We start from the raw sequence: 71,620 nt of genomic DNA, 5'->3' as shown, positions 1-71,620 counted from the left end.
AGGTCCAGCTCCAGCCAAGGGAAGAGTAGCTTCTTTCTGGAGTTTAAGAGCTTTGAGATTGATTGTTCCATGTTGCAGGTACCAGCACCCAGAGCACAAGGCAGTGAGGGGTAATAAGAGGTGTAGCAGCCCCATAGCTAATTGCTGCACTAGTCCTATAAAGCAGGTGTTGTCAACCAGGGGTATGCACGGGCGGGCAGGGATGGAGCGCCACAACCTTCCAGGGAGCACTCTGTCCCCCGTCCCCCCCACCTGTCCCCACCCCCACTCACCTGCCCTATCCTTGCCACACCCGCGGCAGCAAACTCCATGTCCAGCCACACGCCAACCCCCACCCCAGCTCATGTGTCCAGCCACAGGGGCTACATGCATTAAAACACGTTGAAAACCCCTGCCATAAAGGACTTCTAGCCAAGGTGCCAGTTAGGAGTCACACAAAACTACTGGGTGAGAGTTGTACAGATGTCCCCTAAAAAAGGCACTTGCAGGGCAATCTGCTCACAGGCCCTTCCCTCCTCTCCTTTCCCTGACCCTCCTCACCATTTAAAAAAAATCCACATTTCCCCTGATCTTTATTGCAGATCTGAAGTATTCATAGAGCCATTGCCTATTGTCATATTTCCCCACCTTGCTTACATGATTTCCCCCCCCCCCCCCCCCATCTATTGGTGCCCTGACTTTAGTCACTTCCTCACACAGCCTTCTTTCATTCTTCTATATGCATACCTTGGTTTTCAGCTGCAGCAATTGCTGACCTGAGCAGATCCACCCAGGCTGTAACAAAGCTCTTCAGTCTTGAGCTGCAGCCCCATTTGATGGTTCATTTCCACCAATGGGAGTAAAGTATTGTAGAAGAAATCAAACTTCGCGTTGTGGTTGTATTAGAATTGGCAGAGCCATCTAGGTTTATTTAAAGCTATACAAGTGATCACAGGGAGAGTTCTCAAAGGAACTCTGACCTCTACAAGTTTACAAGCACATTTATACGTTAGACAGCGAAAAAAGATGCAGGGTTCAGACAAAGCAACCTTGAGAGAAACAGAAAGATGTTGATCATTTGTTTGTCACACATAAGCAGTTTACTTATTTAAAAAAACCACTATGTTTTGGGAACAGTTATCAGCTTCTAGTTTGGCGGAAAGGAGAAGTTTAACATCTGCACACAGACAAAACCAGGCATGAAGGTTTTTCCTTATCTAAGAACATTCTGAAGCACATAGCATCAGCATCTTTTTCTCTTCTCTTTCTCTCTCTTTGTCTCTCCTCTTAGTCAAGTAAGATGCCTAGTTAAACTTACTTCCACATTCCCCCCTTTTGGGCCTTTTTGGCCTAACATATTATATATTTATAGCCATGAGCCTTTTAACTTCTAATTCTTCTGTCTCTTCACCATCCATTAGTTCAACATACATATTATACACTTAGTTTCTTTGCACAGAGGTTAACAAGATATTTTGCATTTGCTTAGCAGCACAACTTAAGCAGCATCATATTAGCATAAGTACTAAGTATATTCTAAAAAAAAAAATAACAAACAATATTAACAGACTATGAATAACTGTAGAGCCTAAGGAACTAAAAATGGAGCAGGATCAGAAGAGGGAGGAAGACGTTTGGAAAAGGTCTGATTTGACTAAACTCCCTACTGGGTGGGAGTTGTGCAGGTGTCCCCTTAAAAAGGCACTTGCAGGGCAATCTGCTCACAGGCCCTTCCCTCCTCTCCTTTCCCTGACCCTCCTCACCATTTAAAAAAAATCCACATTACCCCTGATCTTTATTACCCACCTGAAGTATTCATAGAGCCATTGCCTATTGTCATATTTCACCCACACTTCCTTACATGACTTTGCCCCCTTATCTATCGGTACCCTGACTTTATTCACTTCATCACACAGCCTTCTTTCATTCTTCTATATACATACCTTGGTTTTCAGCTCCCCCAATTCCTGACCTGAGCAGATCCTACCAAGCTCTAATAAAGCTCTTCAGTCTTGAGCTGCAGCCCCATTTGATGGTTCATTTCCACCAGTGGGAATAAAGTATACAAATACCCTTGTGGGAATAACCAGGGACTGGCTAAGTCATTTCTCCTATCACAATGCCTCTATGTACACAGTATTTATCAAAACTGCAGGAACTGGAGGGTGTAGGTGAAAAAGTAGCACCAAGCTATTTTGATGTTCTCTTTTCCTGATTGTCATCGGAGTCACCATGGATCATCTCATTGATGCTGTGGCGGGCCAGTAGGGGATGGTCCCACCTTGAGCCACCCACCTCACTGTGCCAGACCACCTTCCAGGGTCCGAGTGCCTCCCTGGGGGCACCTCATGTCTGGCCGACCCCCTTCCTGAAGCACACCCACTAGCCTGGGGGTTCCTCTGCCACCACCCGAGGCTGGGCTTCATTCTGGCTCTGTGCACCTGGGAAACACAGGCCATCAAGGGTACTTGATTCACTTCAAGAACTTGGGATGCTTTCCTCACTCAGAAGCACAAGTAGTGGTCTCCCTTAGTCAGCTGAACCAAGGGGACCCCAAGGAATAAAATAGACCCACTCGCAATAAATCTCCCACACTAGATACAAAGGAGAACTTTAATGGTTACAAGGGGTAGGGCTGGAATAGGGTCCAGGGTAGAGCAATATCAGAGAAATCCCATAGAGCAAACTGGCATGGCTGGGTAGCCTTTGATCATGCATCTGTGTTACTGCAAGCTATACATCTAATTAGATCTCAAGTAGCTTACTCACAAGTATCATCCAGAGGCAGGTGGAGCTCCCCTCTGGTGGCTCCGAAGCTTTTCTGCAGTAGTTTGGCAGCTCCAAACCACTTTGGAAAGCCTAACGAAGCCAGTTCTTTGATCCAGACATGCTGCTTTGGACATTGAACCTTCTCCGGATGCGAAGCACAGTCCAAAGCCTCACACAGCCCCAGCCAGCAGGGCCAACAATATGCTGGCACGTATCAATTGCAGGATAGCTTCAGACTCATTTCAGGCTCAACATTAGGAAAAACTACTTCACAAAAAGAGTGTCCAGACTGTGACCATTACGCCTAGTTTTTGCCAAGGGATGCCCTGGTGAACAGCTGTTCACCGAGCCCTAAATGTACGCTTATGATGTAGTGGTAAGCTGCTACCAAGTCCCCACTCAGCCTTCTCTTTTTCAGGCTGAAGAGTCCCAGGTCCCTCAGCCTTTCTTTGTATGGCTGGCCGTGCAAGTCTCTGATCATATGGGCAGCCCTTCTCTGCACTCTCTCAAGCTTTACCACATCCTTGTTAAGGTGGAGAGCCCAGAACTGGACGCAGTGCTCCAGCTGTGGTCTCACCAGTGCCGAGAAGAGCAGAGTAGAGCAGGAGAATCACTTATTTGCAATGGTTTTGCTGGTTTTGCTGGAGATGCATCAATTGATGCACGCCAGCATGTTGTTGGCGCTGCTGGCTACAGCATCGTACTACTGGCTCATCTTCATACTGTGGTCAATTATTACCCCCAGGTCTGTGGGGTATCTTCAGTCCTGCTGCCTGATGAGATGCAGCAGTTGCACAACCACCCATGACAGGAGTTTTGCCTTTAAGCAGCTAGGGGTGCAGGGCCCCAGAACTCCCTTGTACCGATCTCCTCAACAGCTGGGAGGCTTAGTGGCTGCAGCAGGGCCTAGCAGCCAGGCCTGCAGTGGTTTCCCCTCCCCTGTGCCCCAAGACACACACAGTTGCACAAGCACCCATGACACAAGTTTTGTCCGTCAGCAGCCAGAGGTGCAGGGCCCCAGAACCCAGAAGCCCTGCACCTAGCTCCTTGACAGCTGTCAGGCTTTTTGGCCTCAGCAGGGGCTACCATCCCTGCAGCTTTCATCCTGGTGCGCTTGAACACACACAGTGTCACCTATGTCACAAGTTTGCTTGTCTGCAGCTTAAGGTGCAGTTTCCCCCAAACCCCTATACTTATGTCCTCGAAACTTGGCAGGCTTTGTGGACTGAGCAGAGGCTAGCAAGCCTACAATTTTTACCCCACTGTGGCTTAACACATACACGTGACATGAGTTTTGCTTTCAGGATTTTGGGGTGCAGTTTCTCTGAACCCCCTGCACCTATCTCCTTGAAACCTGGTAGACTTTGTGGCCTCAGCAGGGACTAGCATGCCTGTGGTTTTGACCCCACTGTGTCTTAACACATACTCATGACACAAGTTTGACTCTCAAGATTTTGGGGTGCAGTTTTCCCAATAATACTGCACCACTCTTCTTGAAACTTGGCAAACCTCATACCCTCAGAAGGAACTACCATTTCTGCAAATCCATTTATCCAAATCTGGCCATAAATGACAAAGTTATAGACTGTTTTGAACTTCCTCATTATAGCCTATCGGCAAAACATTTTGACTTGCCTTGTTTTGTTTCAAGGCTGTTTCAACCATATCTGTTTCATTTTGAGTTTGCTGTTTCGACCACAAAACAGGTCAAAACAGCATCAAAACAGAACTGGAGGCGAAACTTCACAAAGCCCTACTAAAAATGATCCCTGACCTGTACAGCTGGCTTCTATCCTTGCTGCAGGTTAATAGGATGGTGGGTAGTAATGAAATGGGAGGTAGGAAGGAAATGGGGATGGGGGGTGAAACAAAGGAAGTCAGACACTGAAGGATAAAATAATAAGTAAAAAAAAAATTAAAACGTAATAAAGAGGAAGTAAATGAAACAAGGTCTCATATTTTAATGGGTTGGAACTGGGACTGGGATTGGGATTGGGGTGTGCAGTATGTCATTTAGAAGTAGGGCTGCAAGGGATCTCCAGACGTGATCTAATCCAACCACCTGCCTAAGGCAGACTCATCCCTATTCAAGCCATACTGGTTGTGCTTCCTCTGGGGACTGGGAGCAGTGAGGAAAGATGTTTTTAAAGGAGCTACTGCACCTGTCCCGGCCTTTTGATATTCCATTGGGATGGTGGGCCTAAGTCCACCAAGTAAAACTATAAGCCCCCATTGTCAGTGGGGGCCACTAAGGCCACGTCACTGATTACTTGACACAAATCAAAACAGAAGAGGCGTAGCAGTGAAGGTCACAGGTTCATAATGAGTGCACCAGGGGGTGGGGTGGAGGGGGTGTTGGGGAAAATGAGCAAAACACACCAAACCCTGCTGCTCTGGGAAGGAAGCCCCAGGTCATGGAGAACCAATCTGGCCCCCTACCTGGTCCCCACTTCCCACACCCCCTAGGCCATGCTCATAGACTCATCTGTGCCCTGCAACCTGGCTACGTGGCATGTGCTCTTCAGGATGTTTGCACACGGTTGCACCCCTGGGGATGGGAGGAGGAGCTGGCTTGGTGCCAGAAACACCCCTGTCCCCCATCAGCAGACTTCTTGGTGCTGGAGAACTGCAACTTTGGTGGATTCACTCTGGGGAGTAGTCACACATTACTGGGACATGAGCAGGGTAACATGGATCACAGATAAACCTGCCCTGGAGAGGCATAATTTTAAGACACCTAAAGTGTGCTTAAAATTACTTTCAGTTGGTAATATGTGGACAATCCTGGAGTTAAAAGCACCAGAAGCTGCCTAAAATTAATGGATAGCAAGGCCCTTAGTTTCATTTAACAGCTAATGTTAAACTATGTTCAGTTTTATCATATTTAGATTTGTACGAACCATAATTCTGTTATGAATGTATCTTTGCATTTTCATAATATGATTTAAACAAAGATGATCAGGAGGTTTATTAGTATATCAGAGGTTGAGCATATTCCTCACTAGACAATCATTAATGACATGTAATAGAAGTATGCATATCTGTCAGCCATGGAGGTGGCAAAACTCTGTATGCTTTCGTGCACTGGAGGGCCTAGACAACTTGGTACCTGTGCACTGCCTGGGACTGGGGCTGCAGGGGCTGAGCGCTGCTGAGCTCTGGCTGACAGCTGGAGCTGCCCCAACTCCCAGACAGTGTGTAGTGTCCTGCCGAGCCACGTGGCAGCCAGGGCAGGGGCTGCAGGATGCAGGCGTGGCAGCGCTGGAAGCAGAGGCTATGCCTTGCTGCCACCTGGAGCAAGCTGCACCTGCATTCCTCCCCACTCCTGCCCTGGCTGGGCAAGCAACAGCAGGGTAGAGCCCCCACTCCCAGTGTTTCTGAGCCCACATCCCACATCCAGCGCCCCGCCACCTTCCTTCCCGAGTAATGCAGACCCCCTGCCCCAGCTGGGCAGCTTGTCCCAGTCCCAGCCTCAGAAATTCAAAGATACTAGAACTCAACATAACTTAATTTAGCTACAAATAGGGACAGAATGGTGAATTAGTAAATGAATGGCATGCCACAAATCTGGAAACCAGCCTCATTTCAATGTGAGTTTGTGATATACCTATATGTCATGGAGCTATGGGCACTCATTTTACCAATTTGAAGAACAAAAGCCTGGCCAGCAAATATACAGTGGTCTGCCAAGTAGGCATAAATTACTCCCAGGGGATGAGGTGTGTAGAGCAAGGGATGGAATCAGAGCTCCTGGATACTACCCTTTCCTCTGTGGAGTCGTCTTGTCTCCTGATTCAAGCAGGAGTCAGAGCTCTTGGCTTCTCCTTCTGGCTCTCCCATTCCCTCTGGCAGGGCACTTCCCTGCACTGTGACTCAGTTTTACCCTCTGTCTGTCGAGGAGAAGGCCTCTTTCCTAAATCATGGCACTAAGGAGAGTTACTTCAGAAGTAACAATTAAATCCATTTGAGCTCAGGAGGATAATGGCTGAGTACTTTGGTGGTAGAAATCCTGACTACTATTTGTCATTAGCCATCCATGGCTGACATCTTATCTCTGCACTGTGACATTTGGAGTAACTGACCCCGAGTCACCCATGACTGTTGTGAGGCCTCGAGACCTGGAGAGAGCGAGCATGAGTTCCTAGACACAAAATGGGTTATTCTGCTTCCACTCCCCAGGCACCATGCTGCTTTTCAGCACACTCAGCATAAGTGCCCAGGGTGTGGGTGGTTGGGGTAGGCAACATGTGTTTCATTGGCACAAGCCAAGATAAAAAGATCTAGACACGGCAAGCCAAAAGTACAAGTCAAGAGTCCAGAGAAGAGAGTCACAAGTCAAGATCAAACACCTGAACCAGATTCAGGAGTCCCAAACAGGCCAGAGGCACAGCAAGATGGGCTCTTGCTCAGACACTTTCTTGCTCTCTGTTCTGGCCATACAGGGCGCCTGTACATGAGCATTGAGGCTTCTCCAGCATGTAGCAGCAGTTACTCAAGTCTGCTGGAGCATGGCAATTGCCGCACTCCAGCAACCTCCTGTGTCTTGTGTATCAGTGTCTCGGCACTTAAAATGGTGGACGGGTGCTTGAACTAAAGCTTGTCGAGCAAGCTTTAGTTCAAGTGCCCCTGCTGCCATTTTTAAGTGCGGGGATGCTGATACACAAGGCATGGAGATGCTTTAATTAGAGTGGCTCTTGGAGCCACTTTACTTAGAGCACCAGCACCACCCCACGAACACGTGTAAAAGTGCCCAGAAAGACCTAAGTGGGTAGGGCTGACATCCTGTAGTTCTGGGGGATGGCTCATCCCAGTTCCTGGTTACTTCCAGTTTGGCCCCAAGCATCATTTCTTTGGGCCCAGTACAAACTTGTAAGGCAGGACCCCTTCCACACACACACCATGCCACATACAGATAATGTCATGAATCATGAATGAAAATTTTCTATTTTAATTCTGAACTTTCTACATTTCTGGCTATTTTGTAACTTCTTAGTTGTTGGTCCTTATAATGGTGTTATCCAGTCGACGTTTTATTTTTTTTGTTCTAATGGACCAACATGGCTGCAAACATTTTATAAATAGAGCAATTCATTTTAAGGCTTAATTTTCTGGCCTTTTCAATTGGAAAATCATGAATTCTCTCCCCAAAGTCAATTTCTCTTGCAAGTTCACAGACAAAAGCCAAAATAGCAAGGTGGAGTAACTGTTCTTGTCCCAGAGTAGAATGCCTGCAGTTTCGGATGAGTGCTGGCTTTCTTCAGCTTCTGCTACAGTCACTGGCAGTGCGCAGAAGATCCCTATGGCTATGCACACTTCACTCACAATTAGTTTCAGTTGTTTTTTGTAAATCTCATTTAATAAGATAAGAGGAGGTAGTTCATACTCTTTTCCAAAAGGAGATATGAAGGGTGTTTTTTCAGATGCAACATTTCACAAGGAAAATTCCCAGAAAGCTCTGTAGCATACCTGTGAGGTAGACGTTTAGAAGCTTTGTCCAGATCCTCAGGCTCTAGTGTCACATGGTTTAGGACTGAAGAGAATGTAAAAGAAATGGTATTGCTTGCTTTGAATCTGCACTCTAATCCATAGATAACGCTGTCCAAAGCTGCATCAAAAACTCTCCTTCTGAATAATGATAGTGGATCATTTTTAGAGATGGTAGAACGTGATTCCTCAGCTGTGTCATCATAAAACCTTTTCCGCTTCTTACTTCTCCTCTTTGGTAATTGTGGCAAAATCTCCTTGTGTTCTGCTCCAAGACATGTTTTCTGTATGTAAGTTGTCTAGTTCTTCAATAATATCAGCAACGAGAGCTGCCTTTGATTCAAGAGAGATTCCCCTGGCTTGTAAAATCTTGTTTCTATCATCAATATTTGAAAGAACCTTGTACCGGAAGCTAGCCAACAAAAGGCATGAAAATGAGCTGAAGTACCTTTTCAGTGCTTCCAGCTGTGATTGAGTTTCATGCGTCAAATTGAATTCAAGAGCGCATTAGAGCAGTTCCAGTTCCAGTTCCTGGAAGATGCTTTGTGAGTGGACGGAGAGCACAAGCACGTGCACTCCAGCATGTCTGACAGACAGCGGAGTGCGTGAGCAGTGTGTCTTATCTGGTATAATCTTCCCTCGCAGGGCTAGCACTGAAAAACACAAAAAATTGCTGCACACAACCAAAAAATGTGAATGTTTCAGTATATGCTGCAACAGCATTGGCTCCTACAAGATTTAGGAAATGGGAAGCACTAGGAGAATACACAGCAATTTCATTTTTGGACATAATGCAGGCCTCAACACCTTTTATTTTCCCTGACGTATTAGAGCCATTATCAAAACCTTGACCTCTACAGTCATCAAGAGGAATGTTATGATGCTTCAAGCTGGTGATTTGCATTTCAGCTATCTGTTTTCTATTTTTAAATCAAAGTTGATAACCTCACAAAACCTTTCTTTAATGTTAAATGCACCAGTTGTGAGCTACAAATCAGAATATCAACACGTTGTTCTTAGTGAGAGACATCAGGAGTAGCATCACACGATAGAAAAATAAATGGCCATTTCTCTCTCTGCAGGGATGGCCTTCAGCATACTCTTTGTAAGTTTGTGCATGTGAGACAGAAAGAAAAAGAAATGTCCTTTCCTTCAAGGCACTAACCCTATCTCTGTTTCAGTTCTTCTCTGTGCAATGTTTAGACCAGCAGGCTAAACTCATTACTGACTTCGGGGCCTGTAAATCCTACCAGCAACACTGTGGCTTCCACTGTCCCTAGGATCTGTGTCCCTGGTTATATGGTGCTTTGTCCCTCCCCTCTCCATCTAAATGCACAAGGGACTCTAGGACGTGTAGCTCATGAAAGAGCATGTCACACCTGGAAGCATAAATCTGTCTCTCAAGCTACAAGTCCTAGAATTAACTGTACACGCACACGCTCTCCGTTCTGCAGAAGGGCCCTGGGCTGGCCAGAAACTCACTGTTCACAATGTCGCTTGTTCTGCTTCTGACTGGCTCCAGCAAATCTCACAATGGAGACCCCATATATGTAGTACATAACTTTCCATACATATCATCAAGCATGACCTACAGTTCAGCCTTTGGGGTTTTTTTCTCATGGTAATAGGGTTGCAGACTCAGCTGGGTCCCCATGGATCTCTGGGCCCTGGTAAAGTGTACCTGTTCCCACCCCCCTCCCCCGAAGTGCTGCTTGGGCCCTGCACACGCACACACACACACACACACACACACACACACACACATATATACCTATCAACCAATTCCCAAGAAGCAACCTTTAAATACCATTTCTAAGTCAACATCCAGCACTGTTCTCTTGACCAACATATTCTGTAATGGGTATCTCCCTCAATATGCTGGGGGATGTGCCCAGCAGCACCCACATCACTTGCCCCTGTGCACAGCATGGGTTCCAAGAGTAACCAGCTACCTGCTTGCCTCATTTTGGGGGGATCCCAGCCTGTTTTGGATCCCCATTGATTGCAGTCCTGCTAAACCCTGCTTTTACCTCCCCATTACCCAGAACTCTCCCTGCCAGCTTGGTGCCAGCAACCCCATGGGGCAAAATTCAGCAAGGTTTTGAGGATGCAGGCCCTATTCACCCAGTTTGGGGCATTAAGATCCAGCTGCTACTTGTGCTCTCCCTTGCGGTTGGACAGGGAAAGCAATTGATGCAAAATCCCGCAAACTTCAAATGCTGCCATTTTCACATGCAGTATCAATGGCTCCTTCACCTGGATCCACCACACTGGCCATAGGTTGCCAATGTTCATCCTAGGAAATCTTCCCTGACCTCATTGGAACACAATCAGTAGTCCCTGCCAAACCAGACCTAGGGATCATGGAGCACAGAGTGAGATAGCGCAGGCACTCCTGAATTGGCCTTTGCTTTCACAGTCACATCTGCAAGTAGGAAGCCATAGTCCTGCGGTTCAGCCACTCCACAGGTGATGCCAGTGGTGAAAGCCCTCCACAGTCTTCAAGCGCTCCAGACATTAGGGCAAGGATACCACTTTCCCCCATGGGGCTGCTGTCCTGAGCTACTCACATCTCATCTCTCAGTAAAAGCAGTGGAGCACACTAGCATCAGGCCAGATAAAATGGCATCACATGCCTTTCTGCCTTGGCCAGGCAGAAAGGCAGGAGGTTGTGGCCCTGCGCAGGGTGTCAAGGACAGTGCAAGCATGATCTCCAGGATGCTCAAGGTCATGCAGGCTGGGCTGTCCCAGAAAAAGATAGCAACAGAGGCCAGAAATGAGGTGGTGACCTCACTCCATGAGCTAGCAAGGTCATTATTAGTTCTTGCTACAGGTCACCTGCAGATCTTACTGTGGCCAACACTCATGTTCTCCCTAAAGCAAGCTCTACCTGCTGAGGCTGAATGTAAATCTCCACCCCTGCCACCTTCGTATGCAGTCTTGAGAAGTAATGAGATCTGAATGCTCATCAGTGGCTTTGCCATGCGCCCAAACTGAGGGGCTGCATGTTAAAGAACCAACGGCAGAGCGGTAGATATGGAGGAGTTAGAAATGGCAATTGCCAGAGGCTGTGATTTGCTTCGGATTTAACAAACACTCCCTTGCATTAGGCACCCACCTTGTGTCAATGTTGCTGTTCCCAGGGCACACTGCTTGAAGCAGAGGTCTGCCATTAACAAAGGAGGTACCAGGAAAAGATGGAAGAAGTGCCAGGAAAACTGGTTGAAAATTGTATCCCTTCTCTATGAAATTCTACCTATGACCTTTCCAAGAGTCTTTTCCAAGTTACCTTTTAGTCTGGGGAGGCAGCCAGATGCACTGGATCTAGATGCGCACACTGAGGACCACTCGTACATGCACACAATTGTGCTTCTTACTGCAGTAACTAAAGTTTGGACACTCTGTTTTCTACCCTTTCTGAGCCCCTGTCATCACAAGTATGACTCCCTGTGCTGCAGTGGCAGAGGTCAGCAACTGCTGGGTAAAATTGATGAGTGTGGCGGGGAGGCGGGTGTGGTAAGAAGGAGGGTGTGAGGGGATCCTTTAGTACGAGTCCAGAAGAAAGTTTTAACTCCCACCTCTGGACCTAGCAAGATGCCTTGTTCTTAACATCCAGGGTCAGGGGCTATACATTGAGATTCTCCTCCTTCCCTCGAAGGGAGGGGGAAGTGCAGGGCAGAGAGGGTTAGTAGGGCTGGTAGTGTACTGCTTAGCAGGTTCATGACAGCTGCATTACTAGATGTGATATTATCTGCGGAGAAATAACAGGAGGGAGGAAAACCACTTTCTTCCTGGATTGGGCCTTCCTCAAGGAAGCTCATATCTCATTTTGACAAACTGCTGCGTGCTGTGGTTTCTGCAGCCACAGCCTGCACATTCAGGGACTTAATCTCCAAATCGTAATGAGAGAAAGTGTGTTGGGGAGTTTATATTTAATGCCTGAAACACTATGTCTGGTTCATTTGATTGCACCTGTGTCATTTAACAGTTTCCCCTAGATTCATAGATGTTAGGGTAGGAAGGGACCTTAATAGATCATCGAGTCCGACCCCCTGCATAAGCAGGAAAGAGTGCTGGGTCTAGATGACCCCAGCTAGATACTCATCTAACCTCCTCTTGAAGACCCCCAGGGTAGGGGAGAGCACCACCTCCCTTGGGAGCCCGTTCCAGACCTTGGCCACTCGAACTGTGAAGAAGTTCTTCCTAATGTCCAGTCTAAATCTGCTCTCGGCTAGCTTGTGGCCATTGTTTCTTGTAACCCCCGGAGGCGCCTTGGTGAATAAATCCTCACCAATTCCCTTCTGTGCCCCCGTGATGAACTTATAGGCAGCCACAAGGTCACCTCTCAACCTTCTCTTGCGGAGGCTGAAAAGGTCCAGTTACTCTAGTCTCTCCTCGTAGGGCTTGGTCTGCAGGCCCTTGACCATACGAGTTGCCCTTCTCTGGACCCTCTCCAGGTTATCCGCATCTTTCTTGAAGTGTGGCGCCCAGAATTGCACGCAGTACTCCAACTGCGGTCTGACCAGCGCCTGATAGAGGGGAAGTATCACCTCCTTGGACCTATTCCACCCTATATGTGTGTGTGGGCACTGTCCAACTATTCTTGTTAATAGAAATTCACAAATAATAATGCAGTAATGCCAAAAGACAAACTGTGATCCTTGACCATTTGAATAGGGGGGGTATCATGTAGGATTATGGAGACAGCATCTTCCTCATAGACGGCTATCATGAGAGAAATAGAAGGCTCTATAAACATTTCAAACCCATGTTGAGATTTCTGTTTAAGGAGAGCTTCAGAAAACTCCAGAAGTATAGGCCTGAAGTGTAGGTATCTTATGATTGCAGGAGTCATATGGAGGGAGTAGACTGGTGATATCCCCTCAAATGTTGATGGGTGAGATACTGGCAAGTGGTGCACTATGTAGACTTTTAATACTTAACTTCGAAGATTTGACTGGCCCAGAATAATGATGCTGTTTACAGTGAATGAAATAAGCCATTTCTTTCCTGTGACAAATACACTCTGGGTGTGTGTACATGTGCACTAATGCACAGTAAGGTTACTGTTCAGTAAAATAAGGCACAGCAAAGTGCACCAAGGAAAGTGTATGCATGTGCCCCCAGTCAGTAATGGGGGCAGTTGACCTGGAGCTCCCTCAAAGTCGGTGATTCAAATCCACTCTTCCCCTGATGAGTGCAGGCTAAGCAAAGCCCAGGTCCCTCCTCTCCCTTCTCTCCACTCCCATCAGGCAGACAGCACTAGGGGCAGGGCTGGGATACATCAGCCCAACCCTGATCAGGCAAAAGTTAATGAAAGCAATCCACTTTGGAGGGTATAAATTTCAACCAACAGATAACAAGGGTTAATTTGTCATGCAAGCTGGCACTTTTAAAGTGCTCTGCAGTTGTGCTCTTTTGTCAGGGGAAGGCTGTAGAGCACTTTCAAGGAGTTGATTGTGTGAAAAATGTCACTTCTGTCTGTGCTCTAAGTTTAAATGTAATCTGAATCAAAATTGCACTCATCACTTCCTCCTTCCCTTTCCCACCCTAAAGCACCAGCCCTATGTATGACATTCACCCTGATGTCTGCCTGGCTCCTTTCTCCCCTTTACAGTGCCCATTTAGTGCTGCCAGAAAAGAAACCTGAATGGTGGCACTATGACATCACAGATCATTCAGAAGGCCTCTCCCTGAAGTCCCACCTAGGCACTGTATTGATGAGCTGAAATAGTTGGGATTGGGCAAAGATCTGACCTGAGCCAGGCAGTATACAGGGAACCACAGTGCTATTCCCAGGCCACACTCTTACTAAGCAAACATAACTCCTGATCTAAAGAAGCTGCCTTACTGATTACTGTTTTTGTACATAAAGTCAAGATACAGTCACATTTCCCAATGATCCTCCATTCCCTGTTAACCAGTAAAGCATTACTACCACCCAAGTCAGAAAAAGAGACAGGCTTTAGTTGCCTCTTTCCCCCTGGAGGGCCAAGTTGTGGTTGTAGGGATGGAGGAGGCCACAGAAATTGGTGACAGGGGGCATCCCAAAATTCAGGTTGCACTGTGTGGAAATTGAGATCACGGAGCATGGCTAGAGTGTGTCCTGTAGCCACAGGAAGCTAAATTTGACTGAACTGTAAGACAGGAGGTGTCCGGGGGTCCTGATCTGCCCATGTACTGGATAGTGCAGGCACTAGAACCTGAGGTTAAGAGGAGTGACCCGATCTGCGCCAGGAGCTTGTGGCTCTGAAAAGTGGCTCCCAGGCCAGAGGGCTCAGCAAGAGTAAAATTGGGATGTGGCTGAGGGGGGAGCCTAGGGACCCTCTCTTCCAAATGCATGCCTTGCCCCCCCCCTGTATAGCTTCCCCTCCTAATTTCAACAGAAAGGCATGGTGGATGAGACTACTGGATGGGGAGAAGCCATAGGGTGTAGGCACTAGTAGGCCCCTAGTAGTAACCCTGTAGCAGCACTTGCAAGTGGCCTGCAACACCCAGTATGACTATGCGGGTTATTTAAATAAGTATTCTGGTTGATGTCTTTCTGATTGCTTTGTTTCACTGAACCTTGGAGAACTGGACAGAACCAGTGTTATTGTAGACTTGGAAGATGCCACAGTGGCTGCTGGTTCCTGGCTTTTGGGTGCCCCGGTGCTGCTGCTCTCAGCCTGCCCTCCAGAGCTGAGAAACACGGGCACTTGGGGCAGGAAGCCTTTTTCGTTCTTCCAAGGAAAGGATGGCCTCCTGGATCCAAGCTAAAAGGCAGGTCCCCAATTATTCACCATTTGGGAGGCTCCATCTGAGAGGCTTCATGAAGGCATGGAAAATCCTAGGAGATCCCTGGATGGGAGGTGGCACTGCACTCCACTCCAGGTCAGTGCTGGCCCTCACCACCAAGACAGTGTTGCCTGCACAGATGTTGCTGTTGTCCCATGTCTGAACCTCACCCTGCCAGCTGCAGAGCACAAGGCTGTGGTTCTGCTCCCACCCCATCCCCCATGGTGCTGGAGGGGGAGGAAGAAGTAGAGGGACATGAGGTGACTCTGACCATCCACCACTTATTGCCCCTCATCTAGAGCTAGTGAGGGGTCATGAGTGCTCTTTTGGGGGCTTCTCTTCCTGTCCATGAAGGGGTAGAAATAGGAGAGGAAATCTAACACAAATGAGACTCATTTTTAGGGTGACGATTTGTCTGGTTTTATAGAGGACAGTCCAGTTTTCTGGTCCTCTGTCCTCTATTAATATGAAATTGGATGACTTTAAGTCACCTATTTTTCACCGCTCGGTGCATCCTCCTCCCCACCACTCCTGCCGCCAACACCGCTGTAGCCCCCTGCAGGAACTCCCCACTTGGCCCCCACCACCAACACAGTAGTGGTTGCCTGTGGAAGCTCTCCATGCCCCCCCCAGCTTTGGGAGGGACACAGCATTCATGGTGGTGGGGACAGTTTCACTAAATGCAACTTTCCTCTCTTCTTGAAGTACCTCGATGGCCAGCCGACTTCTCATACAAACAAGCCCCCTGGGGCCTACTTCATTGGTCCTGGACATCATGTTCCCCACAGGGTTTTTTTCCCCATACCCCATTCACAGTGCGTTTGGGACCCTTCTATGCAATGCAGCTTCCCAGCCCGTCCTGGTAGAGGACTGTTTCACAGGCTGACAGTGATTGGATGGTCAGACCCTCCAGTGACTGAGCTCACAAACCACTTTTTGATGTCATGGAAACTTCATATCTTTGTGATCTTGTGACCAGTGGGATTCCCTGTTCAGGCTGGTGGAAGGTGACAGAAACCAGTCATGATCTCTACCTGCCAGAATGCCTAACAGATTTGAGCACTACAGCCTAGGTTTTCCACCTCAGGCAGCCCTACATACTGGGCAGGGTTCAGAGTCTCTGGGGTGCATTTGTAAATGTGTCATGGTACCACTGATGTGCACTCTGTCACTGTCGTGTATTGCAGTGAAGGGTACGAGACCTTTGAAGGCCATCAGGCGGGTACTTATGACGCTTGGAGTGGAATTAGACACAGACGCTTATCGGTTGTAAAGCAAGATTATTTACTCACGCCGTTAAGGTGGTGAAAGACGGAGGTCAGAGATATTTGGTTAGTTATAGCTTAAGGTTCGAAGGTCGGTCTGCATGAAAGTCTTTCGTCGGGCAGATAAACGGAAAAAAAATCAGGCCGGCAGGTCGGTGATTTATGTCTTAAGATTGGGTCGAGATGCGAGGGGGGCACTGGCAAGTGATCAAGTTGTCAGTTACTCTGATACGTGTGATCAGAGGTCTCCAAGGTTCGTACGGAGGTCCCCCTTCTCCACGGAAGTGAAGATGGTTTTATTTGTATATTAGCCAATTGTTTTTTGTCACGTCATAAATTTAATTAGAATCGCCAATTGTATAGTGGTCTTCGCTAGGGTGTTATCATAGGAACACTCCTGGACACTCCCCTGTCATTTTGACCACTTATAATGATTTATATAAAGCAAAGAAGGCGAAAGTTTTTATCTCTGTTAGTGGCGCAGTAATAAATGTTATTTTCATCTTGTTAGTTAACCCTTAGTTATCTTGTATAGACTAAAACTGTTTTGATTAATATATTTTTTGCTTGTGGCATGGACAGTATTTAATTTGGTTGTGACATGCCCCCTTGCCCATGGCACAGCAAGTTACATCATATTTATGTATAGACCATTCTGTTTATCATTGTTAGTGTTTGGTAAACGGGTGTATATAAAAGCAGAAAGCGTGGTTAGCTTTGTTTTGAGATATTGTAAAATCTAACAACCAAAACATATAAAAACAGCAATCGGTAACAACATCGTAATGAGGGGCATTAACAAGTTGAGAAACCATGATGATGTGTCTCATCCAAACCAACGGAAGAGGACGGTGTTGGTGGACAGCAGTGGACTGTCATCATCTGGTGGTGGGTTGACACCTTACTCCTGTAGAGGGCTTGCTCGACACAGGAGGACCAATAGACACAAAAAGAACATGCAGTCATCAGACGCAGGACGACTCGAAAGCTGGAGCTGAAAGAAAAGAAAAAGAGATAAGACAGTAACTGATTTATAACCTAAAGAGTTGTTGTGTGTGGGTTTGCGCGTCGGGACAACCAATTGTGATGGGCGAGAAGCGTAGTTGGTCGGTCCTCATGGATGAAGGTAACAGTATAGGTGTTTGGATATTGTTTTGGATGGACGACGGTTTTTTTGTGGATACGCAGATGTGGCTGACATGGATGTGGAATGGTAATCTAGACTAACTCGTTGCGTGTAAATTTTGGGACCCATGGTTTCGGGGCCCTAGAAGTGGATTCATCCCACAATGTCTTATCTGCATTCAGTGATATGATGACTTTATTGTTTAATTTCGTTCAGTTTTTGAAGGTTTTGCCACCTTTTAAGCGCAATCGCTCTTTATAGAGGCCAATGTGTCTTTTTATTACTCCATTGGATTGGGGATGATACGGTAAGTGCAGATGTCAGGTAATGTTATGGAGGTGAGCGTATTTGTCGAGCGCTGAGGAATTAAACGGTGGACCTCCATCTGATTGAATTGTGTCAGGGGTCTTTCAACTGGCAATTGCTGTAGTAAGAGCCGATATAATAGCGACGGCGTTGCTCTTTCACAGGGGGATGACTTTTAGTTGCCGGGTACCAAGATCTATGAAAACGAGTCTCTTGTTTGGAGGCTTTGCGCCTGGTAGAGGTCCCAACAGGTCTACTTGTCAGACCTTTTTGGGTGTAAATTGCTGCGTGTCTAGCGCTCCAGCCTGATGGTTCGTCTTATGACACTTTTCTTTGGCGCATGCTTCACAGGCTTGAGATATTCATTTTCAATCGGACCTTGTGTCATAGGGTGTGGGAGTTTTTGTGGTGGATTGCCATCGTAGGTGACTACCCCTTGGTCCTGGGTGTCCCCAGTGTTCATGCAGCCCCGTAAGGAATGGATCGAACTGTGGTTTGGGGTTGTCTGCTTTAGCAACTAAGACAACATCACTCCGGAGAGGGTCTTTTAGAAGCTTGTCGATGATTTCATGTACTGGATCAGTTTTAAGTTTATGCGACTTGGTGTGTTTTATGAGAGGTAGAACAATAAATTGGGATAACAGGTCCCAGATTCTTTTCCAATCCTCTAGGTTTTTCGCCGCAGTCGCTGTGCCAGTAACAATTTTGTAGACATATTGGGAATCAATAGCTATGATGGGAGTCGGAAGTGTTCCGTCGTGATGTTGAAGACAGTGGCGAATGACAACTTCAAAACCTAAGAGTTCATTTCTTTGGGCTGTAGCCCTTTCCGGGGCTCTGTGTAATCCCACATCATGGCACGGTTTGTAGTAGAACCCGTAGCCCCCTCCATTTCGAGTGGTGTCATTGGAGGCCATCCAGGCTGGGGCTATGGTCCCATAGAGAGTGAGCGTTGAGTTATCTTGTGCGTCGGGACCGGGTGGCAAGTCTTCGCACTTCCAACAACACCAATGATAGTGGTAATGCAATACCATTTCGTTCCAAGTAGCCGGTTCTCCTTAGAACTGTGAGTAAACCTTTGTGGCATCCAGCAAAGGTAAGAGAGTAGCAGCTGGTGCTCGAAGCGTTCTATGTCCCTGGGATAGTAATGTGACGAGTTTTTCTGCCAACAGAATTTTTTTAAAGGCTCCGTAGCGATGTTGTGCCGCCTGGAGAGCTTCGTGTGAGGCATACACCAGTTCGTTTTGAGGGTTATGGGCAGTGGCCCATACATGACTGGCAGTATATCCCAAAGTAATTACTAATGCCTCGGTGAGGTTAAGTGCTTGAAGTGGCATGTGTTTCACAGCGTGGAGAAGATTATGAAGATCCTTTCTGTCTTTGTCCGTTCAAGGTGTGGCTTTTCGCAATTTGTCGCGGGTCTGACGCTGGAGTCTCGCCAACAGCGAAGGTAATGTGGAGCGATGTAATGTCGATATCAATTGAGATGTCCCAAGAGCCGTTGAAATTGCTTTTTGTGCATTGGTAATGGCTCTTGAAGTGTACCGAGCTCCGGGGTTTCGTCGTGTGTGACACCGGATCTAGTTGCGCCGGTAAATCTGGTACCTAGGAATGTAATATTCATCGTGGGTTGTAAGTTTGATTTTTTTAAATTAACTGTCCAGCCCTTAGCACGGAGATGGTCGACTAGACGGCGGGTGACCTCAGCAACAACTTGCTGATCACGACCCATAATGGCAAGTTCGTCAACATAACTCCAAATTTTGAGTTGTTTTTCCACTGGCAAAGGATAGGAAGCGCGAAAGTCTTTAAGTGTGTCGTTCATTGTGCCTGCGGCCAATGCAGAAGAGTTGCGATATCCTTGCGGGCATACCGTCCATCGGTACATCGTACCTTCGACACACGTTTAAGATTTCGCTGTTGTCAATAATTGGCATGGAGAAAAACATGTCCTTGAGGTCAAGGGTCGTCCCGTATCACTTGCCCCCTTGAAACCTCGCCATTTTATATAAACATTGGGGTAGCGTAAAAGCATTGGGTTGCGTAAGTGGGTGACACCGTTTATTCGCCTCGTGGAAATCCACTATAAGTTGGACTTCGTTGGGTTTTCCGGGCTTTGCGATTCCCCACCCTGGTGATAAGTGGGTACTGGCCGCTATCAGTGTTATACATCCCTGTTGTTCACGCCTCTGTAACAGGGTGACAAGGGCTTCCCGAAGATGTTGTTTGGTTGGGATTGGTTTATAACGCCATGTAGATGTGTTATGAAGCGTAGGTTGGTGTCGGTCGGGCTTAGCAATAAAGAATGGAAGAGCTTGAAATATTAAGTTTTTTAACTGGAGTGTCTTAATGCCTGGTACGCCCAAGATGTTCATGCCGCCTAGAACTGCTTTAAGGGTTTTTTTGTGATTGTGTATCTAAAATTTGACTTTTTCAGCAGTTGATATAGCATTTAGCCCTTGTATCATGATGGTTTTCGAAGTCTTTCTATGAGGTGTCGCAGGTGCTACGATGTTAATTTGTGCTCCCGTGTCGAGGAGAAAAGAAATCTTCCGTTGTATCAAGGGATTATCAGGGTGAACGATAATAAGGCTGGTATATAGGCGAGGATCCGAAGGGTCAGGCTTTTCTGTAGGGCCACCGGCTCGCCCGGCGGCCACTACCCGTTTTTTGGCTTCTGGGTGTAATTGAATCCCAACTTTTCTGCTGGGGCCTTTTGCCCATCGTCCCTCAGGGCACGTAATTGTTGTTTGGTAAGGCCGGACTCTTTTATCAGGAACTAAAACATGGCCTTTTCTTTAGGGGTCCGTCCTGGGACTGGTGGTGAGCCTTTGTAGGGTGGTCTGTTCACTTCAGGTTGTTTTACGGGGTACACTGACGATGGGTCCGGTTCTGTAGCACAACTGACACCTTGAGTTATCACTGTTGGCTTTATGAGGGTTTAGATACGGCCCAATTGACTGAGGATGTTTTCGGCCTGTCTGTCTATTTGCGGGGTAAGGAGGAGGCGAAGAGTGATGGCATGAGATCCCCCATAGATGTCTATGTAAGCTTCCAAGGCTTCAGGGGTGATTGGAACCATTCCGGGTTGCGTTAGGAATCGACGTGGCCATGGCCCAGCGGCCTGTTGCTCCGTCAAGTCGAACCTGTTGTGTTGAATACCCATCAGCTGTGGGCCCCCGTCCCATGTGCAGTACGAGGTTCCTATTATTGCTAATAAAAGTTGTTCTGCCGACGCTATTTTCGGGCCGTCGTTGTGCCACAGGTGGGACTTGTTCATGATTTGGCGGGCTAGAAGCGCAGGGAGTGGTATGGCCCAGTGTTGATTTTTTATGATTGGGCCGCGGTCGGTGGCGTGTCCACCACTCCATGCAGCTTGACGGATGAGGAAGCTGGCCTCTTCCATGTTCAGTAATTCTGAGCCAAATTCAGCTACCAGTCGGCCAAGCCAAATCACCAGGGTTTCTCCCGGTTTAAATTTTGATAGCTGAAAAATATCTTGCATCTCTGTTCGGTTATGGGTGCGGTAGGTGGAAGTAGCGTGAGTTACGCCTTGTGGATCCGTTGTGCATTTTGTAACAACAATAGGGAAGGCCATATTCATGGAAGTCGGCGAAGACTTTATCGGTGGGGGCGGATTCTCCGTTGGTAGGGAGGGATATATTAACTTGGAGGTTCTTTTTTTTTCATCATAGGGAGGCGGTAGCTGATGTTTCGGGGTTGGAGCCATTGGGTCCGCCCCGTTGCACTCCCGTAGAGAATGAGGTAGTTGTGGACCTCCCACAACTCTGTCCTCCGTGTCCTTTTCTGAAGCTCCACCCTTCTTCTCCTATTCTGTGAAGAAGCTGAGTTTTTCGCCGGCGCCATATTGGGGCGATGGTGTAGGCGATTGCTGCGCAGCAGCATTTTCAGCTGCGACTTTTCCCAGGGTCAGAAGTTGGCTATTCAAATTTTCAATATCGCGCGTTGCGTTAACAAATGCGCGGAACAGAACATTAATCATTTTTTCTTTTTTTTACTTGGGGCCTGCCCATTTGGTCGCGGTGCGACCCTCCGTCTCCAGGTTTTCACGGAGCTGGGTGAAGAGTTTGTGACTGGGGGACTGGGGCACCATGGTCGGACAGTTAAACTTGTCGGGGGGTGTTCCTTCCCCGCCCTCTCGTACGTGGCAGATGCAACGGGCAATCTCTTGGGCAGGGTTTGGGTCCACCCCCGCCGGCACTTTTGCCGCTGTCCCCACCTTCACCCAATGTAGGGATATGATTCCCGCTTCGTCCCTGGGTCTGTACATAACCCCTTTAGCGCTCATAACACACCCTAGGGCCCTCACATCGAGCTGAGCGCTCCACTATTTCCCTTCTCCCGCTTCACCCCTTAGGGAGAAGTGTCCAGTTACCGCATTCAGTCCTATTCCCCTTGCCTGATGGTAGGCAATGTGTGCCCATAATTCATCCGAATCGGATGTCAGGCGGTCCCCACTGCGCCATGGGCAGTTCTTTATTAGTTCCAACTCCATTGCGTCTTTCCCAGATCCTGTTCATGACGCCAAGTCACTGTCGTGTACTGCAGTGAAGGGTACGAGACCTTTGAAGGCCGTCAGGCGGGTACTTATGACGCTTGGAGTGGAATTAGGCACAGACACTTATCGGTTGTAAAGCAAGATTATTTACTCACACCGTTAAGGTGGTGAAAGACGGAGGTCAGAGATATTTGGTTAGTTACAGCTTAAGGTTTGAAGGTCGGTCTGCATGAAAGTCTTTCATCGGGCAGATAAACGGAAAAAAAATCGGGCCGGCAGGTCGGTGATTTACGTCTTAAGATTGGGTCGAGACGCGAGGTGGGCACTGGCAAGTGATCAAGTTGTCAGTTACTCTGATACGTGTGATCAGAGGTCTCCAAGGTTCGTACGGAGGTCCCCCTTCTTCATGGAAGTGAAGATGGTTTTATTTGTATATTAGCCAATTGTTTTTCTCCACGTCATAAATTTAATTAGAATCACCAATTGTATAGTGGTCTTCGCCAGGGTGTTATCATAGGAACACTCCCGGACACTCCCCTGTCATTCCGACCACTTACAATGATTTATATAAAGCAAAGGAGGCAAAAGTTTTTATCTCTGTTAGTGGCGCAGTAACAAATTTTTTTTTGACATGCTCAGAAAAAAAAAAAACAACCTGTTATTTTCATCTTGTTAGTTAACCCTTAGTTATCTTGTATAGACTAAAACTGTTTTGATTAATATATTTTTTGCTTGTGGCATGGGCAGTATTTAATTTGGTTATGACACAGTCATATGCTAAGAAGCAAAAGAAAATACTAACAGCCTGAACAGGAAGCACTTGGACACTTGGCTACCACTGTGCGTCACAACGTGCAAAGGAAAGTCTGTCGAATACTACCGCCACCAAAGTACAATCGATGTTCCTCTTTACCCAGGAAGCCCAGAGCAGTGCTGATTTCCTGGAGGGGTTGGGGTCATTTTATTTTATTTTTTGATATAGCTGATCCCTGCAGCAAGTCCCAGTTCCAAGCTTGTCATGGCATGGAGACATCTGGATCCAGGCTGCTCTGTGGGTTTGAGATTTAGAGGTTCCTTTTTGTCACCTTTGTTTGTGCATACACATTTATAAACTGGCTGGTGCTCAGCGTCACTGTATTTTTTACCCTAATAAATAGAGCCATTTCCCCACTGCTCTCTCCTTCCTATCCCCTGGACTGTGGTTATGTGATCTGCGAATGTGACATCACAAGCGCAGTCGTTTCTCATATATGGTCACAGGCTGAATTTCACCATTTCATTGGAGGTTTAGGCTGTGAAACACTGGAGATAAACCCTCTGATATTCTCTAATAAGGTGAAGGTGGTTTCTATTGGCTCCTCCCTGCAGCTGGTGCCAGCTCCTGAATCTATATATTTCCTCCCCTGCTTTGTAGTTTGTCAGACACAGAGGAGCCTTGGTAGAGTGAGGTGAAGGCAGGGCAGTGCCAGCAGGGGATGAGGTGTAGGATGTCAGTGAAGGGACATCTCTTAGCTCAAGGTCTTTGGCTTCTTTTCCTCTTCATTCAGACCAGCCTGGGTAAGTACCTGCTTTATTTCTCTGACTGAGCTGAGAAAAATAGAACTAGGAAAGTAGTTTGATTCCACTAGAGCTGGTGTTTCATTCCTCGAATCACTGAAACTCAGGGTAGGAAGGCAGCTATGCTACAGTACACTTGTGTCTCCGGTTATTTCTCTGTTGGTGCTCCTGCATGCAAAGGGCTATACATTTGCAGTAAATATAGTTTTTTTTTTCCCCAGTTGGAGTCTGTGTAAATTGTATTAACTACCCTGTTTCTGTAGCACAGTGAGTCTGGAGCTGTTTTAAGTGAAACTAAGAGCATCGTTGCTTAGAAATCCTTGATTAAAAATAAGCCACAAGTAAGTCAAAGGGGCTCCTACAATGTTGACTCTCTCTCATCTCTCTGACCATCTGTCTGCCTGTTCACAAATGCTGGAAAAAAGTCTAGATAGACCCTTTGTAGTAATTAAAGTCATGTTGTTGTGCTGTGCATGTTGCAGATATTGGGCTAGCACCAGCAGGGTTTTATTGATTTGCTGGTACTAACACAGAGCTTTCTGGATGTCTTCTGTGTCTCTGAGTTTGGTGTGTGAATTTACTGCTCTTCTGGAGCTGAGGCATAAAGAGGTGAAGATGACATTCAAAATCAGTTTCTTTTAAAGAAAAAACAAAGATGTTGCTAGAGACAGACCATAATATCATGCCTGGTGTGTCCAGATCTCAGTCTGTGGGCTGACAGGAGGTGGGGATTCCAGAGCAAAGGGCATTTTCTGGAGCAGTTAACGTTGGGCTGATACCCACTCATTCCTGGAAACGCGCTCAGAATCGGCTGTGCTTTGGACTCATGCTTAGACCTGGACAACAGTTCCAGACAACATCTTAGTTCCTTTTCAGACAACATCTTTCACACTTCTGTAGAGTCAGTGAATCAGAATATGCATAATCTCCAGGTCATGCGATAGCATCCTTAGTGGCCATGTGCAGTTCCTCTAGTCCACCGCTGAACTTAGTCAGTGGGCAGTCAATGACTACATGTGAGATGGTGTGTGTTTTGTCACAGCTACAGTCTGAATGGCCACAAAGACCTCAGCGGTGAAGATTGGCTGCACACAGACTTCACTCTGTCTGGGGCCTATTCAGCAAGGGCCAATGACAACATGGCAGGTTGAAGTTAGGTGCACAGACTGTAGGATCTGTGACAAAGAACTTATTTGGTGGTAATGTCAACCTCCATTCCTCACACCAGAGGGTCTCCACTGCATGGTCCTGGTGCAGCAGTTTGGACCGCAGTGGGTATTGTGACGGTAGACATGCAGCAGGTGCATTTAAGAGATTGTCGTACAGCAGGAGGCTTGGGTTGGCATAGATCTTCTCCAGTAGCTTGTTAGTTGCAATTTTCCATTGGATTTGAGCGGGAACAATGTTGCTTAAGGATTGGCAGCCACGATAGAGGGGTCAGTCAAAGATATCCCGAGATGATGCACACTGTTGAATATAGTTTCACATCAATGACTTGGGAATGGATCAGAGTTCACATTGCACCAACCGTCAGTACCAGAGAAAAAAAACAATCCTCCTTGTGGCAGGGCACTGTGTGTGCCTGCCACTTTAAGGGCCTGGAGCTGGCAGCCACCAGGTGCCTGACGAGGGCAGCCATTTTGGAGGCAAGGGCTGCCTATAGAAACAGGGCAGTTTGGCTGCAGGAGGCCAGGCAGCAACATCACCTGGCCAGAGGGCTGCTAAGAACAATCCAGAGGTAAGGAGGCTCCTGGTCCTGGGCAGGGTGCAGTTTTAGGTCATGCCAGGAGTGGGTGGCCTGGTGGGGCTCTCAGTGGCACGGGAGCCCCCAGGAAATGCCAGGCCAGTCACCACCCCAGTGAAAGGCGGGTCGGGGCGCCTTAACCCCTTGCCCCCACCACTGGGTGGGTAACCCTGTTTGTTTGAGGGGCCCAGAGGGCAGACCCTGGGAAAGAGTGAGGGGCTTGAGACCCGACCCGGACGAGAGAGTACCCTCGGCCTGCCCATGCTGGGGCCAGGACCAGGAGGGTCAAAAGGACCAGGGGCCCACCGCGAGGGATGCCCAACAGCCAGGGGCCTGGGGTCCTGACTGGCCTGTAGGTGGGCCAGGGATAGTAGCCGAAGGTCCCGGGGGGACCACGCCCGATAGGGGAAAATGGCTTCGGGAGGCTAGGTAGCCCGGATGAAGGCGGAGAGGCCGCCTGATTGGAGGGATCATAGAGGGGTCCTGTTTGGATGATTCTGGGGCCCAACATGGGGCCGGTGGGGATATGTACCGCAAGATGCCATCTGCGAGACTTGGGCTGCGGTATTGGGGAGGATAGGAGCTGCAGAGAGCACCCCCCGGCATCGGGGCACTAAAATGGGCAGCCTCCCACTTGAGTGACATCTATAAATGAATCAATTTACATCAAGGCATGGTAGGCGAGAAGGCAGGCGGTTGGCCCAAGAACAGGTGGGCGGGCCACGGAGATCGGCCCCGAGGAGGCCCCCTGTTACACTCTTAGTGAAACAAATTCTGAGAACTTTTCAAGGAAGCGTGGTGTTACTGCCACAGACCACACAGACATTGTGCAGTCCTATGGCTTTCATGCCATTGGGCCTGGACTCTGGATCTTGCAAGTTAATGTTGAGGGTATCAGCTGCCAAACAAGCCTAATCGGTCTTCTGTAGAGTAATCATGGAGAATTCACTATTGAGATGCCCGTTAGGTCTACGCGAGAAGGCAGCTATTCGATCTGGCTTCAGATCCAGCCACTTCAGATGCCAGCGACCCAATCCGGAGCTCCGGACCGGGATCCTGCTTTGATCTGGCTGAAGTGGCTCCAAAGCTTCAGAACCCCCTGGAGATTCGTCCATAGGGTAGAATGGGGAATCAATTAAATATCTATAACTTTTTTGCCTGTTGTCTGAGTTGAATGAAACTTGCAGGGGTGGTAGCCCCAGTGGACCTCTAAAGCAGCTCTGAAGCTTTTCCAAAGCAGTTCAGAAGCTCTGAACTGCTTCAGAAAGCGTAAAGCAGCCAGCGCTTCGATCCGGACATGCTGCTTCAGACGCACATGGGTGCAGGGCAGGTGGGCCCTGGCCCTAATAGGATAAATTGGTAACTTCCTGCCACCCACTCTGCCCCACTGTGCCATGAGGGCTAGGTCATATCCCCACTGCCCTCCCCGCTTATCCTCCATCCTTCAAAAGTGAACCAAATCTCCTGAAGTGTCCCTTCAGCCAAAAGAATTGCCCATCCCTGGCCTAGGCAGACAGAAATGGTACACATTCCCTGCTTCATTGGTAGGGGTGAGAGTTCAGGAGGAGTTTTCCAGGAATAGATTAGGGCCTATTTATTCAGGCTGTGTGATGAGCAGGGATCCTGGTTCTCTGTATTTAAAAAAAAAAAAAAAATCCCAATTCCTGGATTAAGAAAAGTAATCCAAAATCTACATTTTCCTGCGATCAAAATGAAAGCCCATGTCCCAGAGGAACTGGGACACCAAAGGAACCCCGGGGCAGCAAGGAGTCATACTTACCTCCCGCAATGCCGGAAGAGCTGAGGGAAGCGCATACACCGAGAACGCAGACGCAGGTGATCAGCTGGGCATTTATCCAGCTGCTGCAGAGCAGCGGGGCGGAGGGCGCCTCCTGGAACAAACAAAAAGCGGCCCCGCCAAGGCAGCGGGGCGGCTGAGGAGAGACGAGGGGAGTGATCTCCTGCGGGGAGCAGATCAGCCGCCGCACCCAGCTGCAGCGAGTGCAAGGGGCGGAGCTAGAGCGGGCTCTGAGAAAGCCGGCAGCACAACTGGCAGCCATGCTGGCGGTGGAACCGGCTCCGATGCTGTCGGCAGAACCGGGAGCCGGCTGCGCTATAGGCGACAGAGCTGATGGAGGAGCCAGTGGCGTTGGGAGCAGCAGAGCCGGGGGTGAAATTGACGACGCTGCAAGCAGCAGAGCCGGTGGAGGAACCGGCAGCATCTGAAGCAGTAGAGCCAGGGAGGGAACTGGCTGCATTGCAGGCAGTGGAGCCAAAGAGAGAACTGGTGGCATCCTGAGCAGCAGAGCTGGTGGAGGAGCTGGCTGCGCTGTGGGCAGAAGGGCCAGTGAGGGAGCCGGCAGCATTTCAGGCAGCAGAGCCAGTGAAGGAACCGGCCGCTTCATAAGCAGCAGAGCCGGTGAAGAAACCAGCAGCCGGGTTACAGAAGGAGCCGAGGGGGAAGGTCTGGGCTGGCAACCCCGGCAGATGGCCTATTGAGCTGAGGACCTTTACGGATGCTTGGCAGGTTGGGGGTAAAACAGCGGCAGGCCCAGGACACCGTGGAAGCCAACGAGAGGCAGAGCTATAGGTGGTGAGTGGCCGGGGTGTAGGGGAGGACGGAGCCCCAAGACTACCTGCGGGGGACCACGCCAACTCTAGGAGCTACCCCAAGGAAGGACCCCCCACTGAAGTTACATTCAAAGTTTTGGCAGGTGAGTTCAGGGGTCCTCCTGACTTCACTGGGGTAGCCTCCGGGTCCACCCGTAAGCCCGGGGCCCGCAAGATCTAGGGCTCGGGCGAAGGCGGCGCGGGAACACCTACTAGAGCGGAGGCGGGTACAGACCACTATGTATCTCTCTATATATATTAGTGGTGTTTTATTTTAATCACAGGAAAATGTGGGTTTTGGGTTACATATTTTTTTTAATCTGAAAATTGGGAATGATTTGATCAAAGCAAATCAGAATCCCTAGTGATGAGAGGAGGGTGGGAGGATGGAGGGGCTGAGGCTGGCAGGGGCAGCAGGAGTCTCTGCAGGAACAGGTGCTGTGAATCACGCAGCAGGGACAATGCTCAGCATCCGCCTGCCAGGCATTCAAGAGGCAAAGAGACCCCTGGCCCAGCTCCCTGGGCCCTTTTACATGATGTGTGTTGTTTAGATGCATGTTATGAAAAGGCACCAAAAACTGCTGTTTCACTAGGTTAGCTGCGTGTGAAAATGCACATTGTTTTGTGTGTTTTTTACTGAAACAAGTTTCTGTTAGTACATGTACTGTACTCGCAGCTTCAGTAATCTGAAGCCAGCCCTAGTTTGGGCACTAACCTGCAACTTCTCCCCACTTTCCCTGAGGTCTTTCTACCATGCATCCTATGTTTTGAACAACCCAGGGTTCCCACAGTGCTCCCACAGGTGTCTTAGAGGTCCTTGTAATTGTAGCCTGTCAAGCAAGTAGGCCCTGACAGTACTGTCCCTGCACACTTTGGCACATCTAAGACTAATGGGCCTATAGTTTCACGGGTCCTCCTTCTTCCCTTTTTTGAAAATGGGGACCACAGTGGCCCTTTTCCAGTCCTGTGGTACCTGGCCAGAGCACCATGAGTGCTCATAAAGCTGTGCCAGGGGTCCTGCAATGACCTCTGCTAATTCCTTCAGCACTCTGGGGTGTATATCATCAGGACCTGCTAAATTGAACACATCTAGTCCCACAAGAAGTTCCCTGACTTAGGTCGTCACTGACCTGGGCCTGGCTGCACCTCCCCTTGGACCATCAAGGATCCTGGTGGGGGGGGGGGCGGGGATGACCTGGTCCCTGCTCAGAAAAATGGAAGCAAAGAAATTGTTAAAGAGATTAGCTGTCTTCTGAAGAAGATGTATTTAGGGGTCATGAGACTATAGTGACTTTGTAGAAATACCTTAATGGCAAGAATCACCAGATATGGGCACATGAAAGCAGCTCTGACTGGTGGGCACACATTGTTATGTTGACCTGGGTAGATCAGCAGTGGCTGGTGATGTTCTGCATGAGCAGGGACACCTTCTTCCACATAGTTAGTATGCTGTCACTGCATGTTGAGCACCAGAATAATGTCATGCGGAAATCCATTACCTCAGAAAAGCGTGTTGCCATGGCCGTTATGAAACTGGGCACTCCAGCACACCAGTGCCATGGGCAAATCAGTTGTGCATGGCTCCTGCACAACAGGGGTGGCAATAAGGGAGGTCTGCGTGCTGCTTCAGGAGCTGGCAGTAAACAGATTCATCTGCCTCAGTAACCCTGGGGAGGTGGTGGAAGGATTGAAGGAGGTGGGCTTCCCAAACTGCATGGGAGCACTGAACAGCACACACATTCCTACCCTGTCACCGTGCCAGAACAACTGATCAGTTGTCAACAGAATGGGATTTCCTTCAGTCTTTCTTTAAGCTGTACTTGATCATTGTGGAAGTTATACTAACATTTACGAAGGATGGGCAGGAAGCAACCATGATGCACGCGTCTTTTGAAACTCACCACTGCCTGGGATGGTGGAGAAGGGCCAATATGCCCTAGGAATGGAGGAGGTTGTCATCTGGGATGTTTCAGTGCCACCCCTCATAATTGCTAACACAGTTTACCCACTCCTGCCCTGGCTTATGAAGCCAGACGCTGGGCAAGTGACTGACCCCCCCCCCCCCCCCCCAACACAGCCCTTCAACTACCACCTAAGCAAATGCTGCATGACTGTCGAATGTGTTTTGGGGTGCCGGGAAGCCTGGTGGAGGCCACTGAACTACAGGCTGAAGGTAGAGCCAGAGACCATCCCCATGTTCATAGTGGCAGCATGCATGTTGCACAATATTTGTCAAACACAGGGTGAAATTTTCAGTGAGTCTTGGGCCCTAGTTTTGGGGGAAATGAGAGCAGCTGCCAGATCTAGATGGAGCCAAGCAGAGCAAGGAGGTGGGTTAGACATTCAAGCAAACAGTGGTAGGGGAGCTGTGGTGAGAAATTGCCTGGTGGTACACATAATGGCTACTCAGGTGGGCAAATGTGCTCTGTAACACCATTAGGCTTCATGCTTTTGTGTACGTGCACCGTTTATTAAAATCATGTCATATTTCATATAACTTTGAAACTCAATAAAATGTTTCTGATTAAATGGTTTGGATCCCTTTGATAACAGTGTCTGGGGGCTGCCATGTTAGTGGTTTTACTTTGAGGGGCAGGGGTGATCAGGGATGGAAAAGGAGAAAGACATCCTCAATGCAGGATGGAGGGGTGCTTGGGTGATGTGACTGTGGGACGTGGGGGATGAGCATAGGCTGCTCAGTCAGGCACCTGAAGGAGAAAGAAATTTTAGCAAATGTCCTTGGTGTGGGGAAGGGCCTGAAGATCAGGCTGGAGCAGTGGTGGGTGGAAGGTGGGACCTGCGGACACAGGCGGGCGGGGGGAACTGTGGGGACTGAAACACACACAGGCACTGCATCAAAAATTACTGTACTGTCTCTCTAGCCTGCCCAAGCGTCAAACCAGGGATTCATATGTAAAAGGTATTTCCTACAAAGAAAAAAAGGTGTAGGTTGTCACAGTGCGGGTGAGCGGAGGAAGTTAGTAGTTGCATCAGATTTCAAGCTATGATATAGAAAAAAAGTCATTTGATAAACGCCGCAACAGTTTGGACATGGAGGCTGTGGAGGGGCTACGGTCATTGCTGTGATAAGGAAGTCAGGTTGTCTGCACAGGAGGACCAGAACACACCGTGGTTTGGGGAATAGAGATGGGGTTAATGCTGTATCCAGGTCTGCTTCCAGTCAAGAGGCAGGGAATCAAAGCAGGGGATTGGAGTCACATGGTCTGTAGGAGACTGGACCTGACATACATGTAAACAGTGTTACTGTGAAAATGGCAGTAAGACAATGGCACAGTCAGACGTACGCATCTCCCCCGAAGCAGAGCAGGCCGTGTCCCTGAGCTCTGCTGCATAACATGGCTTCCTCCACTCCCGGGGCCTCAGCGAGGCAGACAAGGCGATGCTCTTCAATGCCCTTGGCAGTTTGGAGCGGACAACTAGGATGTTGAAAGAGAAGTCTCCTGCCGCTCAACGCAGCGTATGAACGGATGAACCTCTTGATGGACCTCCGTAACAGCTTTTCATTCTCGAGGCATAAAATCCATGAGGACAATGATGCCCAGCTACGGGGAGATGCAGGCATGTCTGACTTGGCACAATCCTGAGAAACGGACTTTGCGTGCGCACCACTAGCTGGCTGCTGTGGCTGGCTGGCGAGGACAGAGTGAGCTGTCAAAGGACAAAGGAAAAACTTAGCCAGTTTGCAGTTTAACTCTCCAAGGATGCATAGATGACTCTGTGTGGAGAAAAAAAAATCTTTGCTCAATCAAGAGAGTTTGGTCGTTGCTTTGTCTCTCTTTTGGGCGGTGGGGTTGCCTGGAAATGGGCCCAGCTTAGAAGGCAGGCCCTTGATGTACAGTCCCTCAGTCAGTGTTGGCGGGAAAAAATGGGTACGCCCATGGGGGAAGGGGGTATTTGGGGTACGCTGAGGTAGAAAACCTGCTAAGCAAGGACAACAGTGAGCCAAAGAGAGCGGTAGCTGAGCTGTCTGAAGTGTTTCTGTTGTTTCCGCTTGTGTCCCCATGGTTTCAAAGGTGTTGATTCCCTGAGGCAAAGCTGGCACCCCTGTGTGTCGTTATGTTAACGAGGAAGGTAATCACCATTCCCGTGTCAGAGATGAGTGCTAAAAAGGACCAGGACCAGCTTGGACAGACAGGTTGAAAAAAAATAAAATAAAAAACAAAAAAAATGGAAGGTGGCTGTAATAAAATTGCTGCCATGCCTCAACATTGACCAAGCCAGTACGTTTCTTGAGGAGAGCACCTGAACATGCACTGCTGAACGGCAGATAATCTGTGCCAGTGAGAGAACACCACACGTACTACGGCTGAGCAGAGAGCAGGGGTCTGACGCCAGGATCCTTGTGTGAAGCTGCCCAGGCCAGAAGGGCAGATCAACAACAGTGCTGGGGCTCCGGGCTCTCTGTAACCCTGCTCTTTCTCGGTTTTTTCAGGTGCCGATGACCTACGTCTGGAGAACGAAGGCAGCCCCTGTGCTGGGAGAGTGGAGATTAAACACCAAGATGAGTGGGGGACAGTGTGTAGTTTTGGGTGGGACACGACAGATGCTGAGGTTGTTTGTAGGCAGCTGGGTTGTGGATCTGCTGTCAGTGCCCCTAAACGGGCTCATTTTGGACAAGGGTGTGGAAAGATTTGGATGTATAAAACTGCCTGTCATGGCAATGAGTCTGCTCTCTCGAAATGCAGCTACAGGGGATGGGGTGAGTTTTACTGCACTCATTATTCGGATGCTGGTGTCATCTGTTCAGGTAAGAAATCAGCAAACTCATCCTTACATCAAATCTTTGAGAGGAAAGGGCTGGGCCCTGAGCAAGTCTCAAACATTAATGTCATGTGAATATGATGTGACTGGGATTTTATGCCCAAACCCCAAAATTGTGCATCTTGCCATGCCATATATGCACGACTAGATGTGTAGTGCATGGGATCAGGTAAAGAATTCCTCAGATCCCAATTGCATGACTGCTCAGTTTTACACCTGGGGATTAGGTGTCTTTGCACCTGGTCTGGAGGTGGGGCGGGTGCTTTAATTAGAGCACCTCTTGGGAGCCTTTCTAACTAAAGTCCCTTCAGTATCTCGTGTATTCACTGTCCCTCACTTCAAAATGGTGGTGGAGGGACTTTGAATAAAGCTCATTTGACAAGCTTTAAGTAAATCACCTCCCCCATCATTTTGAAGAGCTGGGGCACTGAATACATGGATGCTGAGCCTTCGGGAGCATGCTAATTGACATGCCTCAGCAGACTTGGTTATCACCTCTGCTCTGATGTGCTGCAATTACAGCGTGTCAGAGCAGACGTCCCGCAGCACAAGTACAGGCACTCTGAAATGTGTCCCTGAGCATGGAGGAGCCTCTCCAGGATGGGCAGGGGGCAGCCCCAGGTCCTGAACCAGGACATGGGTGGGGGAATGGCTGCCCCATGTCCAATCCCCAAGATCTAGCACCAGGTGGCTGAATCCCAGACTCCTGCTCCTGCCCAGTGCTGACAACTGACTGTTATCATCTGTCTGGGGACAGCACCGTATCTGGGACTTGCCAGAAATTCAATTTAGGGCTGGATGCAAACCAGCCACAAAGATGTATCACTTGTGGCTTCTTGGCAATATCCTGATATTCTCTGAACATGTGGCATGCTTCACTTTATCATGTGATTAATGTGTTTATTGCAAAAGAATTGTAAAGTTTACCAGGGACCTTATTTTCATTAATCCTGAGGGCTGATTTTTATTTAATAGTATTTACCTAAAGGTGCAGAAAAGTTCCCAGTCACATTTTCCAAAACACTTAGCCTTGAATTCCCATGGGTTCTGGCAAATCCTGTTGGATCCCTGCCATCTTTAGATGGCTCAGTGTCTATGAAAACCCTACCCTATGTCACTTCTGAAAATGGCATTTAGTTTCCAAAGACACCCGGGTGCTGTTGAAAGGAAGGAAGCAATCTGAATAGACAGCAAAAGGAAAAAGAATCACACCCAAGAAGAGAGGAACAGGGACGTTGGGGGCAGCTGGGGCTGGAGATGGGGAGAGAAACTGGGATTAGAATATAGGACACTGGAAACTAAACAAGCAATTTATTTCAGAAAGTTATGACAGGGATACACAAAACTGGCCAGTCTGTGTGACTATGACTGGGGTGTAGATGAGAGGATGGTAAGTGAAGGAGAATGAAACTGGGAGTCAGCAGTGAAAGTTCAAATTTCTTTACAGCTCAGACATATTTTAAAATTGGCACAGGATTAGCTCTCTTCCACCCTTCTGGACTGCTATTGGGATTGCAGGAGCAGAGATCTCAGGAGCTAGTTCATTTAGGACACTCGGATGCAGGATCACTGCGCCTGCTAATTTAAGATCTGTTATCCTTGGTGGACGCTGGTTACCATTCGGATGTGTTTATCGTCAGTTGGAGAGATGTGTATTTCCCTCACGTAATAAGAAAACCTTATCTTGCTTCCATCCAGCTACAGCACAGACATATTTATGGAGCACTTTTGCCTTCTTGGCATCATTATTAGTGACTTTACCATCTGCATGTAGTATAGGGGTGCACAGTGACTGACCAGTATCTCACTACAGCTCTGCAGATGTGAATTTGAACCCTATCCTGGGGTCAAGACACTGGCCAATCCCAGCTGACCAAGTGGTGCTAGATGCCAGGTCTTCAGTCTGCAGGAGTCAAAGGCAGCCCTAATACCTCGTTGTGTGCTTCTTAGCACCACTGTCTCCCAGATAGCACTTAGGGATCATTAAAGCACAAGTAACCCTTAAATGGAACAAGAAATACGAATGAGGACAGCTGTGTCTTAAAATCAAAGTCTACCTGTATTAATACAACAAGTATTATCTTAGCAGTTTCCATATTCAGAGAGGGACAAATATTCAGTACAATAATCTCACCCAATCCCAGATATTACTTTGCTCAACAGAAAAGACAGCCACTCAGCTCCTAGAAGCAAAGGGCATGTCATGGGCTGGGACAGTCCGGACAAGTGTTGAAGTCTGGATTTATGACGATGACGAATTTTCTTGCTCCCTGCTTTTTATGACTTTTTTCAACTTCACTCCCTTGACCCTGCTTTCAGATTGGGCTCTCTGCAATCAGCACGCCATTCATCTTTCATCCTATCAGCATATTCCTTTGTTTAACAGACCATCACAAGCACACCTCTTAATTTTGCCTTTGTCCAGGGTCTTGGTTTGAGCATTGTCCATTGGTCTCCCTCATCACCTTTCATTAATATAACCAATCCTTTCAGCCCTCTGATTCAGCTGCTTAGTGCCAAATTCAGGTAATTGAAGGTGATAGCAATGTTATGTTAAAAGAGCTTCTCAGTGATAACAAAGAAAAGAGATAATACAATGAGCACCTATGAGCTCTACAAAAGCAACTCAAAGCCAGCTAATAAATAAATAAGAAGTTAATAAGGAAAAACTTAAGCAATGATTAAATAAGGTTAAATCTAAACAAGATTTTAAGCAGGTGCAACTTCAAAGCATTAAACATAACAAGTTACCCTAACATACTGTTGTCTACAGAAAGTAGCCACACAAGCTCCACAGAGCCACAGGGTTCAGGTTGATCTTTGACCTGACTTGGGTGGTTTCCCTGGAAGGATTTCCCTTGTTTCCTGTAATGAGGCCAATGCAGCCCCAGATCTAGTCACCTTCAATCAGGGAGGTGTGCGGGCCGAGGAACGGTCCGAGGCCCTCGGGGGTTTTTTCACGTGGCGGGCTGTGGCCAGCAGCCCAGACACACGTGGGTCGGGGAAGGCAGGCGGTGCGCTAGAATTAGGCACGGAAGCTTAGCGGTTGATTAAAGATTATTTTATTTACACCGAAGATGGTCGCAGTGCAGGCAGGAAAACTTGCTTCAGTTGCGGTTACAGACAGAAAAGAAGAGAGGCGGACTAGAGTTCCTTCCTCGCGAACCTTCTAGCCCAATCTAGTTGAAGGCTCTAAACCGTGAGCCCGTCGTGTCAACCGAAGAAAACAACTCGGAAAAAAGAGCTCTGAATACACTCACATGAAGTTTGCTAGGCTTCATGGAACTTGCGCGCAGTGAAGAGGGGTTCATCGAAAGATTGCGCTCGGCAACTGGGAGAGGCCAGAGGCTGGTCAGATCCCTATAGCCTTCTTAAGGTACACGCACTGGGTCCGATAGGCTCTGCAGCGCTTAGAGATCTTCATAATATGTGAAGTTCTCCTCCTCCTCATAATTGTGGAGTCCTCCAACTTGGGTGGCAACCGCTCAAGCCTCTTATACAGCTAGCAGGCCAATCACTAACTGCCACGTGGGAATAATTTAGAACTGGCCAATAGTGGGACACAAATTTGTATATGAATGGTGGGAACTCTTTGCACCGTGAGTTTCTCCTTTGCAACCTAGAAATGCACCCTGTAAAGAAAGCTATGAGTGGCGGGAAACAATTTAGCAGTGCCGAAGCACACACAAACAAAAATCACACCCTTGGGTTGTGACAGGAGGCAGCTCAGTTCATCCCCTGAACAGGAATCTGCTGCAACAAGCCTAGAGCAGCACCCTGGTCCCAGCTGGGCTGAGTGAAGCAGTCAGGGCAGTCTGCCCCCTGAAGCCAAAGACAACAGGCCTCACCTGCTCCTTCCCTTAAAAGCCAGGACCAGCCCATAGTCCTGTTGTCTGGGCAGAAGCAAAAGTTCTTGCTCCTTCTCCTTCTCCTCTGTGCTTTTCCTTTCTGAGTTTCTGGATTTGACTCCTGGCTCAACCTCCAACCTCTGGTCCTGGTAGTACCTCTGGCACCCCGTCATTCTCGTTTTCTGCTCTTGATTCTGGTTCACACTTCAGTTCTGGCTTTTGGTTTATGATCCCAGTTAACCCTTGGCTTACCCTAGTTCCACCTCTGGCTTTTGATTCTGGTCTCTCTTGACTTTGGCTGCAGTTTGCAGTTCCAGGACTAGAGCCCCCATACCCCAAACTCCTGGGAGACCTATTTAATTTGCCCCTGTCATCCCTTATTAGCTTTCTATACCACAGAGCTTCTGATTTATATAGATCGCTACTATTCCCTTTCTTTATTATATATGGTATTTTTATTTCTAATTACTCCAGTCACTTCACTGTGAATCAGTATGGGTGTCATGGAACAGTTGTAGGTGGTCTTGTACAATGACTAGGCGAGCAAGGGAAAATGGGGCCTGGGCTCTGGTCAAGAGGCAGAAGCCATATACCAAAGGCAGAGGGAGGTCCAGAAGCAGAGTCCAGGCTTAGGATCTGGGGGTCAATTGCCAAGGGGCAACCCACTGGGCAAAGTTGAAAAACAGACCCAAAATAAAGTTAGAAGCAAGGAACCAGAGCCATGGGGGAATCCAAATCGGAAGTCCAGAAAAAAGCTGAAAACAAGAGTTGGGAACTAGGAGGTGCAGGGCTGCTAACTTGCCTGAAGATCCAGACCTGCAGCTGGTGTTGTGTTGATAGGTAATGCTCCCAGCAGCCAGTCAGGATGTTTGCTGTTCCTAAGCTAGGACAGATTTCATTACTTAGGGTTTGCTGCAAGATTTCCTGACAGCCCCTTGCCCAGGCTGGTCTGCCTCATCGACACCTTGACGATGAGCTGTTACCAAACGTCCTCTAGGGGAACAGTACCCAGCTCTTATCCAGCGGTACCCAGACCCTTTGAAAGCTCCTGCCTTTGCTGATGTTCTAGGTCATGTTGAAGCCCGTCTGGTTGAAGGGAATGGGACCTGCATAGGACGTGTGGAGATAAAATGGGGAAACACCTGGGGAAGCATCTGTGATTCCCACTTTGATCTCAAGGCTGCCAGTATCCTCTGCAATCAGTTACAGTGCGGAACAGCTGTATCCACCCCAGGAGGAGCTCTCTTCAGAGAAGGACGAGGGCCCGTTTGGACTGAAGCGTTCCAGTGCAACGGGAATGAGTCTCATCTCTTTTATTGCCCCAGGACAACATATGGAGATCAATCATGTTCACATGGAAATGATGTTGGCATCATATGCTCTAGTAAGTGTTAAACATATGTCTAAAATGCTATGGATGTATGCTCTAGATGAGGATGCATCACTAAAAAACTATATAATCAAGTAGGAAAATGGGGCAGAGGAGAGGGGCGTCACTGGATGTCAGCTGCTTCCCAGAAGTGGCTTTTTCTACGCAGTTGCCTGATAATAAACAAAAGGTAACTGGTGACAGTTCACACTTCTTTCACTGTGGTCTAAGATGTCTCTCATTAGGCTTCAAGATACCATAGGGTAATTGCTGGCTCATGAGCAGGCACAGTTTAGCAGCTGCTGTACTGCAACAGCACATCTCCTTTTACAGGGGATTACATGGGTCCCTTGCACGCATCATCACTCTGTAGGGAATAATGACTAGGATCAGCTCCTGGTAGATCTAAACAATCCAAGCCCAGGAGAAAGAAATCAACATCCCTCCAACTTCTTTATCTGCTTGGTGTAGAGTGGCCTGTTGGCTATTTATCTCCTCTCTTTAATGCCCTCTCCCTTCTCCCCAGGGTTCAGGTTGGTGAACGGCACCTCCATTTGTTCAGGGAGAGTGGAGGGCCAGGTGCTCGGTGCCTGGGGCACCCTCTGTGACTCGTGCTGGGATTTATCTGATGCCCACATTCTCTGCCGTCAGCTCGACTGTGGAGTTGCTGTGTCCACTCCAGAAGGAGGGCATTTTGGAAAAGTAACTGGCCCTGTCTGGGGTGACACATTTCACTGTAAGGGAACTGAAACTCATTTGGGGTTTTGCCCTGTTACTGCCCTGGGGGCCTCTCAGTGCTCGCATGACCATGATGCTGGTGTGATTTGCTCAGGTAAGTTCAGGAGCAATAGAGGATGTTTCACCTGCCCCTTGGGGTGTTGGCCCTACAGGGAAGGGGAACCTCTGGGCTGAGCATGGGCGGGTGAGCTGGATCCTAACTCGAGGATTATTCAGGAAAATACTAGCTGTGTTGCTCTCGCATAAATGAAAGTTTGGGTCCAAGTCACAGGGATTTCTCACGTAAGAATTTTCCAGCCAATAGTTTCCAGTCTCCTCCCGTGCCTGAGGTAGTGCACTGCAGGAGGACCTTGGATCAATGCCCCTTATATTCAGACATTTCCCCCAACCTAACCTAGTGCATTGGATTAGACATCCATAGTATGAGACACTTCTGCTCTGGGGTGGTTGCTTCAGACCCTTCCCTACTCTTCCTCTTTAGAAGTTGGAGATGTCAAGGTGGCCTTGGTATCTTCAGATGTTACAGGATAGGTCTTGATTGTGGCAGAGTGCTCCAGTACTGTAGGAACAGCCTAGTTACTGGTTCAAATAATGCCCCAGTGGCAGAAGATGAGCCTTGTATCAGAGCAGCACACCCAGTGTCACTACTTTTGCCATATCTTATTGAGGCTATTGCTCCTGGATGCCACATTTACATGTGCACTCAGAACTACAGCATATGGAGCTGGCTTGGAGTAGCTCCTGCTGGCAGGGGACCCGGGGTGGTGGTGAAGTCAGCCTGACGGCCCAGAACTGCTTAGACCTAGCCAAACGTGCTGCGGAGGGGCCAGCAAGCAGCCCCCTACACTTTAGCACCCTCCTGGCCCTGCTATCCCCATCACCATATACACATGTTGCAGCACACTAAATAACATGACTGCACATTAGTACTTGTGTTTACATGGACTAAAATATGGCAACACTTATTAGTTTCCTGCAGAGTAATGGGGCTGCACATGTAGACGCAGAGACTTTACTGCGTTCGTAATTAGGCAGCTCCACATTAAACATCTCGTGTAGATGCCCCCACAGACTCCATCATGGGCAGTAACGTCCCTAATGTATAACAGTTTATTCCATTCATTCCCCTCCTTTCCTGGCCCCAGGACAAACTGAATCCCTCAGACTGCTGACAGGAGAGAGCCGGTGTGATGGCAGAGTAGAGATTTCCCTCGGCGGTATGTGGGACAGAGTCCTGGATGATCAGTGGGACATGAAGGATGCCAGCGTGGTGTGCAGGCAGCTGCACTGCGGAGTTGCTGAGAGCACCTACAACCTGCCAAAGTCTGAGCAAGGGACGGGCCCTGTGGGGCTTAGAGGTGTGTGATGTGCAGGACACAAGTCCAATCTGACACTGCAACAGCAACCTGTCTGAGACCGAGCAGGCAAGAATCACTGCGGATGTTGGTGTTGTTTGTTCAGGTAACTTCCCCTGAAAATCCTACCGACACGCTCTCCCTGTGCAGGAGGAATGTGACCATCCAGGGCCTGGATCCCCCCTGCCCGCTCTCCCCACACTGTGCCCACCACTTTGAAACATGGAAGCACTGATGCATGAGATTCTGTGGGCATTGTAATAAGAGCGGCTCTCAGACCCGCCCTAACTGTAGTGCCCATTAAGCTTTTGTCTTGAAAGCCCTGGCCTCACACCCATTTTAACTGACTGGCTTTCTTGCATACGTACTGACCTCTGGCTGCTTTACCACTCCGTCCAGGAAGAGCACAGACCACCTGCAAATGCTTCCTCAGCCTGACAAAGGAGGCTTGTGCCGGAAGCTTGCTAAAAGGAATGTTTCTAAATATTTGGGTTGATCTAATTAAAGATACCAGATTTACCCAAAGAAGCTTGCCTGCCCTTGCTCGCTGGCTCTCTAGTGGCAGGTCACAACTGTATCTCCTAGTCAGGCCCCTGCTTACCAGCCTTTTTATGGCAAGTCACAGCTGTGCAAATGGGCGGGCAGTCAAAGCAGGTTTTCAGCCGTACAGTGTGACTGTTGCAATCTCACTAACACCCAACAGCACTTGAGAAACTCGAAGTGCAACATGTAACCAGGCCCAATGTGGCTGTCACAGCTGTTCTCCCTAATGCTCTTTTCTCAGAAATTGTTTATCAGTTCAAAAGAATATCACGGTGGTGTTGCTATTGGTGCTTGGGGTTTTGTGTTTGTCTTTTCGGTTTGTTTTGTTCTCTCTTTTTTTGGGGGGGACGGGGGGGGGGGGGGGTTGAGTAATTTCCCTAGCTAATAATACATTCCCAGGACACCGTTGGTAATTCTCACCTAAAAGCCATTTGAATGTACTCAGGTTTTCAAAGAACAGAGGTTCATTAAATCCCTAATCCCTTGACTAATTCTAGCCAAATATATGTCGCACCAAGACTACTATGCTAAGGAAGACATTCAGGAGTAGGTCCTTTCCTTACATGACTGGAATCAATGCCTCCTCAAGAAAGTTTCCATTATTTCCTTAGTCTATAGACTTCTTGCAATGTTTATGTTTTTCTCGTTCAAAACAAATCTTGAAGTATTTTAGTGTTTCAGCCGATGAAGCATTAATATTGATTTGCAGGAAAGCTTTCAGTTACCATCACCCCTACACCATTAAGAGCTGGGCTTTCTCCCTGCAGGAAGCAGGCAGCTCAGACTGGTAAATGCGATGGGTCACTGCGCTGGGAGAGTGGAGATTTACTACCAGGGCACCTGGGGGACAGTGTGTGATGATTCCTGGGACTTGTCTGACTCCAACGTGGTTTGCAAACAGCTGGGATGTGGACACGCCATCGAAGCAGCTGCCTCCGCTCATTATGGAGAAGGCTCAGGACAGATCTGGCTGGATGAAGTGAACTGCTCTGGAAATGAATCCGAGCTCTGGGAGTGCCCTTCCAGGGGCTGGGGGCAGCACGACTGCAGGCACAAGGAGGATGCAGGAGTGCTCTGCTCAGGTTTGTTGTGTGACTGCTCTTGTGGGCCTAGGTACCAAGGATTTAAGGAAGTGGGCTCACATTTTGGGGGAGAGCTGAGAATGCTAGGCACTCTCCCTGGCTGTCTCTGTCTGTCTCCTCCTTGCTTACATACTGTCAGCAGTCCATCAATACAAGGATGACAGTTTTCCAGCACATAGGGCCTTGTCATTTGAAAGACTTAGGACATGTTTTCTTTAGATTATAATAGGCAATCTAGAAGGTGATGGGTGGAGTTCAGAGCCCAAGTGACTAAACAAGGGCTGGAGCCTGAAATGCCAGACCCAGTGCAGTGGGGCTAAGGCAAAGGGACCAGCCAAGGCACAGCAGCAGAAGCCAAGAAGGCTGAGACTCCAATAAGGGGACAGAGGTCTAAGGTGACCTGGTGGCTTGAGCTAAGTGCCCATTTTTGTAACAACTGGAAACACCTGAGAGGCATGGGCACACGTGTAGGGGATGTTCAGAGGCTGTGATTAGCGAATAAGGCAATAAGTTTCCTGGGGGACAAGTATGGGCTGGGAGGGCCAATGAAGGGTGAGGACCGAAGGTAGTCTAACAGAATCTGATGAGATCTGTCTGCAGGAGGCCAGCATGAACTTTGCTCTAAGGCTCTGGGGCTAGCCTCCCTTTCCAAACTTTACTAAGAAAATCAAGGCATGGCATATTGGAGAATAGAGGGAAGGTAACAATTGTCAAGGCAGAACAGGAACAGAGAAGAGGGGGTGCCATGGCTGCCCCTGGGGCAACCATCCTATTAGAGTGACCAGCAGCAGTCCCTGGCCAGAAGCTGCAGATTGCATTATATCAACGGAGCAATCAGATAACAGAAGAACGCACACTACTTAATTTGACCTGGAGATACTCTTCCTGCAAAGGTACTAACTTGGTTGTGATAAGAGTGTGCTTATCCCAAGTTGCCCTGCTTGAACAGGTGTACACCCTTGTTCTAAATACAGGTAAGACATCCTAAGTGTCATCTACAAAAAGGGCCATTCGTGAATCTAGACATGACTGAGGAGGCTGATCTGAGGATCCGCATGTTTAACTCTGGATGTGGTAAATAGTTCCAGGAGGAAGGACAGGATCTTGGCAATGCTGGGTCACATCTCTTTCCTTTTTGTTTCTCTGCCTAACATACCAAGGTTATCATACTATCTGCTTGGCCATATTTATGCTGATACTCATCAGTTCCCACCTGAGAGTACTGGAGAAATCTTTGGCCTTCCCTAGTGATAGTGGGCAGTCAATGATGTCTCTAGCTCATCTATAACTGGTTGTAAATGTTGGGAAATATGATGTTCATAGTTCATCATTCCTTGTCAGATATTAATAATGGCCCTGCAGTGCCTAAAAGAGTTGCTGACCTTTGGAGTCATCCTCTGTGGCACCTGTGTACAGAAGCATACAGGAATATTAGTGATCTCCAGGGTTTTACTCTTCACATCTCTCTTCATGTCCTGTGCATTTCCTTCTAGAATTCATGGATCTGAGGCTGGTGAATGGTGATGATTGTTCCGGTCGTCTGGAGGTTTTCTACAATGGGACGTGGGGAAGTGTTTGCTCCAGTCCGATGGCTCAAGCCACTGTGGACATTGTATGCAAGCAGCTGGGCTGCGGGAATGGAGGAGAATTTGCAGAAGACTATTTATACGGACAAGGTTCTGGCCCCACATGGCTGGACCGTGTTCAGTGCCGGGAGCAGCACAGCTCCCTGTGGGAGTGTCCATCAAAGCCATGGGACCCTCACTCATGTCGTGACCGGGGAGAAGAGACCCACATTACTTGTGCTGGTAATTTTGAGACTTTTTGCACACAAACATGTATGCAAGCACACTTGGGCACAATCATGCATATACGTGCACACACAGTCCATCACATGCTCAGTTAAAATGGTCTGATTTTGCTTTTCCTTTTCTTTTTAATGTATACATTTTTATATTCCAACCAATGAGAGAAACATTTCTCATTGGCTATGAGAGGACTAAGAATATTCCATTGAAAAGAAATTTAAAAGTTGATTACAAATGAAGCTGACTTTCTAAAGTGGAGCCACTTAGGGCGATTCAAAAAAGTTTCCTTCCTTAGAGTGTCATGTTTGCATCTGTGTGGGACTTAGACATTTTGGCATGTGCAGCCCTACATGTGACCAGGCTGTGAGGTTTCAGTGTGTATTAACTTTCCATCTGTGTACATGCGCACATTTCTGTTCTGCACACACCTGTGAATATAAAGTTTACATGTACAGAGAAAATGGATTTTGGATCAGAATTTTTTTTGTCACACCAGCTCTTGTGCCACTATTTCTTGCTGAGGATTCCCAGAATAATGGTTTAATTTGAGCTAAGGGGAAAGTGTCTGTGTGTGTAATTGCCCAAAGCTCTTTGTTAGGGATTACAGTTACTGCACATAGAGAGAGATGCCCATAGAGCAATACAGCTAGCAGGGAGCTGCACACAACTGCATAATAACCATTACAATCTGAAAACAAGAACACTTTATCTATTATTTTAAGCAAGTTTAAATTCATATTGATAGAAGAGTGATATTAGGATTTACCCTACTGCTAAGTTCTACTCTTCCCCATGGCGCGTACACACATTAACCGGTCCATTCAGAGAATTTATCCTTTTTCTCCTTAGGAAAAAAAGAGAACACAACGCTGACACGGTTTCTTGCATGTCCAAACTCCACAGACTGCACAGGTACCTCTGCCTTTCCCTGCATCCCCATTTTACATTTCTAAGGCCGTTCCCAGCTGTCTTAGTAACGTGAGGTTTTTGCCTTTCTCAGACAAAGAGAAGCTCCGCATTGTGGGAACACAGGACAGATGCTCGGGGAGAGTGGAGGTTTGGCACCACGGCTCCTGGGGAACGGTGTTTGATGATTCCTGGGACCTCGCAGATGCCAATGTTGTGTGCAAGCAAGGGGGCTGTGGAGCTGCTGTGTCTGCCCTGGGCGAGGCTGCTTTCGGGGCGGGGACTGGCCCCATCTGGCTGGACAAGGTGAACTGCAAGGGAACAGAGTCGTCTCTGTGGGACTGTTGTGCCGAGCCCTGGGGAAACAGTAGATGCCAGCATAAGGAAGATGCTGCTGTGATCTGCACCAGTGAGTGACAGTTTTTTACATCCATGATGCAGGTTTGGAGGTGGGGTGGGAAATGTGTTTCCTTGGCTAGATCCTCCTGACTGGCCACAGAACAGACCCCATGTCCTTGATGTAGCTGTCTTATGGCTGGGCTGGGAAAATGCCTCTGTGGGCCCAGTTTTCAGAGGCATCAGCCCATGTAGCACCAGTCCCCACATATGCATATATACGTGCCCCATTGTGCTGCTGTGTTATTCATCCCTCCCAGTGCCAAAGGGAATGGACCTCTTCTTGATCACCAGTGTCTCCATGTAACCCAGCTTGTTCTTTACACACTGCGTGTTTGTGCATGGGCTGGCTGTGTGTGCCAGTTATAAGGAGTAAGATCTTTACAGTATCCTGGGGTCCTGCTACCTTTGACTGTAGTTGGTGTTTGGCTGTTTCCAACACTTGGTTTTTGGTCGTGAGTTATGCTTCCAGTCTGTATCAGCTCAGAGGTCCTCGCACATTTGTTTCTATCTTCTTAGAAGTAGACTCTGTTCTTGAGGATAGCCCTGGATTTGCGGCTTTAAAGACACTACCCTCTGGAAAAGATGAGCTGAAAGTATCTGACTCCAGCTCTGCAGCGGAGCTCACATGTTTGCCATCCGCATTTCCCAGAAGGAGGCAGAGTGTAGATGTGATGTGCAGGTGAGGTGTGCAGATACACAGGCTATGTCTACGCTATTTCCTAATTGTTCCTCAGAGGGCTGCTGAGAAGGGGACCCTAGCCATCAGCTCCCTGTCAGCTTGCATCAAATCCAGAAATGAAGCAGTGATAGCCCATTGCCCCACCTCACAGTCCTCTTCACCGGGTCTCCACATACAAGATTTTCATTTTAACTCTCAGAGGTGATATTCTCCTGGTAACAAGCCTGTCATAGATTCATAGATTCATAGATGTTAGGGTCGGAAGGGACCTCAATAGATCATCGAGTCTGACCCCCTGCATAAGCAGGAAAGAGTGCTGGGTCTAGATGACCCCAGCTAGATACTCGTCTAACCTCCTCTTGAAGACCCCCAGGGTAGGGGAGAGCACCACCTCCCTTGGGAGCCCGTTCCAGACCTTGGCCACTCGAACTGTGAAGAAGTTCTTCCTAATGTCCAATCTAAATCTGCTCTCTGCTAGCTTGTGGCCATTGTTTCTTGTAATCCCCGGGGGCGCCTTGGTGAATAAATACTCACCAATTCCCTTCTGTGCCCCCGTGATGAACTTATAGGCAGCCACAAGGTCGCCTCTCAACCTTCTCTTGCGGAGGCTGAAAAGGTCCAGTTTCTCTAGTCTCTCCTCGTAGGGCTTGGTCTGCAGGCCCTTGACCATACAAGTGGCCCTTCTCTGGACCCTCTCCAGGTTATCCGCATCCTTCTTGAAGTGTGGCGCCCAGAATTGCACGCAGTACTCCAACTGCGGTCTGACCAGCACCCTATAGAGGGGAAGTATCACCTCCTTGGACCTATTCGTCATGCATCTGCTGATGCACGATAAAGTGCCATTGGCTTTTCTGATAGCTTCGTCACACTGCTGGCTCATGTTCATCTTGGAGTCCACTAGGACTCCAAGATCCCTTTCCACCTCTGTGCCACCCAGCAGGTCATTCCCTAGGCTGTAGGTGTGCTGGACATTTTTCCTCCCTAGGTGCAGCACTTTGCATTTCTCCTTGTTGAACTGCATCCTGTTGTTTTCTGCCCACTTGTCCAACCTATCCAGGTCTGCCTGCAGCTGTTCCCTGCCCTCCGGCGTGTCCACTTCTCCCCATAGCTTTGTGTCATCTGCAAACTTGGACAGAGTACATTTGACTCCCTCGTCCAAGTCGCTGATGAAGACATTAAAGAGTATCGGTCCAAGGACCGAGGCATGCGGGACCCCACTGCCCACACCCTTCCAGGTCGAGACCGACCCATCTACCACGACCCTTTGGGTGCGACCCTCTAGCCAATTCGCCACCCACCGGACTGTGCAGTCATCCACATCACAGCCTTTTAGCTTGTTCACCAGTATGGGGTGGGATACCGTATCGAAGGCCTTCCTGAAGTCTAAGTATACGAAATCCACCCCTCCTCCTGTGTCCAGGCATTTCGTAACCTGGTCATAGAAAGAGACTAGATTGGTCAGGCATGATCTGCCCACCGCAAACCCATGCTGGTTTCCCCTCAGCATAATTTGCCCTGCCGGGCTCTCACAAATGTGAGCCTTGATAATTTTTTCAAAGACTTTACCAAGGATGGAGGTAAGACTGACTGGCCTATAGTTGCCCGGGTCCTCTTTCCTCCCCTTCTTGAAAATGGGGACCACATTGGCCCTTTTCCAGTCCTCCGGGACTTGGCCCGTGGCCACGAGAGTTCGAATATTCCCGCCAGTGGCTCTGCAATGATGTCGGCCAGTGCCTTCAGCACCCTCGGATGGAGCCCATCCGGGCCTGCCGATTTAAAGGCATCCAGTTCTTCCAAATGACTCTGCACCACCTCAGGATCTACGTATGGAAGTCTGGCGCCTTGCTGCTGCCTCTCTACAACCCCAGTGAGAGACTTGTCGTGCCCCTCACTTAGGAACACTGAGGCAAAGAACTCGTTGAGCAGTTCAGCCTTGTCCCCCCTATCTGTCACCAATTGTTTCTGCCCATTTAGCAGCGGTCCTATTCCTCCCTGGGCCTTCCTTTTACTCCCAATATATCTAAAAACCAATTTCTTGTTGTCTTTTACTTGGGTTGCCATCCTCAGCTCCATGGTAGCTTTGGCCCGCCTAACTGCCTCCCTACAAGCATGAGCAGAGGAGGTATATTCATCTTTAGTGATCTCACCCTGTTTCCACTTTTTATGTGCTCCCCTTTTGGCCCTTAAGCTGCTCTGGATTTCTCTGGTCAGCCATGGAAGCCTCCTGGGCCCTTTCCCTTTTTTGCCTCGCTCGGGGATCGTCTTGCTTTGTGCCTGAAGGATCGTTTCCTTAAGGCACAGCCACCCTTCTTGGGCTCCCATCCCATCAAAACTCCTGCTCTGCAGTGCTTCCTTGACTAATCGCCTGAGTGCATTGAGATCAGCTTTGCTAAAGTCTAGCACTTTCACCCTACTAGTTACCTTACCCACTCGCCGTCTTATGTTGAATTCTATTATAAGGTGATCACTGTCTCCCAAATGGCTACCGATCTGGAGGTCCCCTATCATGTCATCTCCTGTTGCCAATACCAGATCCAGTATGGCATTCCCCCTAGTGGGACCATGCACCTCCTGTGTCAGGTGGAGGTCCTGTATACAGGTTAGAAACCTGCGTGAGCGATGGGACCTTGCTGTTTGCGTCTCCCAGCAGATGTCCGGGTAGTTTAGGTCCCCCATGACTACCGCCTCTTTAGCTTTTATGGTCTCCGAGAGTTGCCTCAGGAGTCCCGCATCTATTTCTTCCCCTTGGTGTGGGGGTCTGTAACAGACCCCTACCACCAAATACCTTTCTCCTTGCCCCCCATGTAGCCTAACCCACAATCCTTCTACTTCCTCAACCTCAGATTCTGTCTTGATGAGGGTTGATGTATATTGCTCACTGACATAAAGTGCAACCCCCCCCACCTTTCTTCCCCGACCTGTCCTTTCTATACAATCTATAGCCCTCCATATGTACCGCCCAGTCATGGGATGAATCCCACCAGGTCTCTGTTAGCCCCACTAAGTCATAGGTGTTTAGTGCAAGCAGGAGCGCTAATTCATCCTGCTTGTTCCCCATGCTCCTAGCATTAGTATATAGGCACTTGAGCCCTGCGACTGGTGCCTTTGCTGCCCCCCTGCTCCGAGTCCCAAGGGGCCCATTGTTTCTTACCTTCTTGTTTCTTACCTGTTCTATAGTGCTGGTCTCCCCATGGCTTTCAGGTTCCCAATGTTCTCCTTCTTCAGGCTGGGCTGTCCTTGTGGGTGCCACATGGTTTGGTGGTCCACAGCTTCCCCTGCCCTCGTACTCCCCTCCCCCCGATGAGCCTAGTTTAAAGCCCGCCGGAGGAGATCCGCCAACCTAGTAGAAAACACACGCTTACCTTTGGGGGACAGGTGAAGCCCATCCCAGCTGAGCATGTCCCTCGTCGTGATGTGCGGGTCATTGTCCAGGAAGCCGAAGCCTGCCTTGAGACACCACTGCCGAAGCTGCCAGTTGGTCTCTCTGATGCAGTTCTCCTGCCGTTTTCCTCGTCTGGTCACTGGTAGGATGGAAGAGAAAACCACCTGTGCACCAAACTCCTTCAGCACGCCACCCAGAGCAGAGTCATCTCTGTCTGACTCCAGACTTCAACTCTCCTTCTCTCTTTCTTTGCAGATGGGACAGAGACCACTGCATCCCCACTGAAAACAGGTAAAAAATGCCCTCGTCCCACTTGGGTTACATTTCACTGGTACTGAATTCCCCGGGGGATAACCTGTAACCTCCAGCCTGAGGGTATAAAAAGATGTGGCCATCTGAAGTGGATCAGCTATGGTGGGATATGTCCTTTCACTGCTGACTTAATTGAGTGAAACACAAATCTACCATTGTCAGGCATCAGTCAGAGGCCTTGTATCCTGTGTGACGAGTGTTGTGTTTCCTGTGTATAGAGATCATAGACTCATAGACATTTAGAGTTGGGAGGGACCTCAGAAGGTTATCCAGTCCAACCCCCTCCTGCATGCAGGACCATCCCCAACTAGCTCATTGCAGCCAAGGCTCTGCCCAGCCAGGTCTTAAAAACCTCCAAGAATGGAGATCCTACAACGTCTGTGGGTAACCTGTTCCTGTACTTTGCTAGCCTCCTCGTGAGCAAGCACCTTATTATACCAAGCCTAAACTTCCCTTTCTGTAACATTTCTCCTTGTTCTGTCATCTGCAACACAATCTAGCTACACCCTGTTTCGAACAACCCTACAGGTTGTTCAAGGCTGTTATTCGTCAGTCTTCTCTTCTCCAGACTAAGTCAGTCCAGTTTCCTCAGTCTCTCCTCAGAAGTCATGTGTCCTTGCTCCTTAACTGTTTTTGTCACTCTCTGCTGTATTCTCGCCAATTTGTGCACATCCATTGTGTAGTGGGTGGCCCAAAACCTCACATTACTCCAAGTGTGGCCTCACCAGTGCCAATTAGAAGGGGAATATCACATCCCTCAATCTGATGGCAATGCTTCTATTAACGCAGCCCAGTATGCAGCTAGCTTTCTTTGCAAAAAGAGCACACTGATGGCCCCTATTCAGCTGATAGTCTTCTGTAACCCCCGGGGCCTTTTCTGCAGAGCTGCTGCTTAGCCATTAGGTCCCCAGCCTTTACCAGTGCATGGGATTGTTTCATCCTAAGGGCAGGACTTTGCACTCTTCCTTATTGAACCTCATGAGATTTCTTTTCATCCAATCCTCCAATTTTTCAAAGTCCCTGCTAAACCTGCCAGCATATCTACTACTCCCCAGAGCTTGCTGTCATCTGCAGAATCTCTTCAAGTGCACTTCATCCCATCTTCCAGGTCATTGATAAAGATATTGAACAAGATTGGCCCCAGGACTGACCCTTGGGCTTCTTCACATGATACCAGCTGCCAACCTTACATTGAGCATGATGATCCAGCCAGTTTCCTATCCACTTAACAGTCCATTCATCCAACCCATGCTTCCTTAGCCTGTTTGCAAGAATGTTCTAGGAAACAGTATCAAAAGCCTTGCTAAAGTCAAGGTATACCACATCCAGTACTGTCCCCCACCTTCATAGAGCCAATCATCTCACCAGAGAAGGGACTTCGGTTGGTCAGGCATGACTTGCCCTTGGTGAATCTACACTGATTGTTCCTAATCACCTTCTTCTCCTCCAAGTGCTCAGAAATGCATTCCTTGAGGACCTGCTCCATGATTTTACCAGGGACTGAGGTGAGGTTGTCTACTCTATAGTTCCCCAGATCCTCTTTCCTTCCTTTCTTAAAGATGCACACTACATTTTCACCTTTTTCAATTGTGCAGGACCTCTCCCAGTCACCAGGAGTTTTCAAAGATCGTGGCCAGTGGCTCTGCAATTACATTGGCCAACTCCCTCAGCACCCTCAAGTGCATCTCGTCTGTAATGTTCCCTAAAACTCATCAAGGGGCCCTCCAGCTGGAGTAATTGCCCACCACTGCTTTAATCTGTCCTTTCACCACTGTTGGCTGCTGACCTCCTTCCCAAACTGTGATGCTAATTGCAGTAGTCTGAGAGCTGATCTTGCCTGTGAAGACTGAGTTTAAAAAGGGTACTGAGTACTAGGGCCTTTTCTGAATCATGCGCCACTAGGTTCCCTCCCCCGTTCAGTAAAGGCATCGCATTTTCCTTGATCGTTCTCTTATAGCTGACATACTTTATTCCATGATAAAAATAATGGACATTGGCCACAATAAAGCTATGCAAATTGATAACAGCAGTCTCAGCCACACTTTCTGGGCATAGGTGGTTCAACAAGGGGTATGGACATCTATCTGCTTGGCCTTTTTGCCTCCATAAACATATATTTGGGTGGCACAAAGGCAATGTTGTTTTCATCCTGAGAGAATGAGCTTCTCCCGCTGGAGTGAGGGTCCACTAAGAATGTTACCTGGGGTGGGAGCTGCAGGGGTGCTGAGCAGGAGCCATTCCTGTCCAGTGGCTCCTGGTACGACTGCGCCCATGACAAACTGCCTGTGTTCTAGCACTGATCCTGATGCCTTGCGTGGTGCAATTAGAGACTACAGAGTCCTAGATTGTAAGGCTGGAAGGGATCTTGGAAGATCATCGGGTCCAGCCCCTGCACCAGGCAGGAAAGACACCTGGGGTCAGGTGACCCCAGGAAGGTGACCGTCCAGGCTCCTCATGAAGATTTACAGGGTTGGCAATTGCACCACCTCTAGAGGGAGCTTATTTCACTTTTTCAGGCTGAGGAGTTCCAGGTCCCTCAGCCTTTCCTCATATGGCTTGCTGTGCAAGACTGACCATAGGGGTGGCTTTTCTCTGGACTCTCTCAAGCTTGTCCATGTCCTCCCCCTATGCCCACCTGCTTCTCACAGAATAGTCTGTGCATATTGCATGTTCTTTTCTTTCCAGAAACACCTCAGCACCCATCTCTGACAGGTGGGAGAGACATGGTGCCCATTGTCATCTGCATTGTCCTGGGGGCCCTTCTCTGTCTCGTCCTGATCATTCTGGGGGGAAAGGTGAGAAGCGCCAGGGCACTGCGCAGAGGTGAGACTCATTGGTCTGAGATAGAAAAAATATATATAAATAATTAGTGAGGGGAAGGATGTAGGCAGAGCTGTGATGCAACCTAGGCCTTGCAGGTAATGGGAGGTATAGCTGAGGAGGGGAGGATGCTGAAAGTCTGCCACAGGGAGATCCAGCTTGTCTGTGAAATAAAGCCATCCATCAGTGAACTTGCAGTAGAATTGAACAGGGCTACAAATAAATATAGGTACAAAGCTCAACTGAGACAGCCTCACAAGGGTGGTCAGGACAAAGCAAGATAGAAAAGGAGATGAAAGAGTTTGGAAATATGAACATAGTTTTGGTCCAGCTGTTCTCTATGAGGGAAGGAAATATGAGGGAAGCAGTTTGCAATGAAAGAGAAAGAAGCAAAGAAAAAGCAAGGTGGGAAAAAGGATATGTGGAGAAGGAAAAAAAATCCTTATACTTGGCCAAGTGCTGGGTGGCAGCTGCTACCTTACTTCAATCAGGAGGTTATAACTTCCCATGAAAACCAAAGTCAATGTAAGTATTGTGCGTGCATGTGCATGTGTGAATATATTTACAGGTTTCCAATAGATGAAACTGGGGAAGTGTCAGGAGTACTAAAATGAAAGTAGTAGAAAGGGAAGGTGTAGGCTGCGTATATAAAAATATTTTGTGACAGAGGAGCGGTCCTGCAACAGTCTCCAGAGGGAAGTTGTTGAATAAGCTTGGGCAGTGTCGCACTGGATATTTTTCTGTAGACTGGACAAGAAAGCAGAACTGTGCTGTAGGGCTCAGCTGAGCTCCAAAGGGACGGGCTGGAGAACCTCTTAACATTTCCTGTTGCCATGATCCTATGTGAACCCTGCCTTTTGTTTTCAGGCTCCAGAATATACTCAGGACCATTGCCTGATGCTGTGTATGAGGAGATTGATTATAATTTGATGAGGGACAAGCTGGAGATGTTTGGTCACTCAGGCGTGTGCCCCATTGCCAACACACAGCAGGTGTCAAAGGGTGTTTGTACACGTTTGTGGCTTTGATAAGTTCAGTATATTCTTTGTGGGGGGGTTTGTATCCCGCAATGTATCACACTTATTTCCATAACTATTTTGCACAAGTTTAACATTTGCTATTTGTAAATGTGCTTTTGCAAGTAAAAGATGTTAGAAAGCACCTCCATAACAACTACACCCTCACTTTGCAGCCCTCTGAGCCCTGGAAGGCTGCAGGTACTGGGCCTGGGGTGAGAACAGGATGTTACAGGAGGTCTAGAAATGAGTTTCCTTCCCAGCAGACACTCCACTTGTCCCAACTCTAGGCAGCATTTGTCTCCCTCTGCCCATGCTGCAGTCTAGGAACAGAGCCTGCATGGATACTGTAAGAGGTCATCCATAGGAGCATATGGGCAGGGGCAGTCTAAATAGTTTTCCCACTGCCGTCCCTTCTCTGTTGTATAGGCTCCCTCCTCCCCAGGTGTCTAGCCACCAGTCAGTTCAACAGGGCTCATGTGGATAACACACTGTCTCTCACCCTCCAGTCTCCTACTCGGAGGACTCCATGATGAAGCTGCAGTATTACACTGGGGACAGCGAGGAGGGAAATGACCTTGGATCAGCACAAGGTAATGGGGGAAGGCAGAGCCCAGAGATAGAGGCCCAGATCCAAGGGGGAAATTCAGTTTCCTGGGCATTTCCTGTGTACATTCCTCCTGTTTAGCATTCATGTGAGACAGTGGAATGGGTCAGATTTAACAAGATGTTCAGAGAGCATCCTGATGGGAATATGGGGTCAGATCCAGACACTTCTTGCACGTGAGATTTGGGCAGGGAATGGAGAAAGTAATAAGATGCTGAGCAATAAAAAATCTATCACTGAGCAAACCTAGATCAGTGGCCAAGCTCTTACTTCCCTGCCTCCCTGCCATGAGCACAGAGCCCAGGTTGCATTCTAATCTGCACAAGGACTTGAACCCAGAACCGGTAGAGTGTGGTTTCACTCTGACAAGGCTGGATCAGGTGATGATGCTACCGTCTTTGAAGGAATCCAATGCTAGTCAGCACCAGCACAGATCCTGACCCTAGTCGCATACATTATCCCAGGAGTAGGGGATGTACTTGGGCATGCTTGTGTGCTTAGGTATTCATGAAGAACTGAAGTAGGACCAAATCCTGTTTTACCAACACTCATTACTCTTCCCTTTCCACCTGAATCACTCTGAGAGATTGCTTGTAATGCCAGAGAAAACAGCCCTATGTCCAAGACAGCAGGTATTTGCTGGGGAACTAGACGCCTGGAGAAATCGGCACTGGGGAAGGAAAGTTGAGTGTGGTATTTCTTTTGTGCAGAGGAAGCTTCCCCTGGGGATTTCCAGCTGGATTACGATAGTGTGGAGGAGCCTGCATTGAGTAATGCCCATGTACCTCCAGACAGTCAAGGTGAGAAGCAAATCCACCTCCAGGGGGGAGGAGCACCTCTACACATGCCCAGCACCTGTTCCAATGCCTGCTAAGTAGCACCACTTAATCTAGTCTGCTGCAGCATGCTAATTAGTTGTGTTATGTTTAGTATTGAGTCTGTAATACCATGCAACCAAGTGTAGCAGTATCTAAGAGAGCAACTTGGTACTGTCCCACCAATGTGCCCTGGCCCCAAAGGGCCTGATCATACCCCAGTCTCACCCTGCTGAACCCCATCCACAAATCCGTTCCTGTCTGGGAATGGTTCAATGAGAGAGCTTTAAGTTCATCCCTCCACAGCTGTTGTCCAACCCGTGGTTTCAGCAGGCCTTGGGGAAGGTTCTCGAGCAGCCTCAGTGGTGAGATTTCAGGTCTCCTGAGAACTCAGTTGGGTCAGCAGAGATTAGTGATGTGCTGAGGTCCTCGCAGGGCCCTGACACCCTCCTTCCACACTATAGACAAGCCCTAAATGATGGGAAATGACTACCAGCAGTGGTCTAGCTGTGGAAGGTTCCTTACCTGAATGGGGCAGACCAAGAAGCAGAGAAGCATGGGCTGCTGTAGGCCATGACAGGGACACAACCACCAAGTGCTGGGACCGTTCAGAAAATATCCTGTGGAGGGATTTCTGGTGGAAAAAAATGAAGTGGCTGCAGGGCAGACATTTTTTCACAGGAAAACAGCTTTCCCAAAGGGGAATAAAAAAACTGCAGGGCAGGCAGTGTGTGAGTGTACACTGGCACAAGGATTTGACTGGGTCAATGACACTAGGAGTAAGGCAACCAGCAGGTCCCACTACCGTGGGAATTGAGCTGCATGAGGAGCCAGGGATCCCAGGAGCATCTGGGGTGCCTTACAGATGAGACCATTCCTGGGGAATGGAATGCAATGAGCTCCTTAGATGTGATGGAAAAATGAGGAAGCAGATGATAAATGGAGCAATCTAATGAGTCACGTGTATGTAGCCCACTCTCCTGGGCTCACATAAATGGCAGTTTTGCAGCTATGAAACCAGCCTTTTTGGTATTTTTGACCTAGGATGTTATTACCCACTATAACTTGTGCAGTTTGGATGCATAAGCATAGGAGAAGGTATCGGGAATATTCAGTGGGCTAAACAGTAATCAGGTGCATGGCTATAGACATGCACCCAGTATATACATATGGTCACAAAATGGTAGCCATACTGAAGCCCAGAAGTAGTAGAGTTGAAATTCAGGGAGGAGGAGAGCTCTTCAGTATCTTAAGCCCAGCAACTAAATACTTTAGATCCTCAATCTGAAGAGGGGGGACCTGAGTTCAGGCCTTTGAATTTGCATCATTTTGATTTTAAGAAGCAAGGCTCTAACCCTTGGCCCGCAGCTTGGGAATCATCCAAAAATCTCTGCGGCCCTCCTTTTGAAGCTTGCCCCCTGGACAGTCAAGAGAGGGCTTGTGGGGCCAGGAGGGATGGTTGAAGATAGTAGAAGAAGGGTTAGGTGAGATGCATGCCACTTTGAAAGAGTCAGACCTCAGGTCTAGCTTGTACCTTAGCTCCCACTGGGGCAGAAATTACGCCACTGCATTTTATCTGATGACTGTTATATGCAAGTTGAAGGGATTCAGTTTCAAAAGGAGTTCTGGGGAGAGGACTGGGTAGTGCTTAGCCTCCGGGGTGGTGGTCAGCAACTGTCCTTCGAAACTGAGGGGGGGAAAAATCAGTTCTAACCATCTTCTGTGGGCCAAGTACTAGGAAGCTAGGTCTTCTGGGAGCTCAACCTCACAGCTCATCTGTAGGGGCTGGAAGGTCTGAGGGCCACATTTATCCTCCTGCTCTTTTCCAGGACTTAGGCCAAAATACAAGAATACGATGCTAGGTATGGTATGGACAGTGTGTAGTCTGCAGACTACATGCAGCATACATCCATCTGCTCATGTCTCCTCTCTGAAGGGCTAATAGTGTGATAAAGGGTGACATTCTGTTCGTTCTTGGTGATCTAAGTGTCTCCTTCCTCGGTCACCTACAGGGTATTTTTGGCACTTACGGACCCAAAGGAATTGTACTCTGAAAAATGTGGGTGACTGTGGCTGCTACCAGACAAAAAAAACGCAAAACAAAACACGGCGCTGTACTTTAAATTCCATGCACCCCCACTCTGAGCCCAGCGCATGCCCAGAAGAGGTATTGACTTAAGCTGGCCCTGGCGCACCCAGTGTCAATATAGATCAGGTGCTTCAGTTGGGCTTTTTTGATAGTTTTATCTAATAGCTGATTGAATCAATTTTAGATAAAACCACAAAAAGATCTACAGAAGCACCTGATCTATACAGTTGCTGCACGTCTGGGTTACACTAATGTGCTGCTTTTCCAGTAAAGCACGTTTTCTTTTCTTTTATTCTATTTTTTTCTTTGACACCATGTCTGTCACTGCCCATAGTAACTATGCAGTTGAAGAGACTGGAAACAAAATTTGTTTCAAAAAGACCTCTTTTCTTTCTGGACAATTTATCTGAGTTGCCAGAAGACCTGGATTCTACCCTGTCCCCCTTCTCCCACAGATGATTCCTTCTGGGGAGACTTCTCCCTGTGATGCCCTTCACTCCTTTTCTCCAACTAATGTTAGTAACTCAGTGCATCTTTATACATGCTCCAGGGGCTGGGAGGGAATTTATTTAGAGAGGCTATTGGAGATGCTCTAATTAAAGTGGCTACAGTGCTTTGTCTTGTGTATTCAGCATCCTTCACTGCAGAATGATGTTGGTGCTGCTTAACTAAAGCTCGTTTGATGATCTTTAATTAAAGCACCCCTGCCACCATTTTGAGGCAAGGGGCACTGAGCCCATGAGACACAGGGGCTGCTGGAACACACACAGCAGACTCCGTTATTTACAGCATGTTGGAGGAGCATCATTGCACATCTACAGGCACGCTCCGCTTTTAAAGAAGCACCATAGAAGATAAAGGCTTAGACTGAGAGAGTTTAGTTCCTTCCCCACAGGGGAATAAGGCCTACAACACAAGATCTCTGGCTTCCCTAGTGAGTGTCCTCACCACTGAGCTATGGTGGGAAAAGGGGGGCACATACAGCCTTTTTCGGTGCCTGACACAAAGTCTGGTTGTTCTGGGTTTGAATGACTCCATTTCAATCCTTAGACTGTGTTACAAGTCCATAATCAGTGCAAGTAAGAACTATGGCTCTTGGTTCACGTGCCAAGTCCCCATGACTACCTATGTTTCCATGTGGGCAAGTCTGTGTGCCCACCACTACAATCCCCCTAGGTACATAGGTGACAGAATGTCCCACAGGCAGCAAAAATGGACACTTTTGGCACCTCTACACAAGTGCAGACGCTGCAGACGTGCTTCATCTAGTCTGCTGGAACATGACAATTACCGCTCTCCAAAAGCCTCCTGGGTCTCCTGCATCAGTGAATCTATACTCAAAAATGGCGGTGGCAACACTTGAACTCAAGCTTGTTGAATGCGTTTTAGTTCAAGCACCCCACTGCTATTTTTAAGAGCAGGGATGCTGATGTAAGAGATGCAGCTGTGCTTTATATACAGCCGCTTTTGGAACCACTCTAATTAAGGTACCTCCCCCACTCCACTCTGGAGCACATGTAAAAGTGCCCCTACGAGAACCGGAAATAAGAGAGCATCACCCAAAGTGCATGCAAGCACTGAAATGAACACTTATATGGCAGGGTGAGCTGCAGTTAATGCACAAAGAATAATAAACTTATGCACAATGTACACTCAGATTTTCATCCTCAGGTTTGACCTCCTCATTTTGATCTCCCACAACTTCCTCGCACCCACCAGCTGAACTGTAGCATTTGCCTCCTTCCTACAGTGTAAAAGCACATCTAAACTTTGAAACATGCTTCTGACTTTGACCTATGCAACAATCCTATGACAGTGAGTTTGTGGTGGATGTTGTGGTCTCTCATTGCCTCATGGTTCTGGGCAGTGGAAGCCCCTCAGCTTTTTGTCCCTTTCAGGTCACATATTTCTGTCTTCAGTGGAGTAGCTCTCATGTCCTGTGATTCCTTCCTCCGTTTCAGAGACCTTTACCCTGGATGGAGGTGTCACTGAAGAAGTTTATGATGAAGCTGGAGAAGTTTCTAACATTGGACACTTTCCTGTTTCTGGACTCAGTGGTGTCCCAGCAGAAAGAGAGGAGAACGTACAGACTTACAGGGACCCACAGACAGGTGAGAGGGAAGGGCAGTATGTCCAGTGCTCACAACATTATCACTTGTCTCACAACATGAGGTCTTTCAAAATCCTCAGCTCATGAAGGAAGATGAGCACAAGAAAAATCCTGTTTCCCTTTAAAGATCAGCCAGTTTTCTAGCCCTTATTACTGCAGAAAGAAGCTTCAGGACATGAAACAGGGTTAACTTCAGGCCTCAAATACAGAAACCAAAGGGTGGAAAAGCTTAAGCCAAAAGTCTAAAGTAGCCATCCTGAGAGAGGCAGACATGAAGCGTGTAAGTATCTGTCATAAAAGCCCCCTGAACTCTTCTTCCAAGTGCTAAGCTACTGCCTTACAACCTGCAGGGAATTGTCTTGGGATGGATTATACAGTTCTGTGAACTAAATGAGAATAAACTCTGAATCTGCTTTGTGTGAGACTTGCAATGTCCTCCACTCACCGTCCTTGCTCTGAAGATATATTATGGTGAAGGGAGCCATCCTCTCTTCAGTTTCCTTCTGGCATGATGACTCCCCAGGGGTATAGACATTGTCTGAAGAAAATGTGACCCCATCACCGAGAAGAAGGAATCCAACCCTTTAGTTTCTGACCCCTCTCTTGAACCCAGCAGATCACAGCACAGGAGCCGATCTGCTCCCACAGCTTTCTTTGTAGAATATCTTTGACAATGTGGGAGTGAGTTGCAGTCTTTTTATCAGCATCATAAGGTCCTCAGAGCATCTTGCCCATGTGCGTAGAATCACGGACAGCTGTTGAAGACCCCCTCACCCCCAAGGAATAAAACTCTGGCAAAGAATAGGTGCCTGGAGTGAAGAGATGCCAAAGATTCATTTTGAGAAACACTGTGCCATCAGCTGAAAAGAACCTACCTCCCTGGGTGCCTCCAGGCTAGGATGGCTTACTGATCCCAATGTAAAACCTTGGAATAAGAGAGAACTATAAATATAAAATCCAAATTATCCCATTTGACAGCTCCATTTAATGATTTTTTTCATTAATAACCGGGTGCCTGGAATTCAGATAAACTGAGATCGGTGCCTAGGCTTCCTACACAGTTCCTGAAGAGAATTAGGAGCCTCCAAAGGGTGTCTCACCAAAGTCATTTCTCAAGTCGACAGGATTTGATGAGCAAGGGTGTTCTTCACTTGCATCCATCCTTAGAACTATCCCTGACCAGGTGTGCTTCTGAACCCCAGTTCCTGTTTTAAGGAAGGCAAGGACCTAATTCCACTGCCACCCAACTGTTTCATAGCTGTCTGCTATTTAGAGCACTCCCAGGTTAACTCTGAGAGTTGTGTTCCAGGCCCTCTTCTTCCTGATGGACTCAAGTCCTGATCCTCCATTTCCCAGAAGAGTTGCCTGCATTGCCCAAAAGATGTCACAAATGCTCTCATACTCATCCTGAATCTTAGCATCTGTGCTGCAAAGAATGTAAGTGTAGCCCTTGCAAGCATAGAGAGTAAGAATGGAAACTTGTCTGGGCTCAATTAGAAGAATTGGTTGACCAGTGGCAGCACATGCTGTAGGCTGCACATGGGTTATGTGAATCTTTGTGGGCTCATATTAGACATATTCTCTGCCATTTGTTTCTGTTGGATATTTTTCAGAATGGAGCATGCCCTGGCTTAAAAGTGAAGGAATCTTTGAGGTTGTGCAAGATGACCCAGCCCTTCTTCCTGGAGACACGGGTTATGACGACGTTGAAGATGTCTTCTCTGTGTCATCACTCTACGAATGGATTTGTGTTGAGATAATATCCCGTGGGAGTCTAAATGCTGAATGATTAGGAGTCTTCCGTCCAAAATACATGCTGGGCCATAGAAGTCAAAGGAGCAACCCCACCTGGAACTATTGTGACTGACTTTTTGAACAGGGATGAACAAATTTTAAATATTTCTTGTAAGGCTGACAGGGAAAGAACAGTGCTAGGGGATGACCAGGGTGATTTTTCCGTACACTGAATATGGCCAGCCAGGCTGCTCAGTGGAGACTTCAATACTGAGCTGCAGCTCCAGCCAAGGGAAGAGTAGCTTCTTTTTGGATTCTAAGTGCTTTAAGATTGATGGATCCATATTGCAGGTACTGGCCCCCGGAACACAAGGGGGTGATGGGGTAATAAGAGGCTGTGGCAACCCCATAGCCAGTTGCTGCACTAGACCTATAAAGCAGGCATTGTCAGCCGGGGGTACACATACCCCCAGGGGGTACTTGGAAAGGTCCTAGGCAGTACGCAAGGGTGGGCTGGGCAAGGGAGGAGTGGGTGGTGGCGCTTTGTCCCTGCCTGCCTGCATCTCCCCACCCTCACCCACCCACCCCATAGCACAACCCCCAAGGCAGCAAGCTCCATGTCTGGCCGCAGACCACCCCCCCCTGCTCTGCATCTGGCCATGCACCACCCCCCACCGCTCCATGTCCAACCACATGCCACCTCCGACCCCCACTCTGTGTCCAGCCAACAGGGCAACATGCATTAAAACAGGTTGAAAACCCCTGCTATAAAGGAATCCTATCCAAGGTGCCAGTTAGGAGCTGCATGAAACTCTTGTGTGGGAGTTGTGCAGATGTCCCCTTAAAGAGGCACTTGCGGGGGAATCTCCTGATAGGCCCTTCTGTTCTCTCCCCTCCCCTCCCCTCCCCTCCTCTTCTGGCCCCGGTCCTGGTGGGGACAGGGTAAGTCACAACATATCTATTTCTTGCCTTCTGTGCTGACCACTCCAGGCTTTTCTGCTCACAGGATTGGGGAGGGATCTTAGATACAAGTTGGCCTCAAGCAGACAGGGTGGAGAGGATCATGGGGAGTTAAACGCAGCCCCTGAAACCAGAAGAGAGAGAGAAATTACAGGGAAAGTGGCCTCCTCTGGGACTCTCAGATAGGAAATGTACTTTTGGGTGTGGGATTGAAATAAAGTGGGGATTTCTGGGGCTGATGATAACAGAAAGGAGAAGGGAAAATTCTGGGTGCATGTGCCAGGGAGAGGGAACTGTAGGGGTTAAAAGACAGCTGCAGCTCAGGGAATGATGTTATCAGGATGCTGTGAATGGCTGTAGCACAAGGGACTTGGGAAAGTGTGACAGTGGAGGGAGGACTCCAGGGGTGAGCGTTCCCAGCTAGGAGAATGGGAGAGGGAAATTCAAGAGACTGGGTGTTCAGTAACAATGGGCACACAAAAGACCTTTGCGGGGTCCCAGCTAAGACTTCTGTTTGCAGTGATTCAACTGCCTACTTGTAAATATAGCCCCTGTTTCTCCCTATGTAGGGGCATGGCACTAGTTCCCCAAACCTAGTAAATTCAGGTAAGTTTTTTCCATCATACTCAGCTAGCAAACCTGCTACCCTAACAAAGAAGGTATGATTTGTTCTTAATAAAATGGTGTTAGCCACTAGGGGCACTAGTGGCTAAAAATGTTGATATTTATTGCTTTAAGGTTTTTAGAGGAGGCATTTGTATGCATGTGTTTAAGAGGGATCTAGAGAAAGATATCTTAAGCAAACTAGAAATGACTCATTTCCTCCTTTGCATTTCTTAGTTCAGCTCATATTCATCATTTGACAGCAGATCCACATTTCCCCTGATCTTTATTTCCCACCAGGAGTATTGATAGAGCCATTGCCTATTGTCAATTTTTCCCCCTTGCTTACCTGATTTTACCCCTAACTCTTGGTTCTCTGTCTTTATTCACTTCTTCACACAGCCTTCTTTCATTCTTCTGCATGTTGACCTTGGTTTTCAGCTCCAGCATTTCCTGACCTGAGCAGCTGCACCTCAACTCATCCAAAGCCCTTCAGTCTTGAGCTGCAGCCCCATTTGATGGTTCATTTCCACCAATCGGAGTACAGTATACAAATACCCTTGTGGAAATAACCAGTGACTGGCTTAGTCATGTCTCCTATCACAATGCCTCTATGCCCACAGTATTTTTCAAAAGTGCAGGAACTGGAGGGTGGGAGTGAAAAAGTAGTGTCAAGCTATTTTGATGGTCTCTTTTCCTGATTGGCATCTGAATCACTATGGATCATCTCATTGATGCCTGGATGGCTCCCCAGTATATTGGAGTAGATTGGACATGGTCTTCAAGGTTTAGCACGGCACAGAGAGGCAGAGAAATGCCATCCAGGTAAGCATTCAGTGTTTCTCCACTTGTCCAGCAAGGACCTACTTCTACTCTCTAACTATCTCTGCTCCTCCTTTCCAGCGTGACCCTACACAGTAGTGATGTGTGGAATTTCACCAGGTGTTTTGTTTTGAAGCTGTTTCAATGTGTTTTGAGCTTGAAAAACCAAAATCAAAATGAAAAAAATAGGCTTCAAAATGAAAGGAGGGCCCTCAAAACATTTCAAAAGTTTTGAAACATTTCAAGTTTCAAAGCCAGGTTTGCTTGGCTTCAGCACTAGTGCCAGCCAGCAGGGGCAGCCTTCTGTCATCCCACGCACAGATCTGGGAATCCACTCCCCCAGGAAGAGTCCAGCAGAGCCCTGCAGCCTCCAGGGGGTGTGAGCCCCCACATCTACACACTGGATGACAGGAGGCTGCAACTGCCATCAAGTGATACAAGATTTCCTTTGAACTGTTTGAGGTGCAGCTTCCCAGAAACCTCTGCACCTCTATCCTTGAAGTTGGGAAAGCTTCATGCCCTCAGAAGGGGCTACCATCCCTGCAATTTTCATCCAAATCAGGCAAGAAATGACAAAAAGTTTTAGGCATTTTCATGATTCCCAATTACAGCCTTTGGGCAAAACTCTGAAATGCGTTAAAACAGCAAAACCATTTTGATGAAACGAAATGGGACAGTGATCCCAAATGAAAAAAAAAAATGATGAAACTAAACACTGTCCCTTTGAAACAGTGAAACTAATGTGGAAATGAATCAATGGTGTTTCACACAGTCCTAGAAAGTGGATATATGTGCTGGGAACAAAAAGTGAGCATGCTCAGTAGGCTTCACACTAGCAGGGTATTTATGCCCGCCAGCATACATAATCCAGCAACTCAAGTGGCCCATGCAGATGACTGTCAGGTGTTACACTCTGGAGGGAAAAGGTCCTCTCATGTTTTAAGACAACTGTGTAAAAAAACTGAACACATACAACGGGGTGATCTGGTTCAGAGGCTTGGTGGGACTTAGCTTCCATGTCCTTCACCCACTCTGTTGCACCCCCACTGTTGTTGGACATGCCTCTCTGCTGCATCTGCACTTACCCTTGCATCAGAAGAGTTCTGGATCAGTCACAAGCATAAGTGAAGGCAACTAACCATGGTGAGGGAATAGAGATTTGTGGCTCAGTTCTCGCTATGGGGTTGCAAAAGATTCTGTGTTCTTGCATGCAGAATAGCTCCTGGTTAGATAGGAAATACTCTGCTGCACTGCCCTCCTTCCATTTTCTCAATGACTAGTAAATACAAAGAGCACTGCTCACCCAAAAGTGTACAAGTTGTAACCTAGTAGTTAGGTTGCTGTGCTGGGAAGTCATGGAGGCTCACGGATCTCACACCTGAATGAGCCCAGGTAGCCCCAGAACCTCTATTTTTAGCCTTTTGGGTAAGTGCCGGAACCACTCAGTTACTGGGGCTCAACAAAGGAGGTTTCATCTTCCCGTATCTTCTTCTGGGACTTGCTCTAAAGTATACATGTGCATAGTGGTAGTAAACAGGGTTACATGCCTGGGAAACTGAATTCTTCCCTGCCCATAAGAAAAACCTGCCTCCTGGATCCACAACGGACATGTATAGGATTCCTTGGCTTCTTACTGTGTTGGCTGTGGGTTGGATAAGTCCTTCAGCCCCTTCTCCCTCATATGACAGTTATTTCTGTCTTCATTTGGAGTCCTCTCCTCTTTTTCATTAATTTCTGTCTTTCTCAGAGGCTCCTGGCCTAGATGGAGGTGTCACAGGAGATGGTTATGAAGATGCTCGGGAATTCCTGACCTTGAAGACGTTCTTGTGTCTAGGCAACTAGATCAGGCAGTCACTGGAGTCCTAGAGGAAGGTGACAGGGAACATGGATTCACAGAGAGAGGAAGAGGGAAATGCAATGATGCCAGTGCTCACAATTTTGTTGCTAATCTCATGATGTATGGTCTTTCTAAAAACTCTTGTTCTTGGGTGGAAAAGAAAATGCATAAGAAATACTGCTTCGCTTTAATGAACTGCAAGCTCTCTAGTGATCAAGGGTTAAGGAAGAAGTTTCACAAACATGAACCTTAAGGATGATCCTTAAAACTCAAAACCAGAAGCCAAAGTAGAAGAAAGAGGGGAAAACAAGACAAAAAGTAGTAACCTAAAGTACTTATGCCCCTTGTATCAGCTTGTCCCCTGAGCTCCTCTGAGTTCTCTACCAAGTGCTAAGGTTTTACTTCCTGTCGGTGATTGGCCCCTTAGCTTCATTGTATGATAAAAAAAAATAGGTACCTGGACACACGAGGATGATTGAAGAGGAATTGGTGCCTAGGATCCCTACACAATGTCTGGGGAAAGCAAGGAGCCTGTAGTGCGTGAACCCCAAGACCCAGCGCAATGAGTAGGGAGCTGCCTAGCACAGGCCAACAGCAAGTGCTGAGCAACTGGGTAGAGACCAACCTCCATCTCTCTCTCTAGCTTAGGTGACAGGACAGGCCCCAAGGGTGGTGGCAGCTCCCTGTATTGGCCAAACTAATCCTGCCCTTCACCCCAGTCCTTCAGCATACTTCCTTTTTCAGTCTCAACTTCTACACCTAATATCACATAGGGAGACTGCCACAGAGCCTTGGAGCGTTACTGGTGGCAGTTTCTGTAGGTTCACTTCTCTTGCTTTTCTATACTGTGGGTCCCCTCTCCTCTCCGCCACAATGTCACCCAACCATCCATCCACTTTCATAGGGACCCCACTGGCTGCTTCGCACTACTTATGCCCTGCCAGCACTAAACTTGCCTCCTTGGTGCTGATCCTGGCCCTACAGGTCTTGAGGCCCCATTCACAGTTGACCCGGTCCTAACTGTACCTTAAGGAAGGGCTCTCATTATACAGGTTCCCCTTATTATTGAGGCCATGATTAAGGGCAAAATGCAAAGAAATCGGGCGAGAAATGCGGAGCACCTGCAACTGGATGTTAACGGCATGAAGCACAATGCGAGACTGAATGTGCGTGAGGAGATGGGAGCATTACGGGTGGCTAGCAAGAGCATAGGTGATTTGAAATGACAGGTGGCATGCTGATGCATGGAAAACTGGTTACTCAAAACTGTATACTGTGGTAGTCAAAATATTATATGGAATAGTAAGCATGGATGCTCAGAACCGGCAAGGGAAACCTGTAGTCCCAGCCTCCATCACAGCCATACAGACTTTATTCTAATTTATATCCTACTTGGGTATCAGCCCTCCCAGCCTCAGCCCTTTGCTCTCTGCCTTTTGGATCCCTGGCCCTTTCAGGCTCAACACAATGTGCTTCTCCCACTGGCCCTCCAACCACAACTCAGTCATTTAGTAAGTGAAGCAGAAAATGCAAACATAAACCCTTCAATGACTAATGTAGGCTTCTACCATCACCTTGGGTCTCTTTGTGATGCAAGATCTCGTCTATTCTACCAGCCTCCTTACACCCACTCTTGCAGGAAGGAGCACTTCTTTGCCTGGGGAGCAGAGCCAGCTGACTGTTCTGGCTAAGGGCTGATTTTTTATCTCCCTGAATTCATCCTCTTTCTGGTCACATGTCCTCCTCAGTTCCCTTAATGAGCCCAGGTCTCCCCCTGGGCTCACTAAGGGACCTCAGAGAAGCACCAGCCAAACAGTAAAAGAGCCTGACCAACAACTAGCACCAACCTTCCTGCATTGGTCAGGACACAGAGCCACAAAAGCAACATGTGGTAGGCCCAAAATGTGCCAGACCCAGGTATACAGGAACCAGACATATAGCGGGGCTCAGCAATATAACTATGCTGAGACACAACTGTTGTGTAGCAGCCTTTAAAAAAATGGACGCACCTGAACAGAATGGGAAGGGCTGCCTGGCAGAGAGACAGTTTTCCCAAAGGGGGCACTGTAGACTCTGAGGGCAAGTGAAGCTGTTTTGGAAGCAGCCCTGTTGGAAGTGGGAGGGGTGATGTAACCCCAGCAAAGTTTTTGTAATACAGCCATTAGCAAAAGCCTGGGAAGGGCCCTGAGCTGGGATTGGCTGAGAGGCTTGGATAAAAGGGGGAGCAGTTTTTCCACGGGGGGGAACAAGAGAGAGGGAGGGGCTGAGGGACAGGCTGGAGATCGGATCCAAAGTCTCAACACAGTGGTCCCTCGGAGAGCCCCTGAGAGAGAGCCCTGTGGAAGCAGCAGCAGAAGCTGCAATGACAGTGACACAGAATCCAGTGTGATACAGTATCCAGTTCTTCTCTCTGGACCGAGGCTGCAGGATCAGGCAGGGACTGCTTGTGTGGAGACTCCAAGCCTGGAGAGACCTGACTGCAGCCGGTGTGGCTGGGTGAGCAGAGCAGAGCTAGGGGGAGGGGACTGCCAGAGCCTGCCCTAGTTTCCCTGATGGCTGAGGGGCCCGAGGGGCAGGCAAAGCCCAGGAAGGGGCTGCGTTTGCCAGGGCTGTGAGGCTGTGCGGGACAGGAGGGTTGTTACAGCCTGCAGCCCAGACACTGCTCCCGGCAGAGCTGGGGAAGGGGGTCAAAGGCAGGGGAAGGCTGTTTTGCAGGAACTGCAGAGGAGGCCGCTTCCTGCTCGGAGACCCCAGGAGCATGGAGAGGGACAGCAGCGCCAGGGAGCGTCCACAGACCAGGTGCAGGGACACAGACAATCCCGCTCCCTGAGATACCCCGCCAGGGGCAGTGCACATGGAATCCTTAGTACATCGTGTGCAAGTGAGAGACTGTATAAATAAGTTCTTGAGGGTTTATTAGTCGGTATATCCATGTGCTTATTTCATGATTATTTATTATGTTGTAAATAATTAAATCTTGTTAATAGTTTGAGAATTGTCTGTGAGGATGCTTGATTGTAAGGGGAGGCTCTTCGCTCGGGGGCACTGCAGCAGCTTCCCAGGGGGGCAGGGCTACTGGCTACCGGGTACCCCAGGATCCCACTATTCAGGTGAGGGTGCGTGTAGTGTCATGCCCAAGGTTACAGTTGTAAAGCAATCAAAAGGGAACTCAGGCCTGTCCTGCACCGAGGCCTCAAATCCCGAAAATTTGGCTCGTATTTACAGAAATCACCCAGACGCAGCACAGGGATGAGGCTGGTCATAGCCCCTGCTTCCTCCTCCTTTGCCCCAGGCAGCATCTCCTGCCCACTCAGCCCCCGCAAGCTCAGGCACCGGCCCCTGTGCTGCCCTCAGAGGCAACCCCTGCCCCTCCTGCCCTGTAGCAGCCCCTGCCTGCACCCCGTGGGAGCTGGGGGAGGTAGGAAGGGAGGGATGAGCAGGAGCCAAACATAAATAAAGAAGTAAATAATAGCAGGAAATAACAGTGGCACCTGGCGGCAAAAGACAGTTATTACAAGTCTGAGTCCATTATTGTTTGAACAACACGAATCCATAGACAGGGTGACGTAAGCGGGGATTGTCACAAAGTAAAATATATCCAAGCAGGGTTAGTTCAAAACAGTAAAATGACCTTTAAATCAGTGGGAAATCCCATTCATTCAAACACAAATGCATTTGCGGTGGTATAAACTGGAAACCATGTGTCATCTTACAAATGCCCTTAGGCACCATGTTTTACGTTCAGTTTTAGTTCCAGCTCAGAACAATAAGTTACTAGCCAAATAACCAGTGTGGTAGTCTCTCTGCTAATCTAACCTCCCTGACAATGTAAAACAATGAGTTATAATACGTTTAGTCAAAGCTGGGGAGATATTCAACATCACGGTGAGAGAGGTGGGGGAGTGTACAAACACTTCCTGAGCCACATTTAACCACTAGCACTTTTGTTTTTAAAATGAAAGAACAGGCAGTGGTGCAGAGAAGCAAGGTTGCAAGTTTAACGTGTTTGTTTCCCAAACTGAAGCAGAATAATCACTTGCAGATATCCATGGCTGTGGACGCTCATATTGACCATGGAATTTGATGGGATGACTCAGCTCTGTGAAATCAAAAGCAAAGCTTCTGTGAATCTCTGTGGGCTGATTTTTAACATTTGCATGTGTATTTAGGTCTGTCCCAGTGCTCTGTTGTCACTTTCAGGCAAGCAGAAACCACTGAAGAGTGGTCACGGGTGGGCAGTAGGCTGTATGGAAGGGATAGGTATACATAAAATATTACAGGTGCATAAAATATTACAGGCCCCCTCCTCCAGAGAAGGGTCCAAATTGTAGCTCTAAAATGCTTTGAAATAACACTTACCACGGACAATCAGTAAGAAATAGGAAAAAGATTGATTACACAAGCAGGAAAAAAATCACATGCATATAGGGTGACCATATGGGACCATGGGAAATCTGGAATGTTTCTCATGTTCCCTGCCCACTCTCCCAAGTCAGTGGCACTGCTGCAAGGAGAGTCAGAGTGGCGTGGTGTGCCAGGCAGCTGGGCAGCAGCAATTAAAAAAAAAAGTAACTAATTGCATTGTTTTTTTTTTGTTCATAGTACCACTGTAAACAAGATAATAATGTTGATGTCCACCAAAAATGGAATTTAGGATTGAATAGAAATCACGACAATGTGAATTTTTAACGAAAATAATAGCCTATGGCTCTAGGAACTCACACAGGGCCTTCAGCTGTGGCAGCCCAATCTCAGTGAAGCAGTAAAGCAGTCCCAGGGCAGAACCCAGAGCCTAGAGCTGCTACCTGAAACAAAGATCCCCGGCAGGTGGGTGGATGTGAAGTAGGGAGGGACCTCTGCTCCCCTCAGGGCACAGGACCAAGCCACCCCCACCCCATCTTCATCTGGGCTATCTTCATCTGGGCTCTGGGTTGTGGTGATGGCTGCTCCCTCTTCCTGAATCTGCTGGGCTGTGAGCCAGGAGTCACTTGCCCAGTAAGCACTTAGGAGCCCAGCATGTGCAGACAGGTTCATGCTAATCCAGGACCTTTGCTTCAATTTCCTCCATTGGCCGGGCTGCTGAGACACGCTAGGAAATCTGAGATTGTCCTGGCCAATCTAAGACATATGCTCACCCTACACAAAGAGCTCTACCTGTTTCTACATAGTATGAGAATATATCCATAGGAATATGATTGTGACCTTACACTGCATTGCCCACTAAGCTGCATCGTCTACCTCTGATCAGTACCTAAACTTATCTTCTCATGTATGTTCTTGTATTCAGCACTCTGGGAATACATGCATATTAGGTAGATAACTTCTTTTCCCCAGATATGCACCTTTCTGGTGGCCAGATTTTATTCCAGATCCAACTATTTCTAAAAAAAAATTGACATGTTTTCACACCTTTCAAGTGCTAATCCAATACCCTAAGCTATCAGTTATTCAAGAGAGCTATAGAGGCACTCTCATTCTATACAAAGGCAAAAAATATCAGCCTTGCTTCAACTCTTTCTAGGCGTTTGCTTCTCTCTTTGAAATGTACACCACATTGTGTAGGAATAGTTCTCCTATACTTGACCCCCCAAGTACCCTGCTTGATACGCAGAGATTGACTTTCCTTTGAGCAGCAGATCCCCTGAAATATGACTAATTGTGTCATGGCCTCTGCATTGTGGACAGATAACTAACAACTAATTCAGTTGTATGAGAAAAGTACAAAAGTATATTCACATCAAATACCAAGGTTTGTAGAAATCCAAAGACACTAAAACAAAACATAGGTTAATTTAGCTACAACTAGGGATCATCTGGCAAATTACTAATTGAATGGCATGCCATAAACCTGGAAACCAGCCTCGTTTCAAAGTGGGTTTCTGACATACCTATATCCCATGGAGCTATGGGGACTTGCTTTACTGATTTGATGTACAAAGGCCTGACCAGCAAATATACAGTGGTCTGCTGAGAAGGCATAAATTACTCCCACCTTTCAGAGGGGATGAGGTGTGTACAGCAGAAGCTGGAATTGTGGCTCCTGAATACCACACTTTCCTGTGTGGAGTCGTCTTATCTCCTAATTAAAGCAGGAGTCAGAGCTCTTGGCTTCTCATTCTGGCTCTCCCACTCCCTCTGGCAGGGCACTTCCTTGCATTGTAACTCAGCTTTACCCTCTGTTCAGCAGGGAGAAGACCTCTTCCCTAACTGATGGAACTAAGGAGAGTTACTTCAGAAGTGAAATTTAAGCCCTTTGAGCTCAGGAGGACAATAGCTGAGTGCTTTGGAGTTTGAAATCCTGACTATTTCTTCTCATTAGCCATCCACGGCTGACATCTTATTTCTACACTGACGTTTGGAGTAACTGACCTGGAGTCACCCCTGACTGTTGTGAGACCTCAAGACGTGGAGAGAGTGAGCATGTGTTCCTAGCCACAGAATGGGTTATTCTGTTTCCACATCCCAGGAACCATGCTGTTTTTAAGTGCGCTCAGCATAAGTGCCCAGGGTGTGGGTGGTTGGGGTGGGCAACCTGTGTTGCAATGGCACAAGCCAAGACAAAAAGATCTAGACATTGCAAGCCAAAAGTACAAGTCAAGAGTCCAGAGAAGAGAGTCACAAGCCAAGATCAAACATTGGAATCAGATTCAGGAGTTCCAGCAGGCCAGAGGCACAGCAAGGTGGGCTGTTGCCCAGACAGTCTCTTGCTCTCTGTTCAGGCCACACAGGGAACCTATACATGAGCGTCGAGACTGCTATGACACACTGCAATTCCAGCAGATTGCAGTAGACTTAATTAATCAAGTCTGCTCAAGCAGACTCCTGTGTCTTGTGTATCAGTGTCCCTGCGCTTAAAAATGGTGGGTAG

General features: G+C 48.1%; 1 protein-coding gene across 1 annotated transcript; it reads left to right on the top strand.

Moving 5' to 3' along the window:
- The first annotated feature begins 40,092 nt into the window (after positions 1-40,092).
- LOC132250068 (antigen WC1.1-like) lies at positions 40,093-54,578 on the top strand. Its single transcript, XM_059726232.1, has 10 exons — positions 40,093-40,231; positions 41,539-41,853; positions 43,347-43,661; positions 44,511-44,573; positions 44,662-44,976; positions 49,283-49,318; positions 52,025-52,162; positions 53,027-53,151; positions 53,685-53,768; positions 54,493-54,578. Exons 1-9 carry the CDS (start codon positions 40,093-40,095, stop codon positions 53,706-53,708), a joined length of 1,470 nt encoding a protein of 489 aa, XP_059582215.1. The 3' UTR covers positions 53,709-53,768; positions 54,493-54,578.
- The last annotated feature ends 17,042 nt before the right edge of the window (positions 54,579-71,620 follow it).

The sequence above is a fragment of the Alligator mississippiensis genome, chromosome 4, assembly GCF_030867095.1.
Source record: "Alligator mississippiensis isolate rAllMis1 chromosome 4, rAllMis1, whole genome shotgun sequence".
Lineage (NCBI taxonomy): Eukaryota > Metazoa > Chordata > Crocodylia > Alligatoridae > Alligator > Alligator mississippiensis.
This window is presented reverse-complemented; position numbering and strand designations above follow the sequence as displayed.

Bases quoted from the DNA above. Each gene is read 5' to 3' on its own strand.
- LOC132250068 (XM_059726232.1), top strand. From the start codon at position 40,093: ATGTGGGACAGAGTCCTGGATGATCAGTGGGACATGAAGGATGCCAGC. The intron at 49,319-52,024 runs GTAAAAAATGCC...TTTTCTTTCCAG, and splicing joins TGCATCCCCACTGAAAACAG to AAACACCTCAGCACCCATCT. The intron at 53,152-53,684 runs GTGTCAAAGGGT...CTCACCCTCCAG, and splicing joins CCATTGCCAACACACAGCAG to TCTCCTACTCGGAGGACTCC.